The sequence below is a fragment of the Rhineura floridana genome, chromosome 2, assembly GCF_030035675.1.
Source record: "Rhineura floridana isolate rRhiFlo1 chromosome 2, rRhiFlo1.hap2, whole genome shotgun sequence".
In the NCBI taxonomy this organism is placed as follows: domain Eukaryota; kingdom Metazoa; phylum Chordata; class Lepidosauria; order Squamata; family Rhineuridae; genus Rhineura; species Rhineura floridana.
In genome coordinates, this window is record NC_084481.1 from 200,616,253 (window position 1) to 200,688,341 (window position 72,089).

Below are 72,089 nucleotides of genomic sequence, written 5' to 3' on the forward strand. Positions count from 1 at the left end.
GTAAATCTGCTTCCCCAACCAGGCGCCCTTTTGATGTTTTCGACTACACCTCCCATTAGATGGGAGCTATAATCCAAAACATCTGGAGGGTGCCTGGTTGGGGAAGGCCAATGTAAGTAGCCCTCCAAAGATGAGCAAAAACCACTGAGCTACTTCCTCCCCACCCCCTCTTCATTTCTGCCCTTTTCTCAGACAATAGAAGGCTCTTATCTGTGCTCCCTTTAATTAACAGCAATAGCTCATGGAGGTAAAGGATGCCTAAAGGGAAGATTTGAGTTGCAAGCTAGGGCTTTGCCTCACAAAGAGCTGACAAAGGAATACCTTCTCCAGGATCAAGGCAAATGAAGCGTGCCTTAAGTCCACTGTGCTGATTGCACAGTTGGGGGAATAAAAAGGAGATCCATATGTACGACATATAACCCCTGCATTTTTATACAACAGCATGCTGTCTTTGCCCCCAAACCTGTGAAAAAGACTCATGAGACAAGGCATTGGAGTCTGCAACTCATAATTAAAACAAAGTGAAAATATGGGCAGGTGAGGAATTCAGCTATTTCTGGTAGGGAGGACTCCCTCCAGATCCCTCGACTTGAAGGCACATAGCAACAACAACAACAACAATTCATTACCACAGTATGTTAAGGGTGCTAGTTTTTATCAGCTGTACTAGTAACTTATTTTAATCACTACATAGACTCCCCAGCCAAGGATGTGGAATAACTCTCCCACCCTGCTAGGTGAGCCTTGGACATGGATCGCCCATGTGCACCCTGGCCCTGCTGGACTTGCGTTCACCCCGATGCGCATGACAGTCCAAAAAAGGGTACTTCAGTTCACCCCAGACTTGAAGGCTTGGCAGCTCCCTGTAGGATGCCCCTTACCCAATAATGCCTCAGTATATCTAATTATATACCCCCAAGTTCCCCACCTGCCTGAATTCAATGCCAGAACAGACACACTGCCACACCTCTCCCCAAAGCCAAACAGATTACACCCAACTGTATTTATTTATTTATTTATATTAAATTTATTAGTCGCCCATCTGGCTGGTTTACCAGCCACTCTGGGCGACGTACAACATAAAACATAATTCACATTAAAACCTTAAAATTCCAACAATAACACGAAAACGTAACCCGCATGGAGCATGCAAAACGTGAAGGGCCCCAATTCCTACTCAGCCTCAATAAGATGACTGGCATAGCCCACGCAGCATGTAAGGAAGAAGGGAGGGAGAGTGCAAACAAAAGGCGAAGAGGAGGAGTTGGCAGCAGAGCAGGCTTTGAAGCTCTGCTATGCCCATCCCCATAGGCCAAATGATGTCATGTGTCCCTTTCCACTCACCCCTCCCTTCAGGAGACACCCTCCCGAGTCTTTTTCCAGAGGGAGGGGTGAGGGCAAACCCACTCCCATGTGAATGTGGGAACAATGATCTCTTGTTCACCATTATTCTTTCCGCTGTCCCTATTTATCTTGAATATTTCTAGTATGATAAGAGGCCTTAATAAGGACCAGGAGCTTTACTATAAAATCTCCTCAACATACCTGGCCACAAGCAGCCAGAAAAACGGCAGTTTTCATGGACTTACAAAACTAGCCAGAAACATACAGTAGTGTAGGTCCATCTACCCTAGTATTCTTTACACTGACTGGCAGCAGCTCTCCAGGATTTCAAACTGAGGACATTCCCAGCCCTACCTGGAGATGCTAAGGATTGAACCTGGGACCTTCTGTATGTAAGCAGATGTTCTGCCACTGAGCTATGGTCCTTCCCTTATATATATAAAGATACAGTTGATATAGATACATATGGTTGAATCTGACACTGCAGGTGTGGAATTCTGCTCATGCAACGGGACTTCCCCTTCTTCTCATCTCCCTGTGCACCCCCAAATCTGCTCCAGAGGGTTCCCCAACTCTCTGGATGGGGTTTCAGATGCAAGGAGGGAAGGAAGAAATTCCACTGTGCAAGCGGAAGTCTGCTGTGCAAGCGGAATGTACATATATAAAATACATTAAATATGAATAATAATAATAATAATAATAATAAACTTTAATTTATAGGCCGCCTATCTAGCCAATGGCCACTCTAGGCGGCGCACAATAAAACGTAATAAAATACAATAACAATATAGCCAATACAGTACAGTAAGAATTACAGTATTTAGTAGATTGTTCGTATTACAGTTCCAGAACTAATTCATCTTGGAAGTCTCAAGGATTGTAAAGGCCTGATGAAAAAGCCACGTTTTCAGGCCCCGGCGAAATATGTCTAGGAAATATGTCTAGGAAAGGGGCATGTCGAAGATCTATTGGGAGGGAGTTCCAAATCGTGGGGGCCACCACAGAAAAAGCCCTCTCCCGAGTCCTCACCAACCTAACTACCTTAGTCGGCGGAACTGAGAGAATACATAAAAGTAAGCTGTAAACAGCTAATCTATAAGAACAGCAGAAAAATAGTATCACAGTAATAATAATAATTAGAAGGAGAAACCAATGAGCAAATGTTAAAAGCCCAGTCTTCACCTAGTACTAAAACTTCAGAATGAATAGCCCTCTCCCCTATTGTTGCCCACCACACTTCAGATGGCAGGAAAAGCCAGAGAAGGACCTCTGACATTTTTATTTATTTATTTATTAAAATTTATATCATGCTTGACTGTAAAAAACGTCTAAGCGGTTTACAAAAGGCATTAAAATTATCGGTAAAAAACATTTTAAAAACAAGTAAAAAACAGCAACAGACAAAAAAAAATGACAAGGTAAGGTGGTCCTGGAAATAAACTGGTCCCAAGCTGTTAAGGGCTTTATATATCAATAGTAACACCTTGGAACTTGGCCTGGTAGCAAGCAGGAACCAGTGCAGATTCCTGAGCAGAGGCATTATATATCCTGTCAGCAATCTGGCTACAGCATTCTGCACTAACTGCAGTTTCCAGGTCAAGTGCAAGGGAATACCTACATAGCATGCATTGCAGTCATCCAGTCTTTAAGCTATCAATGCTTGAACTGCTGTAGTCAGGCTCTCCTGATCCAGGAACATTTACAGTTGTCTTATCAAGCATAGCTCATTAAAGGCACTAGCCACTGAGACTATCTAGGCCTCCAGTGACAGAGCTGGATCCAGTAACACCCCCAGACTGTGTACCTGCTCCTTCAGAGGAGTGCAACCCCATCCAGAACAGGCAACTGGCCAATTTCGTGGACATGGGAACCACTCAAACACAGTTCATCTGTCTTGCCAGGATTCAAGCTCAGGTTACTTTCCTTCTTCCATTCTACCACTGCATCCAGGCACTAGTCCAAGGTCCACACATCCTCTCCTGATTCGGATGTTATGGAGAAGTAGAGTTGCGTATCATCAGCATAGTAATGACACCTTGCCCCAAAACACCTAATGACCAATCCCAGCAGCTTCATATAGATATTTAACAGCACTGGGGATAAAATGGTACCCTGCGGCACCCCACATCACAACTGTCAGGGGGCTGAAATGCAGTCAACCAATGCTACTGTCTGGACTCAGTCCTGTAGGTAGGACTGGAATCAGCGTAATATGGTGCCCCCAATTCCCATTCCGCAATATCGGTCTAGAAGGATACTGTGACCAACGGTATCAAAAGCTGCAGAGAGATTGAGAAGTAGGAGCAAGGTTGCACTCCCTCTGTCCTGCTCTCTAGAATGGTTATCCAACAGGGCAACCAAGGCTGACTCAGTCCCATAACCAGGCCTGAACCTAGATTGGAACAGATCCAAATAACCTGTGTCATCCATGAATGCTTGCAGCTGCCCCACCACTATTCTCTCCACCACCTTTCCCAAGAAGGGGGGTATTTGTGACTGGTCAATAGTTATTCCAGTCCAAGGGGTCCAGGGCTGATTTCTTTAGGAGCGGCCTCACCACCACCCCTTTAAAGGCTGCAAGGATCACCCCCTAATGCAATAAAGCACTCTGCACCCAAACAGGCAAACCCCTTCTGCTAGATTTAATAAGCCAAGAGGGACAGGGGTCAAGAGAGCATGTGGTTGGACATGTAGCCACTAGCACCTTGTCCACATCAGCTGACTGCATGAGCTGAAACTGATCACACAATACTTCACCAACTGTAGCATTGGGTACTTCATCTGAAATTGCAAAACATCAGAGTCAAGGTCACGTCAAAGTCAAGCAACTTTATCCTCAAAGTCTGTAGCCAGTTGACTATAGTGGGTCCTCACATGCCCCAGGGGCCCCTCCCCCACAGTGGGAGTCAGTATCTTCTGGATTGTTTGAAATAACTCTGTTGGCCAGCTACTAGAGGATGCAATGCAAGCTGCAAAATAAGACTCCTTCACAGCCTGCACTGCTACATGGTATTTATTTATTTATATTAATATTTTATTTATTTTATGGGCTCCTGCTGGGAGGAAGGGCGGGATATACATCAAATAATCAAATAATATATAAATAATAAATAAATAAAACTTTTCTATCCCGCTCTTCTACCCTACAATAAGGCACTCAGGGTGGCTTACAATAAAATCACACATGTACATAATAAATTATACATAATCATGGTAGGCATGATTGTATGCACTAACTAGTGTGTGGTCAGCTTTGGAGTGAGACTTGCCCCCCCCTCCATGTGGTCTAGTCTTCATCTGGCTTGCTTCATAGCTCAAAGCTCCCCAGAATAGCCACTTGGGCTCTACAATGCCAGAGAGAATGCTCGGGAGCGATTGTGTCAACCACACAGTTCATCTCACCATTCCATAGCGAGACCAGGGCTTTGACAGGATCATCAGCTTTCTCCACTATAAAATCTCCCAGAGCATTCAGGAACATATCTGGCTCCATCATTCTCCAAGGGTGGGCCATATGACTGGGCCCACCACCCTTAGAGTAGGGAATCACCACAACCAGTCCAAACTCCACCAGGTAATGGTATGACCATGGCAAGAGAGTGCATTGCATGCCCCCTACCTTCAGTCCATTCCTCATATGTAAAGACCCATCAAGGGTATTGTCATGGCCCCGTCAGAGAACTCATCAGAAGAGGATGACTCAGGAGTAACAGCAGCAGACCCAGAAGCAGCAGACCCAGAAGGAGAAATGGAGGAAACTCCTGAGAACCCAGCTCCTTCTCTCCCTCAGCTGCAGAGCACCCCAGACACAGCTGAAGCCCTTCAGCCAGATGCAGACAGTCAACAGGATACTCCCCCCTCACCTGCAGAACGTAGACAACAGAAGGTCAGGCAGAAGAGGGGCAGGCCTGTCCACTTAAGGCCAAAACGCTGATGGCTCACACCTGCTGACAAACCTGCTCCTTAAAAGACAAACCTTGGGTTCAGCTTGTTGCTGATTACAATGCCAGGTGTGACCACTGTGTGTCTTCCTATCCCCTGAACCTTGACTTGGACTGATCTCTCAGCAAACTAGACCCGGACCTTCACTGACATCTCTTCTGGATTTCTGGCTTGGCACGTAAGCTTTGAACGGCCTCTGCCCTTATCTTGCTTCCTCCGTGCTAGCCTGGCAGATTTATAGCCAAGCTGCCGGCTGAGGACTTACGGCCGGCAATTACCAAGGAATCTCCAGCCCTGCCTGCACCCCCACAGACACTGCTGACTCAGTGAAGAGCTGACAGGTATCCCTGCCCGATGGCTTGGACCAATGACCATTTGAGACAGCCTCCTTGTTAGCAAGACTCCTCTGAAGACATGTGTTTCACATTCACACATTGTAGGAGTCTTGTGAATTAGGATCTTTTGACATTGGCAATAATGCGTCTTGGCAGATTTAACCAGTGAATTACGCTCACAAGGGCCTTAAATATGGGGATATTTATTGAGTATGCACACACATTTATTGAGTACAGGCATACCCTGCTTAACGTTGCTTCACTTAACGTTGCCTCGCTATAACGTACATGCTCCATACGTTCCCATACCCCGCTTAACGTTCACGCACTTTGCAATAACGTACATTTTATTGGCATGATGCTGCTGCCATCTAGTGGTGATTGCGTGCAGTACAAGTGAAGACAATTGCTTCACTTAAAGTAGATTTTCACTTAAAGTATACTCTCCGGTCCCATTGCGAACGTTAAAACGGAGTATGCCTGTATACATAGACATTTAACACTTCAATGGGAAATAGCTCAGCAACAAAACATATCTATTAGCATCAGTGGGGAATGGCTCAATAACAATATGAGGAAATTAGCTAAATAAACCTAATCATAACTAAACTCACATACATACTCTACATACACAAAGGAGCAAGCACACAAGGCATAAAAGGAGATGGGGGTGTTGAGTTCAGCACAACTGAGGAAGGCACACTAGCCTGTCCTTTCTATCTCTCTGAGCTCTCTTTGCAGACTAGGCCTCAGAGGTCCAGAGTATGGCCTCTGAAACACAATCACACACACCGTCAAAGGCAGGCAGAGGGAGAAGATGTGGAGGCTACCATTTGTAGGGGAAGGACCTCCAGAATACAGGATAGAGAACAATATATATCTTTCCCAGATCTGCTGGGCAATCTGGAAGTGGAACTGAAGCACGTTGAAACTCATGGGTCAGGTAGGGAACAGCAAATGCAGCAGGCAGGTCTTAAAATTGCTTTTTGGATCTCTGCTTAGGTAGCAAAGGTCCAGAGGAAAGCAGGAAAAGTAGTAGAGCCCTGAAAAGGGCTTTTGAAGCTGCTTCAGCAAGCAGGGACCTCTGTTTCAATGGGCAGGGTTCCAAAGATATTGAAGGAAAAGCAGGGGAGAGTCAGACCCCTGGGATCTGGCTGACTAAGTGATTTAGCAGGCATTTTCAGGTAGAATGATGTTCAGCAGAGTGGAAGTGGGTGACCAAGACCCAGAGCCCAGGGCCCAGAACCCAGAATAGAAAATGGCTCTAGGAGTCCAGTTTTTATACCTTTCTGGACAAAAGGCTCAAAGGAAAATGCAGAATTGATTGGATCAGGCAGTTGTCCTTCCTTAATTTGCATACCTATTATGAGTGGTATGGTCAGGGTAATGGGCTTTTCTTTTGTGGGTCTATGACCGCATAATAAAATTTGATTTGGTTTGGTTATTTGGATTTGGCTTTTCTTTTGTGAAGACGGGTGGTGGCATTCACTTTTTAGCTAGCTTGATAAGATTTGAACCATGGGCTCCTCTCCTGAAGGCCAAACTTTTACAATTACTTTTGGGATTCCATTGACTGGATTGCCAAAGGCCATGTCGTGTGCATATGACTGGCAACATCCTCTCCATTAAGATGACAATCTTAATTCTTTCAGCTACTTTTCCCATCTGGTCTCAAGCAGCTTCTTTGCAAAGTGAACCAACCTGAAGCCATTTAAAAAATCATATAGGCCATGCTGAGGTGGAGTGTCTCACAGGTTTATAGGTCCGTAGCCAGCCTGCTAACACCATGATTGTCATGGAGGCCATGAAGTCCCATGCCGGTGCAACAACAGACTCCTCATGAATGTTGAAGTCACCCAGAACTATCATCCTGTGGTTCTCCAACACCTCGTTGAAGACCCCTTCAGCCAGCTATAGGCACACATAAAAGCACATGTTTGATGGCCATTTGGGTGGCAAACAATGCCAGAGAAATGGGACTTGCCTAATGCAGTGGTAGAGCATTTCCTTCCATCTTCCTCATGGTTCTGCCTCCCCCCCCCAGATGATGGGTCTCTTATTCTTCAGAAGCACCTCCTAGGCTACACCTGAGCCTTTTGGAAAACATGCTTCATTTCTATTCGGAATGTGTTCCTTCATCAGCTCATTCTCTTGGTCCATCTTTCCTCAAGCACCCTCTGTAACACTGTCAACATGTTAAGGAGTTAAGTATTGCAAGCTCTTATTACTAATCTAGAGTTCTCAGGGCTATTATTGTGATAGTGTTAAAGCTCTTCAGTTCATCTCAAAACACTTTGGAGTGCTGATGATTCTTTCAAATACAGCTCTTTGACTGAATGTTTGAAACAAAGGGGAAGTTCTCTGAGAAAGAAATAAAAATGGAAAGAGACTAGACAATCCAGAGGCCTCTTTGCAGCCTTATCTAAAACCTTTTTGGAAGCTGAACTGAGAGCCTCTTCACAGCCAATCAGGGCTTCCTGTCCCAGCATGGCATGTCAGTCTGGAATCACTACCAGTGCTACATAGCATTGTTTATTTATTTATTTATTTAATTAAGCTTATATACCGCCCGACTAGCAACAGCTCTCTGGGCGGTGAACATTAAAAATACAATAAAAATAACACAAAACTGTACACAAAACTGTACAGTCTAAAATCAAAATATAATAATTTACAATTAACAGGAATTAAAATGCCTCAGAGAAGAGAAAGGTTTTAACCTGGCGTCGAAAAGATGATAGTGTCGGCGCCAGGCGCACCTCCTCGGGGAGACCATTCCATAGTTCGGGGGCCACCACTGAGAAGGCCCTAGATCTTGTCACCACTCTCCGGGCTTCCCTATGAGTCGGAACCCGGAGGAGGGCCTTCGTAGTAGACCGTAGTGTACGGGCCGGTTCATATCGGGAGAGGCGTTCCGACAGATATCGTGGTCCCGCGCCGTATAAGGCTTTATAGGTAAGTACCAACACTTGGAATCTGGCCCGGAATCTGGCCAGAATCTTGTTGCTGTTGATACTGCTGCTCCTGTTGATAGGAGCATATGAACTCTGCTTATACTGAGTCAAACCATTGGTCCATCTAGATCAGTACTGCCAACACTGACTGGCAGTAACTCCCCTGAATTTAGAAGGGGTCTCTCCCAGCCGTAACTGGAGATGCCCGAGACTGAACCTTGAACATTCTGCATGCAAAGCAAGTGCATGGTCACTGTGAAGAAGAAGAAGAAGAAGAAGAAGAAGAAGAAGAAGAAGAAGGTCAAAATGATGGCCCCTCCCTGATCTTACCCCAGACTGCTAGTGGCTTTTGCAGGTTATAGGGAAATACTGGGACTTCAATTTCTATCCCATCTATCCTTCGTTCCAGTGGATCCCAGGGTGGCAAGCGACAAAGTGGCAAAGCAGCATAATTAAAAATGAAAAAGCATATTTAAAACATTTTAAAACTTGTAATATCTAAAACATTTAAAAACATGAAGAATGTCTAAAAACATGTAAAAACAGCCACGTACCCTCACACCTAATAATCTCAAGGTTGTCAGGCAGAGCAACTTCCCAGCCATTAAAAACAAATCAGATAAAGAACACTGATAGTTTTGGAAAGGAAATGGCCAGCCCTGCCTAAGAGCAACCCGACTGAGACTCTACAAAGAACTTTCCAATGTTACATTTTTTAAAAGGCATCAACAAAGGAGAGTTTGTCTTGAGGGTGGAAACTACTGTGGTGACATCTGGAAATCAAGTCCTATGAGGAACAGTTAAAAGAGATGGGTATGTTTAGCCTGGAGAAGAAATGATTAAGGATTTTATTCCTTCAGGACAAGGTGTTTGAGTGGGTGGTGGCTGACCAGCTCCAGGTATGCCTGGAGGAAGCAGACAAGCTAGATCTATTCCCGGCTGGTTTCCAGCCCAGTTTTGTCGCCAAAAGAGCTTTGGTGGCCCTGACATGACTTTTATCAGGAGAGAGACAAGGGTAATCTGACCCTGTTGGTTCCCCTTGATCTCTCAGCAGCTTTTGTCAACATTGACTATGGTGTTCTTCTGGAGTAACTGAAGAAGCTGGGAGTTGGAAGTACTGTGTTACAGGAGTTCCACTCCTACTGTAAGACTGCTACCAGAAAGTAGAATTAAGAGAATGTTGCTCAGCTGCGTGGTTTGGGGCTGTAAGGTCCCGTAAGGATCCATTCTGTCTCCTATGCTATATGAAAGCTGTAATTAAAGGATCTGGAGCATGGTGTCCTCAGTATGCTGATGACACACAGCTCTATCTTTCCATTCCATTTGGATCAGGAGAGGCTGTAAAGGTGTTGGACAGCTGTCTGGAGGCAGTGATGGACTGGATGCAGGCCAATAAACTGAAGTTGAATCATGCTAAGGCAGAAGTGGTATGGGTGCGTGGCTCCCATGTCCAGGAATTAGGTGTACAACCTGTTCTGGGAGGGTTTGTACTTCCCCTGAATGAACAGGTTCATAGTCCAGGAGGACTCCTGGATACCAATTTGTCACTAGAGTCCCAAGTGGCTTTTGTGGCAAGGATTGCTTATACCCAGCTTAGGCTGATTCTTCAGCTACAACCATTCCTGGACTGGTTTAGTCTGGCCTCGGTTGTCGATGCTCTGGTGACTTTCATCTGAACTACTGTAATGCACTTTATATGGGGCTGATGATGATCCGGAGGGTGCAGCTAGTGCAGAATGTGGCTGCTAGACTGGTAAGTGGGGCAGCCCAATGGGACCATGTGTCTCCCGTCCTGAAAGTGCTCCGTTGGCTGCCAGTGAGCTACCTGGACCAATTCAAGGTGTTAGTACTAACATATAAAGTCCTAAATTGCTTGAGACCCAAGTACCTAAAAGAGCACCCTCCCACAGTATCAACTATCTCAGACCCTACAATAGGCAGGTGAGGCCTTGTTGGAAAGTACTGCCTGCTTAGTGTTGATCTGTGACAGGGCCTTCTAAGTGGTGGGTCCCCATTTGTGGAATGCCCTCCCCAGTGAGGTGCATTTGTGTCCCTCTTTACTGACTTTCAGGAGGAATTTAAAACCATTTCTGTTTACTGAGGTATTTGATGGCTGAAACAGGGTGTTCCTGGCAACCCAGACATCACTGGATGGAATAATGTTTTTCCTCTTTAACTGTTTTAGAATGTTTCTGTCTGCAACTGTTCTTTGATTTTTTTTAATCTGCAATTTTTTTAGATTGCTCTTGTTAACATGTGCTGATGTGTTTGCCACCTTGAATTCCTTCATGAGGAAAAGAGGGATATAAATTCAAAAATACATAATTAATGAATAAATATTCTGCCTGTTCCTTAGGATGGGTGCGTAGTGCTCCCTTCTGCAATCCATGGCAGCATCGGCTCCTGACCCTGCAGCAGATCTCAGAGAGGGAGCTCCCAGGCACACCCCTACTACCACACAGGCCTGCAACGCCTGCCTGCATGCCCCACCTACCTTTCTCTTGAAGAAAATGCTGCGGGCACATGTCTGCCATCAACCAAGATGGCGGCCAAGGCTTCCCTAAGGGGCTGATCTTGGTTGATGGCAGGCATGCGTGTATAGTGTGGCCAGAATTCACTTCAAGGGAAAGGGAGGTGAGGTGTGCGGGTGGGTGCCGGGAACCGGGGCAGACTGGTGCCCAAGGGCCCTGGCATGCTTGGTGCTGGGCCTGGATAAAACACTGCAGCACACACACACGCAAACCCAATCTCAATGGGATTCTACATATAATTACATTAACTTCCTTTTTGTGCCGTGCTGTAGTCACACACAAAACCCATGAAGACTAAACTTTTATACTACAGTGAGAACAGTCACATTAAGTTTGCTTTCTTGTAGCACACATTGTCTGTAAAACATTGTGCACACACACATCTTGACCAAATCATGTGTATGAACCCGCCAAGATTTTTTTTCATGCTTTATTGGTGCATGCATGTGCTATTTACAAAATCTGGAATGAAAAAAAAAATAGAACCATGGAGATTTCTTAATACATCATTTCCAGTTCATAGATAAGGCCAGATATAGGGATGAAGGCCGAATCCATTTTAAAAGGATTTATACACCAAATGTTGTGATTCATACCTAATCAAGCTTTGGCTGCTTCGGAACATTCTTGCATTAAGCGCCTTCTTATGAAGTCATTTCCAACGTGTTACAGTATTTCTGCAGAATAGGTTTATATGTATTATTAATAAGTATTTTTATGCATTGTTGCATGTATCTGTTGATGTGCTAGTTACTAGAGTGTATACATGTATATGTATTATAATAATACATATAATATAAAAGACTTCATTCAAACATGGGGTTTATTGTGTTCGTTTACTTATTATAATGGTAGCACTAGTGTCCCAATTTCTAACATTCCTTTCAGACTGTAGTATTTGTTGCATTATAGAACTGTGGCTTTTTGAGTGCACCAGTAGGTATGGTGTGACACAGCAATGAATGCCATTGGACATATTGCTACTCCCCTGACCTTTCCACACATGCACACTTCTATTCCTCCGTGAGAACAGTCAGAAAGATCTGTATGCCAGTATATCACCCCAAATTTAGTCACTTTACTCCTGTGATTTTCTGGGTTAATGGGGTTACAAATGGATTTTTTCTGGAAGCAATTAACATGGAAATGAGCACTAAACTTCCATTATATTCTGCTAGATTGTGGCTTTTACATTGTGTGAAAGATTAAATAAAATACAAAAAAAATCAAGTAAGGATATGTTGGGAAAATAGGTTAAATTGCTGTCTGAATCCAGCCTTGTTCATATTTTAAGAAGAATTGGGGGGCACCTTGCTTTTTGTCAAGTTTAAGGAGCAAGGCGGGAATTAGGAAAAATGTATGTGGATAAACTTGACATCAAGATTTTCACCAAAAAAATCCATCCCTAACCAAGTAATTTTGAATGCCAAAATCTGGAAAGAACTTCCAGTGAGAATTATTTTAAAAACGATTTTCAGAAGCATTGGCAGTCGACACAGACACCCTCAATATATTAATCAGAATCACTTTTGCCCAAGGGATCATATGCAAACACTGTCACTGAAACATCAATAGTGTGATGGGAAAAGACTGCTGTAAAAATATTGTTGATGCAAGCTCATGATAGGTACCAGTTTCCCCAGTCCTGGTAAATTACAGTCAGTTTTCCCATTGCCTAGTGTATACCTTCTATAATATGAGAGGCACTTGCAGAATTATATACTGAGGAACTGTAATCATTTAAACTGTTTCTTGGACTTGTGATTTGTTTCTTAATTCCCATATTTAAACATTGCTTTTAAACAAAGTGAACGTTCCGGTAACAGTTGGGCGAATAAATCATCCAAGTCTCCTCGCCATCTTTCTCTCTCTCTTTCACTTTCTTTTTATCTTTACAGCGTTTTACGAACTGCTGCTAGTCTAGTGGACTCGTATGATACGTTGACTGTCTTCCCATCTGTTTGTGATTTATCCAGATTCCATGCAGATAAAGAAGAGCTGCTCCATCTGACTGACTTCCCAAGGCTACATCATAAACAGCAGGAAAGACCACCTGCTACACAGAAACTATTTTACATCTAAAAACCCTTGAAGGCCCAATCCCAATTGAATGACAGCAGGACTTCAAGAGTCGAAACTTGCCAGCAAACTTAGAAAAGCACAAAAATATGTAATGAAAACAAATGTTTCCAAATAGTCTTCAGATTCCTACAGAGGACTTGCAAATACTTTGCACTTGTTTGGATACAATTCATTTAGCTTTGGAAGAGTCATATTTCAGAAAACAAGGATACTTTCCCCCCATGCATGCATGTGTTTCTTCTTCATCTTCATATTAGCAAATGTTCTTTCATGCTCTTCCTACTGTGGATTAGTAATAGGCTTAAATAATAATAGGTTTGTCATAATATCCTTGAGGGAACACATGAGCACATGCAATGTATCTAATCCCACATCTTCACACTTCAGCTGAGTCTTCAACTCTCAGACAAAAAGTGAATATAATGAGCGCAGCATGGGCTATAATGTCTACATCATCTAAGATGTGGGGTTTTCATGTGCCACATCTTTGGCCTGTTTTTCCTGAGGGCTTATAATGATCCTCTTGTTGAATAAAGCAGCCTTCTGGTTGTATTTCCCCAGCTGGTATAAACAAACTAAGGATGGACTCAAATCTCTCTCGTCCAGCTCAGTTTCCTGAAAATATTCTCTCCTTGCAAAAACAGAGGCAGATGTCCTGCTGCTTTCTTGATAGAGACGGAGAAATTTCTCTCAAATGTCCAGGAGGGGTTGCTGCTTCCCTTACTGGTGCTTGCCAAGACATGTGGCCAGCAGGAAGCTGTGGAAAGAGCCACGTGCCACTTCCTGTCAGCCACATATCTGGAAATTCATTGGGAGTGATACCATACAATGTGTCATGGCATCACTTCAAAGGCATCCATGAAGCACATCCAGAAGCAAGCTGCAGAGAAAGCCTTCGGCTTCTGTGAAGGACCATAGCATGATGGCAGAGCCTCTGCTAAAGCCTTGGAGAGCCACTGCCAGTCAGAGTAAACAATAGTGAGTTAGATGGGCTAATGGTCTGACTCAGGATAAGGCAACATTTTTTTAAAAAGTTGAAAAAGCAAGGAAAAAAACAGAAGACCTGGTCACCTCATAAGTTAAATAAAATTAACAGCAACCCTCTTACGAAAATTTCAGATAACTGAAAAAAAAACCCCTCATCCTAATAATCTTTTGGGAATGTTTTGTTTTGCCTACCCATCACTCCAACAAACGGTCAAAACCCACATTTTTACTATTTTAGCAAAGCTGTAACTTAAAAATGGAAAGGCAAAGGGATAGGTAATAAGTATGAATTTCATGAGGCTTCTTGAGCTTAATTCTCCCTGATCCAAGTTTAGGTTTCTAATCACTATACCACAATACCTTCGGTTTAGTGTAAACTCCCAAAAGTTTAGGAAGGGAACATAAAATGAAGAAACAGTATTCTGTATAGCAGGGACAGCCAATGTGGTGCCCATCAGATGTTCTTGAACTGCAACTTCCATAAGCCCCAAGCAGCATGTCCAGGGGTCAGGAATGATGGGAGCAGTAGTCCAGCAATATCTCAAGGATATCTTGTTGGCTAGCCCGGTGAAAGCTTTGAAAACACTCTTTTGTTTGGCTTGTGCTGCCCACATCCTGTGATTTGCCTGGAAGATCAGCATGGACTATGTGCCTGCACATCACAATTCTTATCTCCCCCCACTCTGTCTTTCACCCACATATCTAAAGGCATTGTGTGAATTCCACTATATATTTTTCCAACTGGACCAGGTGATAAGACCATTGGGTTTATGGTGGAGTGTTTTGTCAATATGCGCTTTCACTACTCCGTCAATATGCATAGACTACCAAGATAGGTGCTGTACGTTGCATTCGATTTTGTCAAACAGACTCCTGAGGTTTGTCCTGAATCCACCAAGTCCTATCAACATGAATCATAGTAGAGTCATTATGTGGGGAACAACTAATAGTTGACTATTGTTAACCCACTCTGAATTTACACCAGCAATGTAGAGGCTGAAAGACTCCATATGCCATTACCAATTCGCTGACCCATCATAGACTTCATATTTTTCACCTTACCCGTTTAATGAATTGTTGCAATAACTAAAACCGGGCCAAGTTCAAGGTTCTAGTTTTGGTGTACAAAGCCCTATACAGCCTGGGACCAGGATACCTGAAAGACCATCTTACCCCTTATATACCCAGTCAATCACTGCACTCTGCAGATGAAGGCCTCCTGCAGATACCATCTTATCAGGAGGTCCGTTCTGCACAACATAGGACACGGACCTTTAGAGTGGTGGCACCTACCCTGTGGAATTCCCTCCCCTTAAATATTAGGCAGGCGCCATCTCTGTTATCTTTTTGGTGCCTTTTGAAGACTTTCCTTTTTCAACAAGCCTTTTGAGACCTATCCCAGTCTGCATCTGTGTTGGAATTGCTTTTTAATATATTTTTTTTTAAAAGCAATATGTTTTTAACCCTTTTTAAAAGTTGTTTTTAAACCTTTTTTAATGTTTTTAAAGTTGTTTTGTTTTGGTGTATTTTAAGGTCTGTTTTTATGATGTTTAGATGTGTTTTTAGTGCTTTTGTTTGCCACCCTGGGCTCCTGCTGGAAGGAAGGGCGGGATATGAATCAAATAATAAATAAATAAATAATAAATAAAAGTCTGGGGGAATCGTTATCTAACAACTGCCAACTGTATGAGTTCAGCCATCTGCTTGAGAAAATGATCAGAGCTCCAAACTCCATCTTCCCTCATTGTTAATCTGCAAAAACTTTAATAGTTTCCATGGGGCTCTACCTTGAAATTACACAGATTTATAGAAAAGAGAGACAAATTGCTCACTTGGTTGATATCCAGAGTGGATTACAATAGACACAGGGCTACTTTTTGTTTCATATGTGTAAAATAACTACTCATAATGTTGGTGGATTAAATGTGAACCCTGATAATAAGATGTACCCAATACTCTTAATACTCGTAATTTCCACTCTGACTCTTAATTTCTAGTCTGAAAGTGTTGATAATGCTAATCCAATCTTTTCCACAGATCCCTGTACCCATATTTTCCAGTCTTCTCACAGCCTTCTTTCCCTTCCAACCCCAGCATATTTTTTCAAGTCAAAAGGTGTGTAATGAGCTACCACTACTAAGGATGTGAATAACAAGCTTAAAAAAGCCTTCCAGAAATAGAATATTTTGTCATTTTTATGATAGCTGATAGCATGTACAGTATTTGGTGTGAAACCTAGAAGAAGTAAAATTTTCTTTTTTAAGGTTCCAGTCTTTAAAAATTCCAGGAGACATGCAAAAGTGAGTTCATAATCTTATTAATTAAGATTAATTAAGGCACCATCTCTGTTATCTTTTTGGCGCCTACTGAAAACCTTCCTCTTTCAACAAGCCTTTTAAGTAGGGACCTTATTGTCATGGCCCTGTCAGAGGACTCATCAGATGAGGATGACTCGGGAGTAACAGCAGCAGACCCAGAAGGAGAAACGAGGAAACTCCTGAGAACCCAGCTCCTTCTTCCCCTCAGCTGCAGAGCACCCCAGACACAGCTGAAGCCCTTCAGCCAGATGCCGACAGTGAACAGGATACTCCCCCCTCACCTGCAGAACGTAGACAACAAAAGGTCAGGCAGAAGAGGGGCAAGCCTGTCCACTTAAGGCCAAAATGCTGATGGCTCACACCTGCTGACAAACCTGCTCCTTAAAAGACAAACCTTGGGTTCAGCTTGTTGCTGATTACAATGCCAGGTGTGGCTTCGTGTGTTTCTAGTTTCACTGAACCTTATCTTGGATTGACCCCTTGGCAATTGAACCCGGACCTCTACTGACCTGACGTCTGGCTTGGCACGTAAGCTTGGAAAGGGCCTTCCCCTTATCACGCTTCATCCTCGTTAGCCTGGCAGATTTACAACCAGACTGCCAGCTAAGGACTTTCCCGCCCTGGTAAATACCCACTGGCACTGCTGTCTCAGTGCAGAGCTGACACTTATCCTAGTCTCTATGTGTGTTGGAATTGCTCTTTATGATGTTTTTAAAGCTTTTTATTTTTAAATATGTTTTTAAAGATGATTTGTTTTAATATGTTGTTGAATATGTTTTGTTTTAATATATTTAAAAGTCTGTTTTCAGTATGTTTTAGAGTGTTTTTAGTGTTTTCTTTGCCGCCCTGGGCTCCTTCCGGGAGGAAGGGTGGGATGTAAATAAATAAATATGTGGTCATTTTATCTACCACTCACTGATTCAAAAGTCATAAAAGGTTAGCATGTGGGCTAATTTACATGTGATGAAGTCAATACATTCATATTTTCCTGTGGAATTTGATGTATTGGAATGGTCTTGTGGCCAATTCAAATAAAGTCTAGTGAAAAACTACCATAGCCTGACTTAGGCTGCAATCCAATAGACACTTACCTGGGACTAAAACCCAATGAACCCAGTGGAGCTTACTTCTAAGTAGACATGGATTGGATAGCAGCCTTACTCCCTGATAAGTGTGTATGTACAGGGGTGAACAATCTGTGGATCACTTAGCCCAACATCATACAGTGGAAAGCAGTGAAAAAACATGGAAGAGGTGGCAGAAAGAACTAGGAAGAGAGACAAAGAGATAGAAAGTGGTGCCCTGCCCACCACAGATTTTGGGCCCACCCACCATTACCATGTGGTCCTCTGCAAACTTCACCAGGCAGAATGCAGCCCATAAGAAAGAGAGAAAAAACATTCTTTGTCCCTGCTGTATAGAATGGCAGCATGTATGTGTCAGCCTATCCTATGTCCTATTGACCTAAAGTCAATACATCTTCCATCATGTCAGGTTAGGGCATTTTGTAGAAGTTTATCATTATACCAATAAAATACATCAGCATGCCACATTTTCTTTTTCTGTTTTATAGAACATGATAGTTTCCTGGCTTAATTTATTTCCAATACAAAGTGAGCCATGGAGTCTTCTGAAATTTCAGAAACCCAAACACTGGCATATTTGCACTGGGATTGTAGCTCTGATTTGATATGGTCAAAATCTATGTCAGAGAGGACAGCTTCAACAAATAGAGTTAGAGTTAACATAACATCAAGAAGGCTGCATAGTCTGGAGAAAAGAATCCAGGGTCTTTCCCCAAACTATCTTAGTTCAAGTTACAGTAAATTTTATATGCTTGTGAATGAATTTGTTTCAAGGTCTGTGGGTTCAAAACACATGTGATTTTCAGCATTTTGGAACAGTTTCTCTACTCTGCTTTGGAAAGGCTGAATGAATGAGCTGGCAATAGATCTCACATGTGCAATACCAGTACATAATAAATAAATAAGGCAAATATACCCAATCTGCTGAATATTTCTCTTACAGTTCCAGCGGAATGGTGTCAAAAGTGCAAACACAGTATTCTCACGCACGCACGCAGTCATCTTTCACCTCCACAGTTCTTTATCTCCATTCTGCTGCTGCCTCCTTCTCCTCCTTTATCCATGTTCTTCCTCTCCAGCTCCTTTTCCCCTCCACTCCATTCTTCTCCACCACCATCCATTTCTTTAAACAATTTTTTTCTACTCCACCTCCATCTCGCTCTCCACCCCCTCCCTCATCGCCTCCTACCCACCCACAGAGCCTGAGGGAAGAGCTATGCTGCACAGAAGCCAGTTCGAGGAACTTATTTTCATCCACAAATCAGAGGAGCAGAAGAGTTGGAAAAGGTTCAGAAGAGGGCAACCAGAATGATCAAGGGGATGGAGCAACTCCCTTACGAGGAAAGGTTGCAGCATTTGGGGCTTTTTAGTTTAGAGAAAAGGCGGGTCAGAGGAGACTGTGATGCGTCCTTCCCTGGCTCTCCCTGTCAGGTTCCTACCTGCTCGTGGTTACTGCCTGTCTCTAGGCACCACCAGGGACTCCACCAGTCCGGACCGCACTCTCTTATGGTTTACCTATCCGCTCTAGCACAGATCTCAACAGATCCCCCTGTTAGGCAACCACCAGTAACGTCCCAATACTAGTATTCCCAGAGACTCTGAATACTGGTATTGTTATTCTCTTCACCGCTGCCACCATTTGTTACAGTTCCCCTTCAGCCTTGGTCATTACCTTACCCTCCCTTCTGGTCTGTGAAACTCCAGCCAAGGATCAGGCCTTTGGTAAACCAAATTAAGTATTTATTAAAGATAACAAAGCTAACAAGATTAACAAGATTTCTTCTTAAGGCACATAAGCATATGGTTTTACTCAATACTAATCTGAACTCCACCCCCCTCCTTCTTCACTCTCTCCTGGCAAACAACTCTCTCAAACCCCACCAAGCAATCCACTCTTTCTCTTCTCCCCCCTATTCCACTCTCACTCTTCCTTTTATACATTCAGCCATTTTAAACACTCAGCCAATCATCTCGCATTCTACTGCCCATTCACTCCCCCTCTTTCACTCCACTTACCATGTATCTTCTAAAACAACAACACTTACCATATATACATTAATGTAGGAACATCACAGAGACATGATAGAAGTGTATAAAATTATGCATGGCATTGAGAAAGTGGATAGAGAAAAGTTCTTCTCCCTCTCTCATAATACTAGAACTCGTGGACATTCAAAGACGCCGAATGTTGGATGATTCAGGACAGACAAAAGGAAGTACTTCTTTACTCAGCGCATAGTTAAACTATGGAATTTGCTCCCACAAGATGAAGTAATGGCCACCAGCTTGGATGGCTTTAAAAGAAGATTAGACAAATTCATGGAGGACAGGGCTATCAATGGCCACTAGCCATGATGGCTGTGCTCTGCCACCCTAGTCAGAGGCAGCATGCTTCTGAAAACCAGTTGCCGGAAGCCTCAGGAGGGGAGAGTGTTCTTGCACTCGGGTCCTGCTTGCGGGCTTCCCCCAGGCACCTGGTTGGCCACTGTGAGAACAGGATGCTGGACTAGATGGGCCACTGGCCTGATCCAGCAGGCTCTTCTTATGTTCTTATGTTCTTAAGACTTCCCCTGCTCCCCCCCAAGTAATGCCCCAAAGTAACGCTGGAACATTACAATTACTCCTCAACAGTAATAAAATTACTCCTTGTTGTATTACAATCAAAAGGTAAAGGAATTACCCACTCGTTACTCAAAAAAGTAATAAATTACAAGTAATTTGTACTTTGTAATTACTGGGCTCCTGCTGGGAGGAAGGGCGGGATATAAATCAAATAATAAATAAATAAATAAATATTTTTTTTGTAACTAATTACTTCCAAGCTCTGCTTCTTCCTTTCCTCTCCCTCTTTCTTCTTCCTCCTTCTGTACCCACTCCAGCACTCCCACTTCCTTCTTCCCCATGGCCACTTTCACCTATCCTGAGCATGATTGCACAGGAGTAAATCCCACTGAACCCAATAAGCATGCAATAAGCATTTTAAACCTTGCGGTTTAAAAATGTACATGTTGTTGTTGTTGTTATGTGCCTTTAAGTCGATTATGACTTATGGCAACCCCATGAATCAGTGACCTCCAAAAGCATCAGTCATGAACCACTCTGTTCAGATCTCGTAAGTTCAGGTCTATGGCTTCCTTTATGGAATCAATCCATCTCTTGTTTGGCCTTCCTCTTTTTCTACTCCCTTCTGTTTTTCCCAGTATTATTGTATTTTCTAGTGAATCATGTCTTCTCATATCCAAAGTATGATAACCTCAGTTTCATCATTTTAGCTTCTAATGATAGTTCTGGTTTAATTTGTTCTAACACCCAATTATTTGTCTTTTTCGCAGTCCATGGTATGCACAAAGCTCTCCTCCAACACCACATTTCAAATGAGTTGATTTTTCTCTTATCCGCTTTTTTCACTGTCCAACTTTCACATCCATACATAGAGATCGGGAATACCATGGTCTGAATGATCCTGACTTTAGTGTTCAGTGATACATCTTTGCATTTGAGGACCTTTTCTAGTTCTCTCATAGCTACCCTCCGCAGTCCTAGCCTTCTTCTGATTTCTTGACTGTTGTCTCCATTTTGGTTAATGACTGTGCCGAGGTCTTGATAATCCTTGACAAATTCAATGTCTTCATTGTCAACTTTAAGGTAAGGATGTCCCCGCACTTATAGTGCGAATCATTTCCGACTCTTAGGTTGATGTCTTGCAACATTTACTAGGCAGGCCATATATATGGGGTGGGATTGCCAGTTCCTTCCCCGTCCTTTCTTTACCCCCCAGCATATGCCGGGTACTCATTTTACCAACCATGGATGGATGGAAGGCTGGGTGGAACTCGACCCCTTTTACCGGAGATTCGACTTCCTCCTTTCGTCGGAATCGAACTCCGACCGTGAGCAAAGCTTCAGCTGCATTACCGCCGCTTACCACTCTGCGCCACGGAGGATCTTATTGTCAACTTTAAAGTTACATAAATCTTCTGTTGTCATTACTTTAGTCTTTTTGACGTTCAGCTGTAGTCCTGCTTTTGTGCTTTCCTCTTTCACTTTCATCAGCATTCGTTTCAAATTGTTACTGGTTTCTGCTAAGAGTATGGTATCGTCTGCAGATCTTAAATTATTGATATTTCCCCCTCCAGTTTTCACACCTCCTTCATCTTGGTCCAATCCCACTTTCCATATGATATGTCCAACAGATATTTCTATCAAACTTTAAAAAGCAGAGAAATTGGGCAGCTATAGTGAATGCATCACGGGAAAAGGAGATCTGACATCCTCTCTGAGATATTGTACTGCCCTACAAATTTGTAAATATGCAAACACAATTTGGGTTCGTCTTTCATAGTCTAATCCACTTCCTGTGTAGCAAAATTCCAAGGCATGTGCAATTTGATGGACTCAGGGGAGAATTACAGTAATATTATATAGAAAGAATTATCTGCATCACCAAGGGGTTCATGATTCAATTAAGAGGCAGAGTAAATCTCACCATAAGAAAGAAATGTTTTGGGGGCTCATTCACTTGCTTGGGTATTAAAATAGAAAGGTAGAAGATGCACAGTTCCAATGTTGTAAGCAATATACCCAAGATACTCTGATTACTAGAAAGGTTTGAACAATGGGACTTTTTATAATTCTTTCTCCAAACTTGCCAAATGGATCTTCCTCATATCATCTGTCCTGCATATCAGTATAGCTCATAGCAAGCCACCCATGTGATGAAGCAGAAGGGAATGGGAATACCCAGCTCTTACACTTGGGCCTCACATTGGATTAGAGGAAACTTGCAATTGTAGCTAGGAACATATAGCTTTGTCCCAAATGAGAGAAAATTGAAGGGTATAGGTGTCTCTCCTTCACAACTCAGTGGTATCCAATGGTGGCATCCACCAGAAGGGGAAGTCCTGTCATGTGAGCAGACCCCTGCTCATGTGATAATGGATATCAGCCACTGTAAAAAAGTCTGGATCAGGGTGGGAAACCTCGAGCCTCCAAGCCTAATTAGGCCACCAGGACTCGTCATTTGTTTGCAAGGCTGTTTTGGCCAAGCCACACCCACTTACCCTAGGGTCGGGGAGATTTTCTCTGAAGATGTGAATTGGCACAGGATTTTCCTGTAGTTTACGTCTTCATTAACTTTCTGGAGTTTGCTGCAAACGTCAGCAGCTTTTCCCTGATACCAGATTAAAAACAAAAGCAAAACCTTTAGGCAACCACATCTCTTTCTAGCAAGCTGGGATGGGTTTTTTTAAAAAATGAAGCTATAGAAGGGTTAAAGCGACAAAGCTCTGATTCCTAGATGTGTGTCTAAATAGTAAAGCCAGTTCCATCTCCTCCTCCTCCTTAGCCTTTAAATACTACAGAGATTAAATGGCAAGCCTAGAAAATCTCCTTAACTGGCCATTGTGTCAGTGGCCAAATTGAGGAGACTTTAATCTCTGTAATATTAACCTTTTAAATGTCATTCCACCCTCCCAGTACTCCAAGCCCAGGAGGCACAAGCCACATTAGAAGATCTTGTTCCTTTCCCCTCCCAATTCATGTTATTTGTGATCACACACACTCACTTGAACCAGTAAAATAATAATAATAAAATTTTATTTGTGAGTCGCCTATCTGGCCGAATGAATGGCCACTCTAGGCGACGTACATTAATATAAGCAATTACAATATATAGACCAAAAGGTCACAATTCAATAAATCATCTAAAACCACCTTTCCCATTAATAAAAACATAAGAATTAATCCATTCCAGAGATACTATAGGCCTAGGAAAGCTTAGTGAAAAAGAAACAAACCCAGAACAGAGTCACCTGCCCATTCAACAAAAAGCAGACCCCATCCCTACCCTACACCTGATGTCATATATATGTGGCAAATAAAGGCATGACTGGGCCTAAAGGGGGTTGCAGGTATTGCTGATCAGCTGAAGGAATGAGACGTGGATGAGATGATGGTGTCGGGTGGAAGGGTTTGGATTTGTTAGGCACTGGGGAACATTTTGGGACAAGCCGGGCCTGTACAAAAGGGACGGGCTCCACTTGAACCAGAATGGAACCAGACTGCTGGCACTTAAAATTAAAAAGGTGGCAGAGCAGCTTTTAAACTGACTGAGGGGGGAAACCCGACAGGAGCTGAGAAAGGTCCGGTTCGGAATAAACCTCCCCCCTGGGATAAAAACCAAAGAAATGATGAAATTTTAAAAGGGGTAGGCCTAGAAGTAGGCATTGTGAGAGCAGGGGCACAGGATATAAATTCAGAAGAGCAAAATTACCACAGGCCTAACCACAAGTGCCAAAGACACTTGAAGAGAGACACTGCTTACAAGTGCCTGTACGCTAATGCTAGGAGCCTGCGAACCAAGATGGGAGAACTGGAGAGCTTGGTCTTAGAGGAGAGCATTGATATAGTGAGCATAACGGAAACCTGGTGGAATGGAGAAAACCAGTGGGATACGGTTATCCCTGGATATAAACTATATCGGAAGGACAGGGAAGGACGTATTGGTGGCGGAGTCGCTCTATACATGAAAGAAGGGATTGAATCCAGCAAGCTCAAAACCCCAAAAGAGGCGGACTCCTCCACAGAATCATTGTGGGTGGTGATACCATGCCCCAGGAGGGACTTAATACTGGGAACGATCTATCGTCCCCCTGATCAAAATGCTCAGGGAGACCTTGAGATGAGATATGAAATTGAGGAAGCATCCAAACTAGGAAATGTGGTAGTAATGGGTGACTTCAACTACCCGGACATAGACTGGCCGCATATGTGTTCCAGTCATGACAAAGAAGCAAAGTTTCTAGATATTCTAAATGACTATGCCCTAGACCAGTTGGTCATGGAACCGACCAGAGGGACGGCAACCCTGGACTTAATCCTTAGTAGGGACCGGGACCCGGTGCGAGATGTAAGTGTTGTTGAACCGATTGGGAGCAGTGACCACAGTGCTATTAAATTACATTACATGTAAATGGCCAATTGCCAAGAAAATCCAACACGGTCACATTTGACTTCAAAAGAGGAAACTTCACAAATATGAGGGGATTGGTAAAAAGAAAGCTGAAAAACAAAGTCCAGAGGGTCACATCACTCGAAAATGCTTGGAAGTTGTTTAAAAACACTCTATTAGAAGCTCAACTGGAGTGCATACCGCAGATCAGAAAAGGTACCGCCAGGGCCAAGAAGATGCCAGCATGGTTAACGAGCAAAGTCAAGGAAGCTCTTAGAGGCAAAAAGTCTTCCTTCAGAAAATGGAAGTCTTGTCCGAATGAAGAAAATAAAAAAGAACACAAACTCTGGCAAAAGAAATGCAAGAAGACAATAAGGGATGCTAAAAAAGAATTTGAGGAGCACATTGCTAAGAACATAAAAACCAACAACAAAAAATTCTATAAATACATTCAAAGCAGGAGACCATCTAGGGAGGCGATTGGACCCTTGGATGATAAGGGAGTCAAAGGTGTACTAAAGAACGATAAGGAGATTGCAGAGAAGCTAAATGAATTCTTTGCATCTGTCTTCACAGTGGAAGATTTAGGGCAGATCCCTGAACCTGAACTAACATTTGCAGGAAGGCATTCTGAGGAACTGAGACAAATAGTGGTAACGAGAGAGGAAGTTCTAGGCTTAATGGACAATATAAAAACTGACAAATCACCGGGCCCGGATGGCATCCACCCGAGAGTTCTCAAAGAACTCAAAGGTGAAATTGCTGATCTGCTAACTAAAATATGTAACTTGTCCCTCAGGTCCTCCTCCGTGCCTGAGGACTGGAAAGTGGCAAATGTAACGCCAATCTTCAAAAAGGGATCCAGAGGGGATCCCGGAAATTACAGGCCAGTTAGCTTAACTTCTGTCCCTGGAAAACTGGTAGAAAGTATTATTAAAGCTAGATTAACTAAGCACATAGAAGAACAAGCCTTGCTGAAGCAGAGCCAGCATGGCTTCTGCAAGGGAAAGTCCTGTCTCAGTAACCTATTAGAATTCTTTGAGAGTGTCAACAAGCACATAGATAGAGGTGATCCAGTGGACATAGTGTACTTAGACTTTCAAAAAGCGTTTGACAAGGTACCTCACCAAAGACTTCTGAGGAAGCTTAGCAGTCATGGAATAAGAGGAGAGGTCCTCTTGTGGATAAGGAATTGGTTAAGAAGCAGAAAGCAGAGAGTAGGAATAAACGGACAGTTCTCCCAATGGAGGGCTGTAGAAAGTGGAGTCCCTCAAGGATCGGTATTGGGACCTGTACTTTTCAACTTGTTCATTAATGACCTAGAATTAGGAGTGAGCAGTGAAGTGGCCAAGTTTGCTGACGACACTAAATTGTTCAGGCTTGTTAAAACAAAAAGGGATTGCGAAGAGCTCCAAAAAGACCTCTCCAAACTGAGTGAATGGGCGGAAAAATGGCAAATGCAATTCAGTATAAACAAGTGTAAAATTATGCATATTGGAGCAAAAGATCTCAAGTTCACATATACGCTCATGGGGTCTGAACTGGCGGTGACCGACCAGGAGAGAGACCTCAGGGTTGTAGTGGACAGCACAATGAAAATGTCGACCCAATGTGTGGCAGCTGTGAAAAAGGCAAATTCCATGCTAGCGATAATTAGGAAAGGTATTGAAAATAAAACAGCCGATATCATAATGCTGTTGTATAAATCTATGGTGCGGCCGCATTTGGAATACTGTGTACAGTTCTGGTCACCTCATCTCAAAAAGGATATTATAGAGTTGGAAAAGGTTCAGAAGAGGGCAACCAGAATGATCAAGGGGATGGAGAGACTCCCTTACGAGGAAAGGTTGCAGCATTTGGGGCTTTTTAGTTTAGAGAAAAGGCGGGTCAGAGGAGACATGATAGAAGTGTATAAAATTATGCATGGCATTGAGAAAGTGGATAGAGAAAAGTTCTTCTCCCTCTCTCATAATACTAGAACTCATGGACATTCAAAGAAGCTGAATGTTGGAAGATTCAGGACAGACAAAAGGAAGTACTTCTTTACTCAGCGCATAGTTAAACTATGGAATTTGCTCCCACAAGATGCAGTAATGGCCACCAGCTTGGATGGCTTTAAAAGAAGATTAGACAAATTCATGGAGGACAGGGCTATCAATGGCTACTAGCCGTGATGGCTGTGCTGTGCCACCCTAGTCAGAGGCAGCATGCTTCTGAAAACCAGTTGCCGGAAGTAAATATGTATGAAAACACTAGTTTATTTCTAAAAAAGAAAAATGTTAGATTTCAGGCCCATTTGAAACCCATATTCTATGACTATATTAACATGTGAGGGTGGCTTTATATTGGGTCCAAGTCCCGATATAGTTTAGGACAATACATTCGTTGCCTGAGGCAAAGGCTGAGACGGAATCCTCCTTTCTATCCTGTGTAGAAATCCCAACTTATTTCAAGATCTTACTGCAATACTAGCAATAGGACAATATCTGCCCCAAAATCTGAGAGCAGCAGACTAGAATTTGGGGGATCAGATTGGTTGTGTGGTACACACAACTTTGTCCTCCAACTCCTCACTGTTGCCTGCTTACCACTAGGGACGTTGGAGAATTCTGACAAAAACAGAGGCAGAAGCGGAAACTGCCTGTTCGCTTATTTATCCAATGTCCAAAATGGAAAAAAAAGCAGGTTTTTGTTGTTGTTTTCAGTCTGCAAATGATATGTAATTGATTGTTTCTTCCCATTTAAATGGCGTTGCCTTTGCATTGAAATTAATGGTATGGAAATAATTATGCCATTAATTACATTAACTGTGTAACTTATATAATGTATATAAGTAGTTATGTAAATTATGCTGAATATCACACTGTGAAATGAATAATGTAGTATTTGGTGGAATCCAAACTGCAGCAGAATGGAAACAGTGTTGGCTGTGAAGAAGAGAGGTTGGAACAGAAATTGCTGCCTTCTTATGTCCAGACAAGTAAGCATTGCCACAGTGGGACACTGGTTCAGGAGGAGAACAGTCTGATAAGGTTGGTCCTGCCCAACACTGTGTACTCTGACTGGCAGCAGTTCTCCAGGGATTCAAGCCCTTCACATTGAGATACCAGGGATTGGCATGCAAAACATAAACTCTCTATATAACTACTGAGGTAGGGCCTTCTATTGCAAGTCATACTGCCTGTGTTCCCACCATGGTGAGGAAACCATATTCTAGGCATGCTCAAAGGGCCAAATATTATCAGGTCGACACCTGACATTGAAAATGGATTCATAGCCCTGAACCTAGGGAAGCTCTGGTTCCCATGTGAACTCAGGGTTATATTTTTGAGTGTGTGTGTGTGTGTGATAACCAACAATAACCAACCATTATATACATTCACCAGGCCTTATGGAGTATGTACGTATTAACCTTCTATGACGTAGAAACTGTGCACATTTCCCAGTCAATATACATCATCTCTAACAGGTCTGGGAGAATGTGCATATATTGATTGATGTTTGCACATTCTCCAGCCATTATGCATAATCTCCAACAGGCCTTGAGGAATGTACATATCTCATCTTCATTTTGAACATCCACTAGGCAATATGCACGTTCTCCGGTCAGTATGCACAGTCGCCAAGAAACATGGTTTTTTTCTATCTCTTTTCAGAAGTGTGCAATCTATGCTTTCCAGGCTGCTTCTGGCCCACTGCCTAAACTTGCATGGTCCACAACATAACCTCCCACTGATCAGCAGAGCAGCAACAGCAGGGGCAGATAAAGATGAATGATTAACATTTTTCTGCAATCCAATCCCCTCTTAATCATTTTCACCTGTTACCCATTCTTCACACTCCATCTCCATCATCCTTTGAGCCGATCAGCATGAAAGGAAAGTGTGTTAGTCACTGAGAAGAGTCTTCTAACATGCTGCTTTGTCCTTTCCTGCTGATTGGAGCCAATCAGAGTGAAAAGAGGTGAGTCAGCCGCTGAGAAGACTCTGCAGTAGCTAACACTCTCCCCTTTCATGTTGATTGGCTCCTAGGGACATCTGTTGTTGTGGGAGAAGACATTAACAAGGATCTCATTTTCAGCCCAGCAGCAAAAAAGGGGTGTATGGATTTGACTATCACTAAGGGTTCCTGCACTTCTGAATTTGCCACTATATTACAGGGTGCACATATAACACACTTCTGAAAAGAGTTAGAAAGAGAAAAGAGATATGAAAAAAGCATGTTTCTTAGAGACTGCATACTGATTGGAGAAAGTACATATTGCCTGGAAAAGGTACAGATGGCAATCAAGATATGTACATGGGCCTGCTGGAGATTTTACTATATTGACCGGGAAATGTGCACAGTTCCCTCTTCATAGAAGGTTATTGTGCTCCCTGTAGAACAGCCTTTCCCAACCAGTGTGCCTCCAGATGTTGTTGGACCACAACTCCCATCAGCCTCAGCCAGCATTGCCAATGGTCAGGAAAGATGGGAGAGGCACACTGGTTGGGAAAGGCTGCTGTAGAACCTAATCCATTTCCAACTGTGCTTGAACTCAACACACACACAAATGGTATGTCTTTGCTGCTCCCATATGTAACCTGCTGGATATTTCTCCAAGCCAGATAGAAAGAAACTTAGTTCCAGGGCAAACAGATGCAAAGACGGGAACATATCATAACACAGAATGTATCTGATTCATTACCAATTTTCTCACCCCAGGGAAAATGAAATAGTATTTCTAGAAGTACTAGTTACTTAGCCATACCGGCTTAAAAATTGTTTTAAAACAGAAACAAAACTGAACCCAAATATTCTGATGTCATATTATGCAGGTCTAGGATAGGATATTAATCTGATACTGCAATCCTAAATATATATACTTGGAAAGGAATCCATTTGGAATCATTGCTACAATCCTAACCCCAATTACAAGGCTTGCTTCTGATTAGGGATGGAAAGGTCTGTCCATTCTGGTTCTCTCGGTTTCTCATTTTTTCCATTCCTAAATTCAGTTCTCCACATTTCTGCAGCAATTTGCGACTTTTTTTAAAAAAAGACTCATGAAACTTCTTCAGCACCTTAATGTGAATTTATCCTACTAAACACATTTTTGTATTATTTATTTATTTATTATACATTTATTAAATTTGTATCCCACCCTTCCTCCCAGTGGGAGCCCAGGGAGGCAGGTTTGACTAACGTACACATTTTTGCAAGCAATTTGGATTTCAAATAATGCATTTTTGTACATTATTTTCACTCATATATTCATTTTATGCACACTTTCCCCTAATATATGCATTCTTGTAAACATTGTTTGCTTGAAGGACTGCCAAATAAGTGAAAATTTGGATAAGTGCAATTTTTGAAGGATGGCTGGGTTTTGGTTCTCATATTGTTTGGGAAAGTGTGAATTTGACAAATTTGGCTTTAAATGAGATATTTAAATCAAATTTCTCCCCGATCCCTACTTCTGATTTCACTGTCAGGGACAAATACATTACACATAAATATGTCATGGGAGGCCAATGCTCCTTTTTAAATTTGGGGAAATATTTTGGAGGTTGGGGTGAATGCAATTGGAAAAAGGAAGGGGAAGAGGCTTAACTCTTTCATAGCATGCCATTCCGATGTCAATTATCTAAAGAGGTGATGGGCTCTCCAACAGTGGAGGCATTCAAGAGGCAGCTTGAAAGCCACCTGTTGGGTGTGCTTCATGTTGGATTCCTGCACTGAGCAGGGGGTTGGACTCAGTGGCCCTACAGTCCCGTTCCAATGCTACTATTCTATGCTTCTATGACACTAAATTGCCTCCCAATGTGTTTCTTACCAATTATTTTGCAAGTGGGTGTATATTAATGTACCTATTGGCTGAAGGTTACTTCATTTATCTGCAGTTAGATCATACAACAAGGAAGTGAGAATGGAACTGCTTCTTACATTATGAGTTACTGTGACATTTTTCTATTTAGGGAAATAAATCCATAAGGAAGAATAAATGCAGTTGTTGCCTGGGACAAAGGCTGGTTTAAGCACCACAATACAGGAGTCTTAATTATATCTTCTTGGCAGTTTGAGAAAGAGTAAACTATATATTCCTTTGAATCAATGAAGTGCTCAAAATGGTTAACATCACTCAATGACCCTTTTCTTCCAAACCCTGTTATAGAAGTTTGTTAACATCAAGCAGGTAGCCAGTGTGGTTCCCTTCAGACACTGTTGCACTACAACTCCTAACAGCCTTGGCCAGCATAGCCACTATTCTCTGGCTGAAACAATATTTATGAATATGCTAATCAATCCAGTGCAATGTTCCTTGTCAATTTTCCAGGAATCCTTCCTGTGGAGAAAGGATAGAAGAAACAAAACAAAACAAATCTCATTCATATCTCCCATTCATTTCTGTATTTTTCCTTTGTTTCTCCTCTCTCTCTCTCTCTCTCTCTCTCTCTCTCTCTCTCTCACACACACACACACACACACACACACACACACACACAGAGACAGACACACAGCCATATGGAAACTGGGAAGTGGTAAGCAAGAATGTCTCTTTATGTGCCTAACTGTTTACAGCCATTGGGTGTATTCCAAATTCCGCCTCCTGTAACAGTAGTCTTTGCAGAGTGGCAGTCACCATGGCCCCATTTTGAGACTTGTCAGCTGGCCTTCTGACTGCCCACACTCTCACAGGCAGAATGGGGAGGTTGGTGGTGGCCTCTGGGAGACCAGCTGAACTGGAAGAACTGGATGGAAGGAAACCATTGCCAAATCCACCTACCCCTCCCCTGCCTGGTGTAAAGGGAGTTTAGATTGCTCTGCCTGCCTAAAATCCTATACACGCCCGCCCCAAACCTAGTGCCTTCCAGATGATGAACTAAACATCTGGAGGGTGCCAGGTTGGGAAAGGCTACTATACCCACTTACCTGGGATAAAGTCCCATTGAACTCAATGGATCTTCCTTTGGAATAGACACATTTAGGATTGTACTGTTAGAGACCTGGTGTACAAATTCAGTAATAAAGGAGAGGGAGGTTTCTCATTGTTCCATTCTTAAGTTCCGTTCTCTACATTTTCGTATCAGTTTGCGGTTTGCTTGTTTGTTTTAAAAAAGTCCTCATGAAAATTCATTAGCATTATTTATTATTATTTATTTATTATTTGATCTATATCCTGCCCTTCCTCCCAGCAGGAGCCCAGGGTGGCAAAACTAAAGACACTTTAAAATATCATAAAAACAGACCTTAAAATACATTAAAACAAAACAACTTTAAAAACATTTTTTTAAAAAAGCTTTAAAAACATCTTAAAGAAAAAGGGTTAAAATCATATTGTTCAGGGGGGGAAAGGTTTTTTTTTTAAAAAAAAGCAATTCCAACACAGACACAGACTGGGATAGGTCTCAACCTAAAAGGCTTGTTGAAAGAAGAAAGTCTTCAATAGGTGCCGAAAAGATAGCAGAGATGGCGCCTGCCAAATATTTAAGGGGAGGGAATTCCACAGGGCAAGTGCCACCACTCTAAAGGTCCGTTTCCTATGTTGTGCAGAACAAACCTCCTGATAAGATGGTATCTGCAGGAGGCCCTCACCTGCAGAGCACAGTGATCGACTGGATATATAATGGGTAAGATGGTCTTTCAGGTATCCTGCTCCCGAGCTGTATAGGGCTTTGTACACCAAAACTAGAACCTTGAACTTGGCCCGGTACCAAATGGGTAGCCAGTGCATTTCTTTCAGCAGTAGGAAGACATGTTGGCGATACCCTGCCTCAGTGAGCAGTCTCGCTCCGCATTTTGCACCAGCTGCAGCTTCCGGACCAACCTCAAGGGCAGCCGCACACAGAGCACATTACAGTAATCCAGCCTGGAGGTTACCAGTGCGTGGACAACAGTGGTCAGGCTATCCCGGTCCAGAAACGGCCACAGTTGTCTTATCAGCCAAAGCTGGTAAAAGGCACTCCTAGCCATGGAGGTCACTTTGGCCTCTAGCAACAAAGATGGATCCAGGAGCACCCCCAGACTACAGACCTGCTTTTTCAGAGGGAGTACAACCCCATCCAAAGCAGGCAATTGACCAATTATCCGAACTCGGGAACCACCAATCCACAGTGCCTCCCTTTTGCTAGGATTCAGACTCAGTTTATTGGCCCTCATCCAGCCCATCACCGAGTCCAGGCAGTGGTCCAGGGCTTGCACGGCCTCTCCTGATTCAGATGTTATGGAGAAATAGAGCTGGGTATCGTCAGCATACTGCTGACACCTCACCCCAAAGCTCCTGATGACTGCTTCTAAGAGCTTCATATAGATGTTAAACAGCATGGGGAACAAGATGGTACCCTGCGGCACCTCACAGCACAACTGCCAGGGGGTCAAAAGACAGTCACCCAATGCTATTCTCTGAGAGCGACCTTGGAGATAGGATCAGAACCACTGTAAAACAGTGTCTCCAATACCAATCTCAACAAGTATATTAAATATTAGGCAGGTGCCAACTCTGCTATCTTTTCAGAGCCTTTTGAAGACTTTCCTCTTTCAACAAGCCTTTTAAGTTGAGACCTATCACAGTCTGCATCTGTGTCAGAATTGTTTAATATGTTTTTAATGTTTTAATCCTTTTTAAAAGTTGTTTTTTTAAAAAAAATGTTTTTAATGCTGTTTAGTTTTAATGTATTTTAAGATCTGTTTTTATGATGTTTTTAAAGTGTTTTAGTGCTTTGTTTGCCGCCCTGGGTTCCTGCTGGGAGGAAGGGCGGGATACAAATAAAATAAAATAAATAAATAATCAAGTCAGCTCAGAAGGATACCATGGTCAATGGTATCAAAAGCCGCTGAGAGATCAATTAAGAATAACAGGGTCTCACTCCCCCCGTCCTTCTCCTGACAAAGGTCATCTATCAGGGCAACCAAGGCCGATTCAGTCCCATAACCAGGCCTGAACCCAGACTGGGATGGGTCAAGATAATCTGTTGCAATTGCTGCACCACAACCTTCTTAATTACCTTCCCTAAAAAGGGGGTATTTACAACCAGTTGGTAGTTGTCACAAACCAATGGGTCCAGGGTGGGCTTTTTCAGGAGTGGTGGGATCACCGCCTCTTCCAAGACAGCTAGAACCACTCCCTCCCGCAATGATATGTTGACCACACCCTGGATCCACAAGGTCAAACCCCCTCTGCAAGCTTTAATAAGCCAAGAAGGGCAAGAGTCGAGAGGACATATTGCTGGCCGCATCATTGCGAACACTTTGTCTACATCAGCAGGCCGCATCAACTGAAACTGTTCCCAAGAAGTTGCAGCAGACGTTGCACTGGACACCTCATTGGGGACTACAGTAGATGTGGATGGGGCATCAAGACTGCGACGGAGGCAAGCAACTTTATCTTCAAAGTACCTTACAAACAATTCACAGTGGGCCTCCGAAGGTTCTAAAACTTCATTTCCCGGAGTTGATGTCAACAGACTCCTGACAATATGGAAAAGCTCCACCGGACAGCTACTTGAGAATGTGATGGAGGCAGAGAAGTGGGCTTTCTTCGTTGCCCTCACCGCCACACAGTAGGCACAGTTAGGATGTTTTACTCGTGCCCAATCAGCCTCACAGCATGTCTTTCGCCATTTGCGCTCTAGCCGTCATCCAGCCTGTTTCATTGCCCTTAGCTCACAGGTGTACCTAGGTGCAAACCGGCCTTGCTGTTCCACAGCGTGACAAGGGCTTCAACAGGGTCACCTGCTCTACCTACTGGGAACTCCCCCAGGGCATTCTGGAATCCTGTGGATTATATTAGTCTCCGGGGGTGGACCATCTTAATCTGTCCACCACCCCTGCAGGGAAGGATCAGAGCCATAAATCTAAACTTCACCAGGAAGTGGTCTGACCATGACAATGGGGTGACATCCACCCCCCTATATCCAGACCACCCCTTCCTCCATCTGGAACAAAAACCAAGTAGAGGGTGTGGCCTGCCCTATGTGTTGGGCGTGACAACTTGAGACAGCCCTATGGTCATCATGGAGGCCATGAAGTCCTGAGCCAGAACACTCGAGGCAGCCTCAGCATGGACATTGTAATCACCCAGCACTATCATTCTGGGCTCCTCCAACACCACAGCAGAGACAGCCTCAGTCAGAGAAGCTGCTGGGCAGCAGGGTGGATGGTACACCAGCAGCAACCCTAGTTTCCTTTCTCCTTGGCCTGACACCAGGTGCAGGCCCTCACAGCCAGCTCCAAGACAGAGTGGTTTCCTGGTGACAGAGATGGAAGATCTGTAGGCCACAGCAACTCCTCCCCCCCGTCCCTGCAGCCTGTGCTGGTGTTGCTCTGAGTATCCAGGTGGGCAAAGCTGGGTCAGATCAACTCCTTCCATCTCACCCACCCAGGTCTAAGTAATGCACACCAAATCGGCACCTTCATCCACAATCAAATTATCAATGAGAGTGGTCTTATTGTGTACCGATCTGGTGTTAAACAACAACACACACAGGCCAGTGGGCACGGCAGATGAGCAACGAGGAACCCATCCATGAGAGGAGTGGCAGCAAGGAACAAGGGGTAGATAGCCTTGCCCTCATCTTCTATGGTAATTCACCACATCCCCATGGCTTTATTTCCCTCTACCCATAATCACTGAAATTGGGGTGGCATCACCCATGTTCCTCCATACTAAGACTCCTCCTAAACACCTAAACAGGAGCCCATCAATAGTTACAGACTCTCACTCTGAAGGCATCTGGTGACTTTTTCCTATCATTCAGTTCACATCACAGGCTCCCACCCTGTGCAGGAACTACACATGCACTATACACCCTCCCCACCACCAATCTCCTCTAGATTGGTTTAACAGAAAACAATAATAAAAAGGGAACAGAAGGGGGGTAGCACCTTCATCCTTGGGACTCTCTCAGGGGCTCCCCAAGGGCAGCTAGGCTTTTATGCTGCAAGGGCAGGCAGGGGGTCCCAGTCCTTGCAGCACTTATCAGAGACTTCAGCTGTCTTGAGAGATAGCAACCCAAAGGAGCAAGCAGCAAGCACCCAGATGCTCAGATACTCACTCCCAGGGCAGGTCTTCTTCAGTCCCCTTGTGCTGCAGCTGTTCCCCATTAGCATTGTTGTGCTCATTAGCATTATAGTGCAGACGTCTCCTAATATACATACTTGTAAATGCGATTTTGTCTGATATACATTTTTGAAAACAATTTCCCCAAATATATGTCCTTTTCACTGCTATTTGCATTTATACACACCCCAGGATATACATTTTTGTACACATTACTTAGCTGGAGACCTGCATTGCAAAATTCAGATAAGTGTGAATTTTGAAGTATGGATGTGTTTTGGAAAGTGTGTCGTCTTTTAATGTAAAAGGTCTCTGTATCAGCCACTACATTGTACCAGCTCTAACTCCATAGCATTATCAATCAAGAGCTGTTATTGCATCCCTGGGTCTCATCACTTCATCCATCAAACCACTTCTTGAGTGCCCCCTGAAGCTTAAGCTTTACACCAGTTTGTCCAGCGCATCCCATTGCGTCTAACTAAACACGCTCCTGTTTTTCAGGCCACCACCCGTGTAGGGCTTTTAACAATATTATGGCAACTATGTTTACCTAGCTTCTGTGTCCCAGCTGTCCAAATCCACCCCTCATTCCTCACAGAGAGTTGCCTCATCCCTAAGGTTTCCCCCACAAAAAAGGGGGGAACACCACTTTAATTGTCTATAAATTTACTTCCAAGTCAGTTTAAATTGCCCAGCTAAAAGATGATGGGGGTGGGGGGGGAAGCTTACAATGAATGAAGACACTGTATTTTCAAAGTCTCCTAAGAACATAAGAAGAGCCTGAATGGATCAGGCCAGTGGCCCATCTTGTCCAGCATTCTGTTCTCACATTGGCCAATGAGATGCCCATGGGGAGCCTGCAAGCAGGACCTGAGTACAACAGCACTCCTCCCCTCCTGAATTCATTCCCGTAGTGTTTCTTGAAGGGTAGGGGTTGTAGCCAACTAAGTCCTACTCAGAGTAGACCTACTGAAATTAATGAACCTAAGTAGGACATGTCTGTTAACTTCAATGAGTTTACTCTGAGTAGGACTTAAATTGAATACCACCTTAGGAGTTATTATATAGTGGTGGAGCATATGCTTTGTGTGATGAAGGTTCATTGTTCTCCATTTAAGGGTCTCAGATAACAGTGTTGGAAAGGACATCTGCTTGAGACCCCGAAGAGCCAGTGACAATCACAGTCAACATAACTGGGCAAGATAGGCACCATATTTGTTTTAATGTTTTTAATTGTTGTAAACTGCCCAGAGAGCTTCGGCTATGGGTGGGTACACAAATGCAATAAATAAATAAATATTAAGGATGGACAAATCTGTTTAGATTGGCTTCTCCCTGCTTCTCTTTCAGTTCTCTCATTTCACTTGGCCACATTTCCTCATCATTTTATGATTTTCCACCCCCAAAACGACCTCATGAAAATTTGTGCATTGCCCCTAACACACACATTTTTGCAAGCAATCTCCTCTAATACAATGCATTTGTATATGTTATTGTCGATACATAGACTTTATCCTAATATGTGCATTTTGTTACACTTTTTTGGTAGGAGAACTGCATTGCAAAATTCAGAGAAGTTCACTTTGCCAGGGAAGGATAGCTGTGTTTCAGTTTGTGTGTTGTTTCAGGAAGTGCAAATTAAAATGTAAACTGAACCAAATTTCTTACCCATCATAAAAGGCTGGTTTGTATTTTTGGTGGTACCGATAATTAATTGTCTGCTTTCAAGGGTTATTTATTATTTGCTAACATACACCTGCTTAGACAAAGCCAAAAACTTACAAAGTCAAAGCCATTATTGATTGGAATTGGACAAGCAAGTGACTTCTAATTTGCCTCTACAAGTTGTAGAATGAGGAAAATATCCCTCTGAATTAACATATTCACCAATGTTGGGTTAGGAATTGATTCGTTCTTCCTTCCTTTCCTGAAACATTTTCTTCTGGCAGTGTTCAAGGAGGGAAAATCCCTGAAGTGTCATTTAGTCCAGCAGCTTTGAGGGGGTGAAATTTATGTTTGTATATCAAGAGCAAAATTGTCAGAAATCCAAAACTACCAAACCTTGTATTTAATTCACATGATATACCAGTTTCCAGATGTGGTACTGTTTTGCACACTCATTAAGAAGTTATTTGGCAACTAGGTATTTCCCTCCTGATGTAGCTGAATTTTACAATTATGCAATGGTCCTTTCTAACTCAGCAACCTATACACACACATGAGCAATGTGCATGTGCATCGTATTCTTTAAGTATTTTCTACCAGTCTTTTAATAAATATCTGAGGGAATCAAGACAACCTTGTTTTTAACTATCTGAACTTATACAGTGCAAATTGCCATTTTCATTTTATTGTCAATGTCTGTAACTTCGTTAAAGTTAATCATGTGTTCATTTTACACTGCCCGTACGGAGTGTCAGCAGTCTGCAGCGTGAATTATCTAAGCCTTTGCAATAAAACCTTGTAAGTTCTTAGGTAGAAAAAAATCCCAGCGCTGCTTGAACATTAACACACACCTGAGATTTCGACTGAGAAACAGAAGAACGTTTGAGACAATTTCCAAAATGAAAACCTTGTAAACATGGGGGCAACAACAACAAAAAAAGACAAATAACATTGGCCTTTATTAATGAAAAACCTGCCTGTCTGTAGGCAATTTTCAGTTGTTTAAGGGCTTTGTGGCTGACAAGGGTTAGGATTACACTGTAAATGCAACTGGTTTCGTGTTCAGCAGATCAGTTTAGCTCAATATTATGGTGTCTGCAATCATGTTTGATCAAAACACTGTGGGTATTTCTGAGGTTTGCATTCCTCACATGATGTTTGGTAAAATCCCTTACATCGAATAATGAAATGCATACACGAAGCAATGAAATCAGATGCAAGATGAAAGACATCTCAGAGCAGGCAACTCAATAATACTATAAACTATTTTGTAAAACGTCATCCAAGTGTATCTTCTGATGATTCTCAATAGCCACACACTCACTACCTGTCATGATTAAACTTTCCCAAGAGTAATTTTGTTTTCAAAAGGTACATGTACTAGCCCAAGTCTTTGGGCTAATTCACAGAATGGCCAATTGGTTTCTGTCAATTCAAAATTATTCTTTTAAATCATCCTGAGATAAAGTCATCATTCCCTGCCCTAGTATGCTGAATAACAGATAAAATAATGAAGTGTCCCAGTATTATTTAGCCCTTTCCATACTGTAAACTGAACTAGTGTGACCAGTTTTGAATGTAAACAAAGTCTTTTATATATATAAAAAAAAGACAGAGTTGGGGATTGATTATAAAACTGCCAAGTAGTATACTGTCGGGCAAAATCAGGATTTGAAAAGACATGTGGTTACAAATTCATATAGCCTCTGCCCTGACTGACCAAATTGATAATGGTCCTGGCTTCAGAGCATAAGATTGGACCAAAGGCCTGGCTGTGCCAGAGCTGGTGACATACAGAATCATCTCTTGACTGGTTGTAAGAAAGAAGGCAGGTGGGAGCTGGCTGAGGGCAGATTTATGTATTACATTTATACCCTGCTTTCTTTCATCAAGGAAACCAAGGCAGCATATCCCAGGCACTGACCAGACTTAGATGTGCTTAACTTCAGCAACGTGGTGGCCTCATATGCCTTCCGACCATAGCTTGGGACCAGATTGAGGTGAGTGGAGTAGTGCCCCAATCATCCAACTGGGCGAGTCTCCACTGATTGATTTAGTGATTGGCTTACTGATTGATAATGTTAAAAATTGTATCCTGATTTTTAAAATATTTTTAAAAAGCTCTTAGAGCAGCCAATGTCGTTTCAAAAGAATCAGAACATCTGTTGACCATACCTTGATAGGTTAGGACAGACAGGTTTTCCCTTATGAGATTTGAATAAAATTCTACACTGCTGGTGACAGATTTGGGGGCTTTCTTTTCCACCCAATTCCAAACCTGTGGGAGACCAAATTCCACCCAATCCCAAATCTGTGGGAGACCCTTCACAGAATCTGGAGGCATCTGTTTACAGCCGTTCTTCACAAACTATGGACAGCAATGGAGTGGGGCCAGTTGGTGTACTCTGTGTGTGTGTGTGTGCGCGTGCGCGCGCGTGCGCGTGCAATGACAATTGTGTGGATGCTCAGAAGAGGTCTTTGATGTTACTACTACTGCTGCTGCTACTACTACTACCACCACCACCACCTGCCTGTCATCATGAGGTCTTAGGTTACAGCAATGACATAATGTAATATTAAGATCAGTTACAATGATTTACTGTCAGAAGAATAGGGTGGGATATGTTGGACCAGGTAAATATGTGCATCTTCAGCACATGATGAAAGCTATACCAGGCATACATTAGTGGAATCTGAGGCCTCTTGGGACAGGATCCAACGAAACAGTTCCATTAGCCAAGCTGTTTGGGCTGTGCAAAGAAACATCCTCACATCCTCCTGTGCTCCCTAAATATCTTCTGAGTTTCTCCCCAACCCTCCAGAGCATATTTAGGGGGACACACAGGGGGCATGCACGGAGAGGAGAGAAAGGGGAAGTTCTGTTGCATGGCAAAAGTGCTTGCACTGGCAGAACTGTTTTGTTGGATAGGAAATCTTTCTCATCATTTTGCATTTCACACATAGCGTGCCTTACAACATTCATTTTTCTTTGTCTCACTGTTCAACAAGAAACTCCTTTTTCTGTTTCTGAGATGGCAATATTTTGATGTACACACACACCTTTCTCACACACACACCCTTCTTGTTTGTTTGGGATGCTAAGAAGCTGTTTTCGTTCCCTCCACCCATTACTCAACGTCTTTGGGAGATATCAAAACATAACCTCTTTACCCTTTCCAGCAGGTAGCTCAACAGCAGCAGGAGAAGCTAATCATTTGCTGACATGATGTAAACAGCCCTCCCTTTGAAGAATAAGCAAGGAAATGCATGAAGGAGGCTTCAACTGCATTGAAGAAGGGAGGGTGGTGATGGAGACATGTCTTTGCCATGTCATTTGTTCGGAGAGAGACAGAATTGCTTAGATGCCTCAGTGCCCAATCACTGTCCTGTCTCTCTTTCCACTTCATGGTTACCAGATGCATTTACCCCAACAAAGAAACTTCAAAATGAGCACAAACTGGGCTATCAAATGGGAGGTGGTGGAAACAACATTGCATTGAGGAATTGCAACATGACTCGTTCATATGTAGAAAATGCATGTGTTTATTTTAGTATAATTTAGCAAATAATTACAATGCACAAGTGGCTTGCACATAAGTGAGCACTTGATGCAAGAAGTGGTCCATTGTAGGCAAGGCTCAGATGAGTCAGAACCACCAAATTTCATGTATAAACTCATTATACACACTACTTACTGTGCCGGAGTGAGAAAAGCGGCACCTATTGTGTAGGCGATCACTCGTGACCAAGTAAGATTGTCTTTCAAAATAAGGTCTTTAATGGTGGGTCTGTAAGTGACTGTGGAGGCCAATCCTAGATCCACACAGCCTCCCACAGTGAGGGCATAGGTTTTCAGATGGAAGACAGTCACGATAAGGATTTGTTTGACGTGCCTTCTGCTTAGTTCGTCTGTGCCTTTAACCCTGTATTTGTGCTTTGTCAAAGTCCATAGCAAGTTTGATAATAGCCAACCTCCAATTGAGACGCTCATGGGCCAAGTCTTTCCAGTTCTTGATGCTGTCATGTTTCATTTTTTTAGGTTATCTTTAAGAACATCTTTAAACCGCTGTTGCTGTCCTCCGATATTCCATTTTCCATCCTTAAGTTGGAAATAAAGTAGCTGCTTTAGAAGACAGCAATCAGGCATTTGAACAACATGCCCGGTCCAGCAAAGTTGATGTTGAAAGATCATTGTTTCAACACTGATGGTCTTTGCTTCTTCCAAAACACTAACATTAGTCCATCTATCTTCCCAAGTAATTTGCAGAATTTTCCAGAGGCATCCTGGCACCTATTGTAACCACTTCTACCACACAACTGCTAGAGGTTCTGGAGTCCTGTCCTCCTTTGTAATTTTCTCAGCTTTAAAAAAGCTGAACTATTGGGTCAGGATGCACAAGTGGGCTGCACCAGAGGCATCACTGCCATCACCATTTCCCCTTGTTTGTGGTTGTTAAGCTTTTTAAAATGGGGACAATTACTGGATACAAAGGAGGAGCAGGATCCTGTGCCTTTAATAGCCGCGTAGTAGAGTAATTACAGCTGATGCAGCCCTTCTCACCACTACATAGTAAAAAGCATTTTGTGAACTTCCTTCTGTGACTCAACTGCTAATATTGTGGTGGCCTAAGTGTTCTCTTAGCATCAGGTCCTCCTAGAAAGAAAGAGAGAAAGGTGAATATATTGAGTACATAATTTAAACTGAGATCAAAGATAGCTCCTGAGATTAATAAGGATGAAGAGAACACATATGATTATTGTTCAGGCATCCTCAACAAGGCAACAAATATATGAGTGAAAATAACATGCAAAAATGCACTGTATAATGAGAAATGGCTTGAAAAATGTGCACATTAGTCAATACTGGCTACAAAAATGTTTAATTAGGAGAATTAAAATTCTGGAAAATTTTCATGAGGATTTCTTTTTAAAAAAAGCATATTGCTGCTGAAATGTGGAGAACTAAATTTAAGACTATTGCTAGTCGGGCGGTATATAAATTTAATAAATAAATAAATAATAAATAAACCAAAACTGGCTCATTAACTGTACTTGGCCTACTGGTAGTCAATTCCCCACTGCTAAAGTAATTACACTGGTTGCCCATTAGCTGCCAGGCCAAGTTCAGGATTCTGGTTTTGGTGTACAAAGCCCTATACAGCTTGGGACCAGGATACCTGAAAGACCATCTTACCCCTTATATACCCAGTCAATCACTGCACTCTGCAGATGAGGGCCTCCTGCAGATACCATCTTCTCAGGAGGTCTGTGGCACACAACATAGGAAGTGGACCTTTGGAATTCCTTCCCCTTAAATATCAAACAGGCACCATCTCTGTTATCTTTTTGCTGCCTACTGAAGACCTTCCTCTTTCAACAAGACTTTTAAGTAGAGACCTTATCCCAGTCTGTGTCTGTGCTGGAATTTCTTTTTAAATGTTTTTAAGATTATTTTTTTTTGAAGAAAAAAAGTTGTAAAGATTTTTTAAAAGATTTTTTAAAAGATTTTTTTAAATGTTTTGTTCTTTGTTTGCTGCCCCGGGCTCCTTCTGGGAAGAAGGGCGGGATAGAAATGTCATCATTACCATTACCATTACCATTACCATTACCATTATCAATAATAATAATAATAATAATAATAATAATAATAATAATAATAATAATAATAATAATAATAGATTTAGCAGCATAAATAAAGATTAGGAATAGCAGCTGGCTCATAGGAAAGCTTGTTCAGAACCAACAATCAATGTAGGGTGAAATCAGCTTTGGATCCATGAAGGTGTCTGCTAATGTAAGAGAGGGGTTATGACTTTCTCCAGTTTATTCTATTGATTGATTGAAATCATTTATATATCACCTTTTCTCCAATGAGCTCAAGGTGGTGTATATGGTTCTCCCACTCCTCATTTAATCCCCACAACAAAGCTGTGCGGTAGGTTAGAATGAGAGGCGGTGACTGCCCCAAGGTAACCCATTGAACTTCATGGCTGAATGGGTTTTCAAACCATGGTCTTCCAAGTCCTACTCCAACACTCTAACCACAACACCATACTGCCTCTATGTAGCATATATAGGATCTTCTGGAGGGTTCCTTGCACACTCTGGAACAGATTGTCAGGGGTGGCAAGGGACTATAGAGAGATGAGGGGATTTGAGAAAATCACCTTTCCTTCTCTTGAGTTAGCAACTGGATCAAAGACCATTCCACAAGAAAAATGGAAGCACTGGATTTCACCCACTGTTTTTTCTCCAGTTCAATAGTTAATAAAGTGCCAGCTCTTAACTAGCCTTTAGTCAGATAACTCAAGAAGAAGTTTTATTTCTGCCAACTCAAAATGTCTACATAGTAGTAACCAGTGTTATAAATTAAATAGTCCTTTGAGCTACTAGGTATGAATCTCAAAACCATACAGACCATTTTGATTCAAAAATAAACGGCGACTTGTACACCTCTGACAGCACATTGCTATAGTTACTATAAGGTAACTAAAAAGTAAATCCTATTAAAATGTGTTGCTTGCTGAGAACTTCCACCAGTGACATTTAATATGATGCTGAATATCACAGTCTTAAAATGAATTCTGATTACTTGAGGGGATTCATTCCCCCAATGTCTGAACAGTAATGTTATGTGTTAGACCAGGGGTTGCCAACATGGTATCCTCCAGATGTTGTTGGATAACAACTCCCATCATCATTAACCATCAGACATGCTATCTGGAAATAATGGGAGTTGCAGGATAGCAACATCTGGAGGGACCTCATTAGCTATCCCTAAAGACAGACCATTCACAGGCATAATATAGTCCTGATGTGTTTAGTTGAAAGGAGCACTTGTAAGTTAATGAGGAATTGTCACTTATTTTAAGATAGTCCGGATTTCAGAAATTAACCACACACAAAAATTGCACAACCACTAAAAAATAGGTAAACTATAGCTATTAAGCCCTTAGCTAATTCCAGATGAGGTCCCATTTGCACTATACAGCATTATACCACTTTAAACATTCCCCCAAAGAAGCCTGAGAACTGTAGTGTGTTATGGGAGCTGAGAGTTGTTTAGGAGACCTGAATTCCTTCACACAACTACAATTCCCAGAGTAATTTAACATTAAATTCTTCTTCCCCATGAACTCTGGAAACTGTAACTCTGGGATAGGGGGTCTCCTGACAACTCTCAGCATCCTTTAAAAACCGAGGATTCTTTGGGGGATGTTGTGACTGTTGGAAGTGGTATAATACTGCCTTAAATGTATAGTGAAGAAGGGGACTAGGTATCTTTCTTGTGCTTTTTCACTATATTTAGTGATGTCTGACCTAATGACCTTTCCTCTCATTCTCAATAGACATCCAGCTTGGCAATTCAGGCTGAAATCCTATACCAATTTACATGGGAGTAAGCCCCATTAAGTCCCACTGAGTTCAATGGAGCTTACTTGCAGATAAATGGGAATAGGATTGATGCCTCAGAGACCAATGTTGATGAGCAAATTACTTCTTTATCATAATGAGTTATCAATATTACCTAATGAATGGATGCCTGGGATTTGAAGGCAATGTCTGCTCTTAATCCTTTCAGTGTGTTCTTTGTTTATGAAATAAAACAGAAAGACTTTGACGGTATTGCACTGAACATTCTGTCAAAATCAAGGAAGCTTAAAAATGTCCTAATTGTCCAAAGACATCTGTTAACCAACCTCTGAATTGGACTAAAGTGGAACCCATCTGCAGTGACCTGTGATACAGAGGAACTTCTGTGAGCCATTTTGTTGTCTAATGTGGTGGGGAACCCACCTGTGCTGAGTTTAAAGAGCCCCACTAAATGTCCTCAGGGGTCCAATTGCTGAAAAAATACCTTGTTTTCCAGGTCAACCTGAATAGTGAAAGCTTACAATGTGGGGAATAAAATGTGCGCATAAGATTCCTCAGAGACCCTTGTGTTTGGAAGGGCTGTGGAAGTAAACAAAAAGAAACCAGGAGGTGCAGTTTGTTGTAAGCTTGAATTTAGATCAGGTGAGTGAAATTTGTAGCCTTCCAGATGTTGTTGGACTCCAACTCCCATCAGCCCCAGCCAGCACAATCAATGGTCAGGGATGATGGGAGTTGTAGTCCAGTGACATCTGGAGGGCCATAGGTTTCTCACCCCTGGTTTAAATGGAAGCTTCTAATTACTTCAAATATTTTACCCTTTTACAAAATAAAATAAGTACCACAACTGATTTATGGGCCAGTTCATGTTATTTTTTTTGACACAACTCATTAAAAGTTAGATGGAAGATATGGAAACATAATGGGTGAAAGCTATTATATATTTGTTTGTATCAGATGGAGCAGTTTATAACACATTGAAGGAAGAGCTATAGCTCAGTGGTAGAGCACATGATTGCAGTATGAGGGTCCCAGGCTTCATCCTGAGCATCTCCCATTAAATGGATCCCAAGATATCCATTTCTGGAAAGATCTATCTCTCAGACTTTGAGGTTCCACAGTCATAGTAGACAATACTGGCCTAGGTGGAACAATGATTTGCCTCAATATAAGGCAGTCTCACTCGACCTACCTTGGTACTCTGGGCTATTACAACATTTTATGCATTTTTGCTACTACAGATTTACCTACCTCCTTTTCTAGAAGGTCCATTCGCCATACTGATCCCTACCAACATATCTTTGTGTTTCTTGCCCAAATTTGTTCTGCCTTTTTTCTGGCACACCTCTGTTAAATGTGGCATGTACAATGGCTGGCTTTTCCAGAATGTAAAAATTTGAAAATCACTTTCTGAATACAGCTGTCTCCAGATTCCAGAAACACACAGAGTTCAGTAAATTCTGGGCCCTGGTAAATGGTAAATTCTGTAATCCTTTTCCACAGATTTGGGGATAAGTCCTGGGGAGGGGGCTTAGTAGAACACATCACAATGCTGGAAGGGAAAACCGTCACTGCATTCAGGTCTCAGAAGCAAAAGCCAAGTCTACTGACGCCTCAGAAATTATTTGCACTTCTATGACCCAATACTATAGCAGCAGTGGTAACAGAAGGCCTCATTAAGATAAGGTCTAGGAGAAAAGAGAAATCACCCTTTGGTACGGAAAGCAATAGTGTCATGTGGTTCCTAATTCAAATTACTGCCATAAAGCAGTATCTCAACTGCTTGGGAGCAGCAACCACAGATTGAACTACAGGTTGAATGGTCCTTAGAACCCAGTCAAATATGAGGAGAGCAGTACCAGAAAAAGGCACTACATTCCACTGTGTTTATTTGTGTATCCTGTTGCGGAGTGGAGTCCATCATCCATGCTGATCCCATAATTCATCTAGTTAGCGAGGTGGACTCTGGGAAGATAAAGTAGGACATCTATCTCCTCTGACAGAGGCAGTATGCTTCTGACTACCAGTTGCTGGACATGACAGGAGGAGAGAGAGCTCTTGCACATTTCCTATAGGCATCTGGCTGGCCACTATGAGAACAGGTTGTTGGACTAGATGGGCCACTAGCCTTATCCAGCAGGCTGTTAGGTTCTTATGCCTAAAGTTTTTTTTGTTGCTGAAGTTCTCGTTGTTTTCATGGTTGGTTTGTATGTTATCAGATGTTAAAAATGTGTTTTATACATATTAAGCCCTTTTAGATACTTTTTTGTAGCAAGCTAATGAGTCAAATAAAATAAAAGTCAGATAAATAAATAATGTCCTGTGGCTTTTGTAGGCTGAACTAAAACCCCTGAGCAAACCTTCCCAAATCATCCAAGAGGAGTGTTGATTTTATGTTGTATTTTTGTAGTGTTAATGTATTGCTGGAGAGAGCCAGTGTGGTGTAGTGGTTAAGGTGTTGGACTACGACCTGGGACACCACAGTTTGAATCCCCACACAGCCATGAAACTCACTGGGTGACCTTGGGCCAGTCACTGCCTCTCAGCCTCATGAAAACCCTATTCATAGGGTCGCCATAAGTCGGAATCGGCTTGAAGGCAGTACATTTACATTTTTTAATGTATTGCTGAGATTTTAAGTTACTGTTTTACATTTTTGCATTGTTATTTGCTTCTTTGAGGCTTTTTTGTTTATTTTATAAACATGTGGCATAAATAATCTCAAGAACAAATTAGAGCTGAGACCCATTGTGATATACTGGCAAGAAAGTTGGACTTCAGCCTGAGAAAATTGCTCTCAAGTACACTTTTAGTTTATTTATTTATTTTATTTATTATTTAATTTATATCCCGCCCTTTCTCCCAGCAGGAGCCCAGGGCAGCAAACAAAAGCACTAAAAACACTTTAAAACATCATAAAAACAAACTTTAAAATACATTAAAACAAAACATCTTTTAAAACGTTTTTTAAAAAAGCTTTGGACATCTGAAAAAAGAAAAAAAAGGTTAGTTGTAAAGCTCATTGGATAGCTTCAGTCAAGTCAGCATCTCTCCTACCTCACAGGATTGTTGTGAGATTGTCCTCAGCCTCTTGGAGAAAGAGAGAGGGACCTGTGTTAAGCTCAATTTTTCAAGCAGCTGGAGACTGTCTTCCCAAGCCTCTAAATCAAGAATAAAGGTAATATGTAGTCAAAGTACATAATACAGTGTTAGATGCCTGCTTCCAAATTCAAAATAATGAATTTATTATGCATTTGATCAAACAGATATCAGCTTATGCCTTGAGCTTTGGATATCATGTAAGAACATAAGAAAATAGATTTGTTTTCTATACCAATAGAAAAGCCTTAAGGGAACTCTGTTATCTGTATCCATATCCATGTGAAAACAAAACACCTTTCCATAAAACTGAGCCGCACAAATCTCACAAAATGAAAAGAATATGTGGACATTCTCTCTGTCTCTTTCTCTCTTTCTCTCTCTCACACACTTGATTTAGAAATCTAAACAGGTGCCTGTTTCTGATACTGCTTTTCCTTTCTACTCTGTGACTGAAATACTGTCATATAAATCACACACTGGTTTCTGTTGGGCTGGCTGCAACCTGTACTCACATGGAATCCAAATAGCAAAGAGATCCAAGGTTAATTTCACAGGATTTGTAATTAATTCTTCGAGATTCACAGATGCTTCTTTTAACTGTTATTGTCCAACTGGGACACATTAAGTGCTATTTTGTAATTTACAATTTGTTGGAGGCCACATACCTAAAGATGTTGCAATGAACTTGTGTGCGTATGGGTGGGGGTGGAGAATAGAATTGTAGCAGCTGACTCCACTACCTACATCCATTCATTAAAATGTCTGCAGAGAGCTCTGCCTTTGGAGGGCTCCTGATCATGCAGACCATCTGAATGTGGGAGCTCACCCTAAAGGTGTCAATAATGAATGTGTGTAGATCAGGGTTATTGTCCACTGTCATGATTCTGCATACCCCCGTACACACATCTGAAACTGATTTTTATTATTTTCAGGAAATAACTGGTTAAGAATGAATCCTAGCTGCTGATATGGGGGAAGATATCTGGTTAAAAGCGATTGGACAAAGCTGACTTAACTAACTAATTAATTCATAGCCAGGGTCCAAAGTGCTGCTTAGGCACATCCAAGGTGCTAGGTAGTCCAGTGGAACGGCTGGCTTTCCTCTCTTTGAGCTGCTGAGCTCCTTGACATATCACAACTGGGTACTGAAACTCTGCTCAGATTCACTTGCCATGTGGTATGGAGAAAATTTAGTTTCTTGGTTGTTTAGATCCAAAATTATTACCTCCTCCACCACCACCACTCCTTCTAATATTAAACTCAGGTGGTGAGTGCCACCAGGATTGCTGCCAAAATGGGGCCACTGAGAAACTTGAGAGGTGTATTAGAATATTTGGGGAATACAGAGATTTGCCGAAGTACAGAAAATTGAAAAACTCAAGGAGACAAAAAAAAAAAAATCCACTCCAGGACAGCCCAATGAGGAATGAGTATGTACAGAAGCGATGGCATGTACAGTGACAACTGAAAAGGGGGTTGGGTGGGGAACAGAACACTAGAGGAGACAGGGGAATGCCCTGCTTAGTGGAAATTGCTAGCTGGGACACTTAACAGGAGCGTTCCTTTTAGAAGAGAGGATACACAAACATTTTGATGCAGGTCTAACAAATAATATTCACTAATAGGCAAAAAACCCTTGTGATTCAAGAACGTACCTATAGCCAACAGATATTTCTATCACATTTTAAAAAGCAGAGAAATTTGGGCAGCTATAGTGAATGCACCAGGGGAGCAGGAGACCTGACCTCCTCTCTGAGATATTGTACTGCCCTACACATTTGTAAATATGCAAACACAATTTGGGTTGGTCTTTCGCAGTCCAATCCAATTCCTGTGCAGTTTGGAAGAATTTGGTCACATGTGCCTCTGAGCATGGTGAGTGGTGGCAACACTTGCAATCAGCACTGAATCTCTAAATATGAGTTACATTGTTTGATAGAAATATCTGTTGGCTATAGGTACATTCGTAAACCACAAGGGGTGTTTTTTTCCCCTTTGCCTATCAGTGAATTTATTTGCTTTTTCATCTGGGAGGTAAGAAATGGGAGTTTGCTGAGAATGGGTTGATCATTTGCATGTTTATTGAGTTCAATGGGATTTATTCCTGTACAATCATGCATAGGATAGATGAAACTGACTACAGGGGAAGGAGGGGTGAGGAGAAGGAGGGAGGACAGAGAGGATGAGGGGGGATGAGAACAGGCAGGGGGAGGGGACGAAAATAGCAAATTTGATCATTTGCATGCTAATTGAGTTCAATGGTTTTTCCTCCCATGTAATCATGCTTAGGATAGGTGAAACTGACCATGGGGGGAAGAGAAGGGGGAGAGGTGGAGGAAGGGAGTAGGAGAGGAGAGAAGGGAAGAGGGGAGAGAGGAAGGAGGGGAGGCATGGGGAGAAGGGAGGGGGAAGGAGGGGGAGAGAGAGAGGCAGGTTTGATTATTTGCATGCTTATTGAGGTCAATGGGATTTACTCTCGTGCAATCATGCTTAGGATAGGTGAAAGTGACCATGGGGGATTGAGAAAGAGGCCAATTGGTATGCTGTGCCAAGCTTTGGCATTGCCATTGTCAACTTCCCCTCCCTTATTTTAGAGCTTGCTATCTTGCTCTGGACAAAGGCTAGCCACTGGTTGATGGATCTGGGAAGGAATTTCACCCACCTACACAGCTGGTTTCAGTGATGTGAGAATTTTGCCTTCCTCATAGCAATAATTTTCATGTGTCATTAAATTACATTGTCTATAGTTATGTGAGAATATTTTGTTGTAGGCACTGGGCTCACTGGGCCAGATCCATAGAAGGGGTAAGTGAGGATGGGCAGCCAGTTCTACCAGTGGTTCCTGGAGTGTTGGCTCAAGACCACAGCCCAGCTAGGGGGCTGGCAGGCTTTCCACACAGGGTTTGCCTATCGTACCAGTTTGCAGTGTAGTGGCTGCAAGATTTCTGCCCTTTTTTTAATGGTATTCCAGTACGTGGGCCGAGATGATGATATCAGCCAATAGTCAGGCTGTCCAATTAATGGATCCTTCCTTGCCCTATTTCATGACAAAATTTGTGAGCTGTGAGCAATGCAAAGTTGTCACTTGTAACCCACTTCAGCCTAGGTATAGTTATTGCTCACACACCTCACCCCACACTTTGGTGCTGGAACAATACATTTGATATTATTTAAGGTAGGGAAAGCCAACATGGTAACTATGGAATGCTTTAAAAGAAATGGGGGTGCCAAAGCATCTGATTGTCCTGATGCGCAACCTATACTCTGCACAAGAGGCTACTGTAAGGACGGAATATGGAGAAACCGATTGGTTCCCAGTTGGAAAGGGTGTGAGGCAGGGGTGTATCTTATCATCCTGTTTATTTAATCTATACGAGAACATATCATATGGAAAGCAGGATTGGACCAAGATGAAAGAGGTATGAAAATTGGAGGGAGAAATATCAATAATTTAAGATATGCAGATGATACCATACTCTTAGCAGAAACCAGTAATGATTTGAAACAAATGCTGATGAAAGTTCAAGAGGAAAGCACAAAAGTAGGACTACAGCTGAACGTCAAAAAGACTAAAGTAATGACAACAGAAGATTTATGTAACTTTAAAGATGACAATGAGGACATTGAACTTGTCAAGGATTATCAAGACCTCTACACAGTCATTAACCAAAATGGAGACAATAGCCAAAAATCAGAAGAAGGCTAGGACTGGGGAGGGCAGCTATGACAGAACTAGAAAAGGTCCCCAAATGCAAAGATGTATCACTGAACACTAAAGTCAGGATCATTCAGACTATGGTATTCCCAATCTCTATGTATGGATGTGAAAGTTGGACAGTGAAATAAGTGGGTAAGAGAAAAATCAACTAATTTGAAATGTGGTGTTGGGGGAGAGCTTTGCACAAATTAAACCAGAACTATCACTAGAAACTAAAATGATGAAAATGAGGTTATCATACTTTGGACACATCATGAGAAGACATGATTCACTAGAAAAGACAATAATGCTGGGAAAAACAGAAGGGAGTAGAAAAAGAGGAAGACCAAACAAGAGATGGATTGATTCCATAAAGGAAGCCACAGACATGAACTTACAAGATCTGAACAGGGTGGTTCACGACAGATGCTCTTGGAGGTCGCTGATTCATAGGGTCGCCATAAGTTGTAATCAATTTGAAGGCACATAACAACAACAACAAAGCCAACAAGGTGCTCTCAAGATGTTTTGGACTACAACTCCCATGTGCACCAGCTGGCATGGGAATTGTTAGGGATGATGGGTGTTGTCATCCAACTTATCTGGAGGACGCCATGTCGGCTACCCCGGCTTTAAGGTGTCAAAAGGCTGTTTGCTGCAACAAACAAACTCAATTGTCCCTGGAATTGGTCTGTACAGGAACCAGATTTAGCCATATGAAGTAGAAATCCAACAAACTCATGCCCCATTACATTTGTTAGGCTGCAAGCCTAACTCCACTTACTTGGAAGCAAGCCCCATTGAATTCAGTAGGACTTACTTCTGAGTATCCACAGTTAGGATTGCAGCTTTAGTCTTTAAGGTCTCTCAAGATTCTGTTGTTTTTTCAAGAGCAGAAGCCTCTTGGACTAGTTGCACAGTGCTCTATCTCCACTGCAAATGAACTAATTTCAGTTAGTTAATTAGTTAGTTAGTTAAAGAGCCCACCCTAGTCTTGAAGAAGGAACAGGAAATGATTAATTTACATGGAAGATCCAAAAATCCCATGGTCAACCAAAATAGGAAGAAAACAAAAACAAATGAAGTCTACTTATCTGCAATAGTAATCCTTGGGTGGCAAACAAGCATATTTGGTACAGGTGATGCTATTTTATTTGTTTATTATTGGATTTATATCCCACTTTTCCTCTAGTAGCTTAAGGTGGCATATATGTTTCACCCCTTCTCCATTTTATCCTTAGAACAACCCTGCGAGGTAGGTTAAGCTGAGAGGCAGTGACTGGCCCAAGGTTAGTCAGTGAGTTTCATGGCTGAGTGGGCATTTGAACCCTGGTCTCCCAGGTCATAGTCTAACACTCTAACCACTCACTACGCTGGCTCTTTTATTCAAAAGAGATGTTTGAAATCTCTTAAATATAAATCAGGGATGTGTCTCTCCAGGTGTTGTTCGACTCCAACTCCCATCAGCCCCAGCCACCATGGCCAATGGTCAGGGATGATGGCAACTGTGGTCCAGAAACATCTGGAGGGCCAAAGGATAGCCACTCCTGATCTAAATAGTATTCTGCTGGCTGATCTGTCCAAATGTATATTTTAATTATTTTTATTATTAACAGAGCCTGGGGCTTTGTGCATGTGTGAGTGGACTTGCCAGACAGCCATAGTGTCCTGAAAATGAAAACCAAACACTAAAACTTAAACACTACCAAGAATTATCACTTCATTTTTCTTGTTTTTTTATTCTTAGACATGAAGAGAGATTTTCATCCTGTGCTAAATATCAGGGTAGTGCTGTTTTTACAATAAAGACTCTAAAGTGTTGCACTTGAGCTTCACAACTCAATTACTATTTTCCCAAGTGTGTGATTGCATCAGATTACCCCCACCTCTTAAATTGCTTCAGTGCCGATCCTCGGTATGCAACATCCATTTGAATAATTTTCATAGATACCTTGTCATATTGGTAAACATCATTCAAATAAGTGGATCTTATTATGTTTATTTGCAATATGTTATGATAAGCTTTTGCATTCTGCACGATATTAGGATTATTCAAAGAACAGCAAGAATTCACTGTTAAATCCAGTCAGTAAAATGTAAGGGCTCTTCTGTATGATCCATTTTTGTGCAATAAATGTATGTTCCTTTCCATATATATAGTGTATAGTTCACACATATGCCTACTACCCTGCTGACCAAATTGTCATATTTTATACACTTAGAAATAGCCAAATATGCACTTCAGAACAAAGAATTCCACAAATACTAATAAGGATGGAGCACTTCTAACATGAAAACTACTCAGTTCACATATTTTAAAAACAAACCTATCAATTTTAATTAAAAGAAATGTGTTGTTACCCTTTACAATTTTGCACAACTTTATTGCTTACATAATAGTTTTGAATGGCTAGTGTTTGTAGCGAAACATAATATAATAGTACCTCAGTTAACAAATCCTCTTGGAAAGTAGCTTCTTTTAACAGTCTTTTTAGGGTGTGGGTGTGGGGGGATGCACACGCTGACATAGTCAGAGTGTGGTTCCTTGTCTATTGCATTGCAGCTGCTGCAGGCAGCTCTCTCATGCTTGGCTAGAATGCTGGTTTTTGCCAGGTACCACAGGCGCCCCCTCAGTAAACAGCAGAGCTTGGAAAAGTTACTTTTTTGAACTACAACTCCCATCAGCCCTAGGCAACATGGCCACTGGATTAGGCTGATGGGAGCTGTAGTTCAAAAAAGTAACTTTTCCAAGCTCTGGTAAACAGTGCTTCAGGTGCCCTGGAAGCACTGTTTACTATAATGCATCTGCTTGAGTCTAGGAGAGGGTTGCAGAGAGAGAGAGAGAAACAGAGAGATCAAGTACAGGGTGGTGGTGGCAGCTGCCCCTTGCCTGACTACTCAAGTGTATGGAGAGGAGAACTGTGCTCAGAGCTTTACATTGCTATAGTGAGATGCTGCATGATAAAAGAAAAAAAAGGCAAGGCAGGCATCCCTAGATGCAGGGCCGGCACCAAATGGTGCCCAGGTTGGGCTCTTGCCAAGGGCCACTGCGGCCCAGAGGGCCCCCTGAAAGGCCCCTCCTTAGGGTGTGGGAGTAGAGCTCCCCTTCCGTTATCTTCGGCAGGGTTGACTCCTGACCCTGTCGCAGATCGCAGAGACAGAGCTCCCAGGCCCCCCCTACAGACCATGCAGGCCCCTGGTGCCCGCCTGCTCCACCTACCTCTCCTCCCATTATGTGAATGCCCTGCATGCTGCACGTGAAGCTGCCATCAACCAAGATGGCAGCAGAAGCTTCTCTAAGGGGCTGATGCCCCTACCGCCATCTTGATTGATGGCAGGCATGTGTGTGCATGCAGCATAATGTGCATGTGTGCCATCAACAAAGATGGCGGCGGGGGTATCAGCCCCTTAGAGAAGCCTCCACTGCCATCTTGGTTGATGACAGCGACCTGTGCGCCCAACATGGAAGGCATTCACACAAGGAGGGAAGGTAGGTGGTCTCACATGGTCTGTGGGGGTGCTGGGAGCAGGGGGCCCAGGGCAGGCTGGCACCGAAGGGCCCAGTCATGCCTGGTGGCGGCCTCACCTGAATGCATTTGGGAAGAAGCCTTCAAGTCTGTATATAAGGCTGACCTGACCTGGTTGTTTTATTTCAACATCCCTATTGTTAGTTTTGAATAAAAAGTTTGCTGAAATATGTTGAAATGCTCTTCTTTTTTGTGCTGTAGGAACTCTTGCCATGTTTTTCCTCCCTGTGGTAACAAAGTTTCTGTTAAAGAAGTAATGTGCAGGAACAAATCTACTTCATTAAACTGAGGTATTACTGTACAGTATAAGGCATTGCCTTAGAATGGTAGAGTATGGGAAGTGAAACTAGGACTAGGACTGCAGCACAAGTCAAGTCTGCATTAGAGAGTTTGTTAGGCTTTTTGCATAGTCACTTTTAAACAATGAAAACATGCTGTTGATCTAGTGCAGTCTCTGGCATTCATTCAGCAGTGTGTACTCCAGCCTGTCAAAAACTGCAGGTCACCACAGGCCACAACTCAGGAGTGGGCTGGAATTGAACTCAGTGTTCTCTCTTTTTCTCCTTCTTAGTATGAATGGGTAAGGAAGAAGTAAGTTTCACACTACACCACACATATGAGATCTGTTGGGGGGGGTCAGGACACTGTATTTGTTATTTAACTGCATTACTATGCTGTCCAGTAACTCTGTCTCTCTCTCTCTAGTGTATGTGGGTGTGGATGGGTGTGCGACCGTGTGTGTAAATGTGACAGAATGGACTTGCTCATCAACCCATGTGAAAACAAAAACTGGACCAAGAATATTCTGTCCATCCTTAATGGGGTGATCAGCCTTATCTAAGCAGGTTCTTTTTACTATATTAATGAAAGACAAAAAATGTCTAAATTACCACCACCTTTTACCTTCACCCATCACAAAGAAAATCTAAGTATTTATTTATTTTATTATACTTGTATACCGCCCCATAGCCGAAGCTCTCTGAGCGGTTTACAGTAACTAAAAACATTAAAACAAATACAATTTAAAACAGATCTTATAAAAACAATTTAAAACACAATTAAAAAATTTAAACAGTATAAAACACATGCTAAAATGCCTGGGAGAAGAGGAAAGTCTTGACCTGACGCTGAAAAGATAACAGTGTTGGTGCCAGGTGCACCTCGTCAGAAGAATCATTCCATAATTTGGGGGCCACCACTGAGAAGGCCCTCTCCCTTGTTGCCAGACTCCCAGCTTCCCTTGGAGTAGGCACCCGGAGGAGGGCCTTTGATCTTGAACATAGTGTACAGGTGGGTTTGTATTGGGAGAGGCGTTCCATCAGGTATTGTGGTCCCAAGCCGTGTAAGGCTTTATAGGTCAAAACCAGCACCTTGAATCGAGCTCGGAAACATACAGGCAGCCAGTGCAAGCGGGCCAGAATCAGTTTTATATGTTCGGACCATCTGGTCCCTGTTACCAATCTGGCCACTGCATTTTGCACAAGCTGCAGTTTCCGAACCGTCTTCAAAGGCAGCCCCACGTAGAGTGCATTGCAGTAATCTAATTTGGAGGTTACCAGAGCATGGACAACTGAAGCCAGGTTATCCCTGTCCCAGAGCTTGGAAGTAACTAGTTACAAGTAACAAATTACTTGTAATTCATTACTTTTTTGAGTAACGAGTGGGTAATTCCTTTACATTTTGATTGTAATAGAACTAGGAGTAATTTTACTACTTTTGTGGACTAATTGTAACTTTTCCAGAATTACTTTTGGGCATTACTTGGGGGGGAGCAGGGGAAGTCTTCTGCTCCTCTGATTTGTGGATGAAAATCATGTGCCTCAAACTGGGCTTCTGTGCAGTGTCGCTCTTTCCTCATGCTCTGTGGATGGGCAGGAGGCGACGAGGGAGGAAGTAGAGAGTGAGACGGGGTGGAGTGGAGAAAACAATTATTTAAAAAAACTGATAGTGGTGCTGAAGAATGGAGTGGAGGGGAAAAGGTTCCGGAGGTCAAGAACATGGATAAAGGAGGAGAAGGAGGCAGCAGCAGAATGGAGATAAAGAACTGTGGAGGTGAAAGATGACAACGTGTGTGTGTGTGTGTGTGTGTGTGTGTGTGAGAGAGAGAGAGAGAGAGAGAGAGAGAGAGAATACTGTGTTTGCACTTGGCACACAAAGTGGCCTCCACCACCATGTCTGGCTACTGTGCTGCATTTGCAGTATTTTAACTTTTTTGCATCTGAGGGGAAAATGTTTGCTTGGGTGGGTGTCCCTTAGTTGGTGGCAGGGCAGGGTCTGGGAGGTGGTTAAGTGAGAGGGATTATGCTGGCTGGCTGAGTGGGGGGGGTTGCACTTGGTTTGGTGTGTAAAGATCTGAGTATTGGCCTCTGCCTCCCTCCCCACCTCTTTTACCAGCGGAGAGACCACCATTGCTATCTTATGAATAAAAATAATTATTCTACTACCTCTGTATGTGTTTGTTTATTTTTAATGTTGTTTTAGGCTACTTAGATGTGCAGCAGCCAAGGCCAACACCTTGTAGGCATTTTTTTTAAAGTAACAGAAATGTAATTGTAGTGATTACTTTGGAGGAAAAGTAAAATAATCAGTTACTTTCAGAGCAATTGTAATTGTAACGGTAATTACTACTTTTTTGGGCCATGTAACTGTAACTGTAATTTATTACTTTTTAAAAGCAATCTTCCAAGCTCTGCCCTGTCCAGATAGGGACGTAGTTGGGCCACCAACCGAAGTTGGTAGAAGGCACTCCGTGCCACCGAGGATACCTGAGCCTCAAGTGACAGAGATGATTCTAGGAGAACCCCCAAGCTACGAACCTGCTCTTTTAGGGGGAGTGCAACCCCATCCAGGACAGGTTGGACATCCACCATCTGGTCAGAAGAACCACCCACTAGCAGCATCTCAGTCTTGTCTGGATTGAGCCTCAGTTTATTAGCCCTCATCCAGTCCATTGTCGCAGCCAGGCACTGGTTCAGCACATTGCCTCACTTGAACAGGATGAAAAGGAGAAATAGAGTTGCATGTCATCAGCATACTGATGGCAACGCACTCCAAAGCTCCAGATGAACGCACACAATGGTTTCATGTAGATGTTGAACAGCATGGGGGACAGAACTGACCCCTGCGGAATCCCATACTGGAGAGTCCAGGGTGCTGAGCAATGTTGCCCAAGCACCACCTTCTGGAGGTGACCTGCCAAGTAGGAGTGGAACCACTGCAATGCAGTACCTCCCACTCCCAACTCAGCCAGTCTCCCCAGAAGGATACCATGGTCTATGGTATCGAAAGCCACTGAGAGATCAAGGAGAATCAGTAGAGTCACACTCCCCCTGTCTCTTTCCCAACAAAGATCATCATACAGGGCGACCAAGGCTGTTTCCGTGCCAAAACCAGGCCTGAAACCCAGCTGAAATGGATCCAGATAATGGGTCTCATCACAATAATTCCTTTTCCCTCAACGCTTCAGCCACCCACCAAGAGAGTGATGGCTTATGAACTCATTACCCTCTTATAAGAGAGGCGATTGTTCACCTTGCTCTGTTCATACCTTTAATCAGAAACTTGGGTTTGTGAACATCAAGGAACATTTTGTAATGCATCCCCCTGCCAAACTTTGTCATAACACTAGTTTATAAATAGTTTTATGTGAACAGTTGTTATAGCCTACCCTGGCTGGGCCTGGGAGAGATGAAGGGGTGAAGCACCAGGAGATAAAATGGATTTTCTACTCTTTTTGCTAGATAATAATACCTGACATCCATCTTAACTTACAAGATCAAGGCTGTAAGCTAAGAAACAGCCTGGAAAAAATTCAAGATCAATAATATTATGCATTATATTCCAGCTGTATGTGATCTATAGTGAAGTTAATGTTACATATACAGTTTGAGAGTGGTAAAACAATGTAGCAATTTTTCTCTGAGAGTTTAATATGAGACAAGTGTGCTGTACAAATGTGCTTCATCTGCTGTTTCACTGTGGAGATAGCACTTTGCTGCAGAGACAGAAAAATACATTGTGGAATTAGTGTCTAAGTCCATTGACTTACAGTACACTATACTAGCCACAGAGTGAGCAAAAAAGTGTCATTATTCATAATGGCATAATAATAATTATGAATATGAACCATTATTCATAATAATAATAATAAAAAGTCAGCTTTCATGTTGCAGAGATGTTCTGGAAAAAACATGTAAACTATATTTTGAGTGAGATTTTATTTTGATAATAAAGATATTATTTGACTGATCCTGTGGATTTTGTTGTAATTTATCCTTATCAGTACACATGATTTTAGTATACTACACAGTTGGTTTTAACATATGTATTTTCTTTTCTTTTTTAACCAATATACATTATATTTTTGTTTGATCTACAGAAAAAGCAAAACCACACTTCATTTTTAATGCTTTTGATTATTCTGATTCAAAACCCATTAGGTTAATTACAGCTTGTCCTATGAAATTGTGTCAAGTTTTATTTCTTTACAAGGTACATAATTGGTCTCATTCACATTGATGTAGATCAAGTACAAGGATAATGAAGCCTGTTTAAAGTGTACAATCATTTGGAACTGTGTGTATGGCTCTAAATGAAATGGCAGAAATGCTTTAAGGGCTTGGAGCAAAATCCTCTGAATACCTTTTCTGCACAAGCTCAGTAGCAATGACTGGGAGAGTGAAGGTTGCTCATGAATAGTGTATCATTAATTGATCTGTGCAAAATAAATTGTGAAGAAACCTTGGGATTTGGCAGACTTGAAATGCAGACAGACAAATATACACACCATTTTGAAAACCCAATTTTGAACTGGGCCAGATCCCTCTAAATTTGCACTTAGGTTCTTACAATGAAATTTGCCCCCACTGCTAGCCAGAACTCCCTGTCATTCCCTCTCAATAAAAAAACCAAACAATTTCCCTGCCTTTAGGTATTGAGAAAGGGTAGTCAGTGGTGAGAAAGCCCCCTAACAGATAGAAAAATGTCCCCCTGCTCTTATTTTTTTTCTTGGTAAGTGGCCACTGACAGGTAGGAATGGTTTGGTTCTCTCTGTTTCTAATGTTCCCAATCTTAATTAAGTTTCTAATTTTTCCAACCTTAAATTAAGTTCTCCATATGGCTGCAGCAATTTGCAGTTTATTTTTAAAAAATCCTCATGAAATTTCTTCAGCATTTTATTGCAAACCTCTCCTGATGAGCACATTTTTATATGCAGTTCTAATGTGCATATTTTGCAAGCAATTTCTCTTAATATTATGTATTTTGTATATTACTTTCACTAATCATTTTTTATCCAGAGTTTCCCCTAAAATATGCATTTTTGTAAACATTGTTTGGTTGGAGAACTGCATCACATAATTCAGATAAGTGTGAATTTCGAAGGATGGCTGTGTTTCAGTTCTCATATTGTTTTGGAAAGTGCAAATTTTATTATTTTCAGTTTTAAATGTGAACCAAATCTACTAGCAGGAGAAGGGATGCTATTGCTAAACGTAATGAATTTTTTTTTCATCATTTGGGTTGGATCCAAAGAAGAACAAAAACGTCACCACTTAGGCTGCAGTTCCTTTCTGCCCATGATAAGCTTTGGATGAGGACCAAGGTGTGGGGTGGTGGAACTATGTGCAGAGCTAAGAATGGAGGAGAAATTAAACTCAGTTCACATTTAAAGGTAAGCTCACCCAACTTGCATTTTCCGAAACAGTACACAGACCAAAACAGAGTCATCCTTTGAAATTTGTACTTCTTCAAATTTAATGTCAAGCACTGTGTACAGCAATGCATATACTAGATTAAAGTGTGCATAAAAATGCATAAATTGGTCAAAATAACATGAAAAAATACATTGTATCAGGTAAAAAAGTTTTGCAAAAATGTATATATCAAGATATTAGTCAAAATTACATACAAACATTGATATAGGGAGAAGTTTGTATTAAAATGCCTATGAATTTTCATGAGGAATTATTTTTTTAAAAAAGAACCGATGTGGAGATGTAGACAACTGAACTTAAGACTGGAAAAATGAGAAAAAGAGAAAGACCAAAATGGACATAGTCACCCATCCCTAGCTAAGCTCTACCCCATTACCATCCCTATTATCCTCCAATTTGTGGCGGGTCAAGCATCTTCTGCTCATGGAGGCTCCCTGCACAAATATGAACCCTAATCATGCACTTTAGTGCACGTTTGCTGCTTATGTCTTTTTTTTTTTACAGTACTTGACTTCTAGTGTTATGAGAGAGGGAGAAAAACTCTTCTCTCTCCACTTTCTCCATGCCATGCATAATTTTTATACACTTATGTCACCTCTTACTTGCCTTTTCTCTAAATTCAACAATGGGTTCCCAAATGAGGTTATACTACAGTTCAGCCCTGACCATTGCCCATACTGGCTGCCAATAATAGGGTTTGTAGTCCTACAAAATATATGAACAGAAGGTTAGGGAAGGCTGCTCTCGTGAAATTTCTTGGAGTGGGGTTGAACATTCCTAACATAATCCTGTATTAGTCATTTGCAGCTGAGGGAAAATGAAGAATGAGCCTTTGTGATGCTTCCCTGATTGGTCAGCTGATGAAGAATTTGTACCCACCACAAGTGGTGACCACACTATTGAACAAGCTGGCTTCAATTCTCAAACACAAATACCAGGAAAAGTCTCTTTAAGAAACAGGGATGAATGCAGTAGTGTGGATAGCCCCACAGAGACATTGGTTTTAGAGAGATACAGAAAGGGCCGCCCACATTTGCCTGTTGTTTTCCCATCTGTTGGCAATAAAAGACAGAATTCCTGGCAGTAGAGAAAATACGTTTAGTTAATCAACAGAAGAAGAATTTGTTCTATTGATTAACTAAAGGAAGAAATCACAGAAATGGTGAGTGAGTTCATGCTTAAATGTCTTGCAAAAGAATCTGGAATAAACTGGTTTCATCTAGGCACAACGTACAACTCTGCCAGTCTCCCAAGGAGACAGTGTAAACATGTCACATGTGCCAGGTTTATATAATTTCTACACAAGAAACTTAAAGTTATGCTGAAAGTGCTAAACTGAGAAAACCTGGCCTCAAATGTGTTGGCTATTCAAACCAAAGAGAGTCAGGGCATTACAAAGCAATATATGATCAGGTAATTCCTGATAGCACAGCTATATGGCCATTTTAAAATCTCATCAGCAACAGCCTTGGAAATCAACATTAAAAGCCAATTTACACAGATCGGATGACAGGAGTGCTGCTAAGCTGGTAAGTGGAGTAGCCCAATAGGACTATGTGTCACCAGTTCTGAAAGCACTGCAATGGCTGCCAGTGAGCTACTGGGTCCAATTCAAGGTGTTCTAACATATAAAGCCCTAAATGACTTGAGACCCAAGTATCTAAAAATGTGCCTTCCCCAGTATCAAACATCTTGTACCCTATAGTCAGCAGGTGAGGCCTTGTTGTTGGTAACCTCTGAGAGCTTCCCACTCGGCACTGAACCATGATAGGGCCTTTCCTATGATGGCTGTCTGTTGGTGGAATGACCTCTCCAGTGAGACGTGTTTGTCTTCATCCCTGAACGTTCAGGAGGAATTTGAAAACATTCCTGTTTTCCCAGCATTTGATGGTTGAAGACGACTGTTCCTGGAAAGATCATTGATGAAAGAATGTTTCAAAGCTGTGGTTTAGTTTATTTTTAACAGTGTTTTAGAATGTTTTTAATTGTCATTGTGTGCTGGAATATGACTGTTTTCTTTTTCTTGTTAAATTGTTTTGTTTATGTTTGCCGCCTTTGGTTTCTTCAGGATGAAGAGCGGGATATAAATTAATATATTTATTATTGTTATTGTTATTGTTATTATTATTATTATTATTATTATTATTATTACTACATCATAATAAAAGACCAATACCATTTTCAATATATTGTAGTTTCTGTGAGTCTGAGATGGGATTGACCAATTAACTGACAGGAGTCACACCCACATGGAACAGGGAGGACCTTTCCCCTGAGAATTAAACATTTTTGAAGCAGCTTCCCTTTTCTTGAGATGCTAACGTCTGCAGTTCTTTGATTTCCTGACCTTTTAACTGCAGCTTACCAAGAAAGGAAAAGGACTTAAAAGAATGTCTCAGTTTTTACTTAGGAGGAAGGGTGGGAATGGGAAGAACACAGGATGAAGGGAAATGGCCATTATTGCTGCTTGGAGGGGGCACTTTCCCTCTCTCTGCTTCCCTTTCCTCTGCTTTGCCAACGGTGCATCGTACCACACTGTGCAAGCACCAGAAAGATTAGAGTCATAAGGAAACAGTTACCCACTTCTACAAGAGCACCAGCAGTTTTTTCTTAAAGGTTAGGTCATTAACAATTGGGTTTTTTGGGAGGGGAAGGGGGGGCAAGCAACGTATGCACACCAATTAAGAACCAGCATTCATGAGTTTCTGCACACTGTTTAATTCCTGTTATGTAAAGGACGTTTGTGGCTCCGTTCCAAGCTGCTTTCGTTCACTCTGATAATTAATGGATATCGATACATTATTCTTTCCTCCAGAATGACTACCTATATTGTCTTCTGTAGCATTGTCTACAGCGGCTGAAAGTTACGCATGTGGAATGTGCGTTCTCACAGATAATATCCTGTATTCTATTCCTTTAAAAACAACAAAGCAGAGTATGCAATGTGGGCAGACAGCTGACAAGAGGCATATTTTCATGACAAGGTTAGAACAAATCCCTGTAGCAAGATCAGAAGCAGAGACCATATTCCTGTGACCTATTAACTCAGGACCGACACATTCTGTGCTAATTGGAAGCAAATTAGTACTTTCTGGAGAATACTGTCCTTTTATCCCTTTCCTCCCCCCTAAAAAATTAGCATACATATTATCTAGCTGTATTTAATGTTTCTGTGTATAGCCTAATGTCACATTCCTTCTGCAGTGGTAAATCTCTCTCTCTCTCTCTCTCACACACACACACGGCTTTGCCAACCCCACCATCTAGGCACCCGCAATGCCAAACCACCCAGTGGTTCCAGGCTTTGCTGTGTGGCCACCACCATCTCACTCTCCTCCTCCCTCCCCAAGTTGCCAAAGCACCTCCCCCTTCCCCAAATTGCCAAGACACCCTTCTCCCACTCTTGCAGGTCACCAAGGCACCTCCCCCCTCAACTTTCTCCCATGGAAGAGAAGGGAAGCTTGGGCCGCTTCACAGCAACCATCTTGTCACTTCCGTCCTCCTTGTCATCCATTTGTGAGGAAGGTGTGGTGGTGGTGGCAGCACAGCAGGATGCTAGTTGAGGAGCTGCCTCGACCTGTTGCTCCATGGCTTGCACATCACTGCTCACTCTCTGCCCAGTCTCACCCATCCATGCACCCTCCCTCCTGCCCCTATGTCCTGAAGGAGGCCTCATGAAAGTTGCCCATTAGCTACCGGACTAAGTTCAAGGTTCTGGTTTTGCTGTACAAAGCCCTATACAGCTTGGGACCAGGATACCTGGAAGATCGTCTTACCTTTTATATACCCAGTCAATCACTGTGTTCTGCAGGTGAGGGCCTCCTGAAGATACCATCTTATTAGGAGGTCCACTTGGCACAACATGGGAAGTGGACCTTTAATGTAGTGGCACCTACCCTTTGGCATTCCTTCCCCTTAAATATTAGACAGACACCATCTCTGTTATTTTTTTGGCACCTACTAAAATACCTTCCTCTTTCAACATGCCTTTTACGTAGTGACTTTATTCCACTCTATTTCTTGTTGGAATTACTTTTTAAGATATTTTAACCTTTTTTTAAAAAAAATGTTTTTAACAAAGTTTTGTTTTAACATGTTGTTAATAATGTTTTAATATATTTTAAACTCTGTTTTGATGATATTTTAGAGTGTTTTTGTTTGCCACCTGGGCTGCTTTTGGGAGGAAGGGTGGGATATAAATCTAATAATAAATAAATAGATAAAATAAATTTTACATCTCCAATCACAGTGCTTGGAAGGGGCAAAATCTTAAAATGCAGAAATCTTTTGTAAGTTCTAGAAATGTTTGATGCGGGTGGGGTGGCATTTGTTCAGCTTGTTTAAGTTTTTAGACTGTTTTTGTGTTTTTGTTTGCCACCCTGGGCTCCTACTGGGAGGAGGGGCAGTATATAATAATAATAATAATAATAATAATAATAATAATAATAATAATAATAATAATAATGGAAGTGACACTGAGGCCTCCCATGAACCAGCTTCCTGGTGCTACTTTCTGCTCACTCTCCCAATCTCCATCTAGTCTCACCTGCCTGCTTGCCTTCACTACCACATAGCCTTGTAGAAAGGGCAGTGTTGCTTGCCTCACAGCACCCCCTCTCACCCCCATGTAGTGGTGCCATCACACTGTGTGACAGCATGATGGTTTACAAAAATTATATATATACACTATGGGTTGTTGCCCCTGCTCACTTCGCTTGCCATCCATGTCTACTGTCACCAAAGCTCCGCCCACCAGTTGCCAAAGCTGCCCCCTCCTCCCACAGGTTGCCAAAGCTTCCCTTTTCCCCCACAGGGGTAACCAGACCCTGCCCTTATGGGAGAACCACTGCAGATATAATTCTGAAATTTGGCAGCCTTCATTTCCTCTGAATGAGTGGCCATGCCTGCAAATCGCATCCAGTTCTGGCAGAAAAAAAAGGTTATAGACCTTTCCTTCATTTAAAATATCAAATTTAAAGGTGTCCTGCATGAAAATCCCTAGATACCTACAATTCAGCAGGCTTAGTCCATTCTGTCAGGGCAGCCATGCCTACAAATTTCACCCACTCCTGTGAAAAGGAAAAAGCTATAACCATTTAGATCCCCTATTAAAGTAAATTAAGTGTGTGTGTGGAAAGCTTCATTTTTAACAGATCTAATTTGGTCCCCAATAGCAAGTGAAACTGGAAATACATAGTGGCTCTGAAATAGATCAGCCTGCTTCCCAAAGCTACAGATGCAAATGCAAGTTTAATCCTGTGGCTGGTGCCCACCCTTGTATTGTTATTCAAAATTGGTGTTTAATTACATGTTTTGATACATATAAACCAGGGCGAGCGATATTTTTTAGTTAAATGACTGCATTCCCTGATGGGCTGGTGGGACCAGGAGCAAAAGATGTGTAGAGTGACACCTGTAACTTTTATATTTTTACAGTATACTACATTCCAGGCATGTAAAAGTCTTAGGTTTCTATGCGCACATCTCTCCTTCCTTCATCCAGGCAAGCGAGATGGTGATAGTTCAAGGACACATTACAACCAGGAAAAAGTAGGGCACAGAGCAGGGCCACTGAGGGGGTGTGGCCTGGGAAGAGACGTGGCCTGGGATGAATCCTGAGGCCCTGATAGAAAGGCCTGGAGGGCCACATTTGGCCCCCTGGGCCAGAGATTTCCCACCCCTAGTTTAAATTGCCGAGAACTGTGTTGCAACATTCAGAGAAGAGGAACATCTGTTGGATAGCTAAGTTCCAACCTGCACATTAGTACAGATGCAGGTCAGGACATTTCATTTGAGAATTTGCAAAGACTGAGTTCCTCATGTATCCCTAGATGAAAGTGTAACATAGCCTTGGTAGGGAAACCATTTGACATGGGAATTTGGCCTTTATTGTGGTTGTCTCAGTTTCCCTTTATATACAATAACAAGAGCAGGGATCGCCAACCGTTTTGGAACAGGGGGCACATTTCAAATTTTGAGAGAGTCTTGAGGGTACCAGTCACAAAATGACTGCCATGGAGATGTGACATAAAATGAAATGGCTGCCATGGAGGAATGGGATAACACAAAATTAGAGACAGTACCCCCCTCCAGCCAACAACTTCATGAGTATCATGGAAAGTCAGCCATGTCTGCTAGTCCTGATTGTGGAGATACAGTTGTTAAAGACACAAGCAGAACCCCATTTTTCCAATGCCAATCCTCGAACAAAACCCAAGCTACCATACTGTACCCACTTACCTGGGAGAAAAAACAAAGAGACTGACTTCTGAAATAGAAATATATTCCACTGTACTGTAAGTGAACAATACAATGAATTCTTAAAATTCTGGACATCAACTCCTGCACAGCAGGAGACATGCCTTAACCTCTGTAAAGTTTTCACATTTTATATTTGCAATTTGAGGAGAGGATGCACACACACTTGTTCTGTGGTAGTATTTGTAGAAAATAGCTTCTAGGGAGTACCTTGTATCACATGAACCCACCACAGGAAAAATGTATCTTGGTTGGTAGGTCAGAAGGAAAAGCAAACTACAGAGATTCTAAGGACTACTAGAAAATACGACAAATGCAGGAAAAGAACATTAAAGGATATGGGAAATCAGAAGCTCTGTAGGTCCGCAGGAATTCCTATTGCCAAACAGCTCACTTATCAGTCACAGCTCTGACTTCGCTGATTAGCTAGAAACACTATCAAGCTGCAGTAGCCAGGTTGGCTCATGTCACAGAAAATGTTTAGAAGGGTACCTGCACATTTTGCTTCATAACTTTCTTTCTAGGAGGACTAGAGACTTTTTTTTTTTTAAAGAAAGCTCAGACTCTGAGGCCTCTGCCTGGGGCCACTCCTGAATGCCTTCACAGCTGGCATGGAACCCACAGGTGTCAGGCTGGCAACCCTCAAACTAGAGGAACCCCTTGGGTGACTTGTCTCTGTAAAAATCTGTGTTAAATCACCCTGAGTATCATGGTTTATGCAGATATCATTTCAGCCTCCACAGCCAGCTTGTTACTAGTCTCTCTGCATTTGGAAATGCATACCCTTAAGGGCAGACTAATAAAGCTAACCAGTAGCCAAAATATGTTTTTATATCAGCGTAGAAATGCCAAACCCATCAGTGGCCATTATATTTGTATGTTTCTTTATGCTATAGACAGCTTATATTGCTAAAATATGACTATTCTGGCCTTCATTTTGTATTGCAGATATGTGTACACAATTTTATTTGACGCTGACAGCCATGTTATTCTTCAGAGGCAGAGTAAAAAGTCTAAAGGAAGAGACTTTGCTTAAGTGTATTTCTAGGATTTGTTCAAGTCCTACAAAACAAAAATGTACCCTGCTGTTTTCAAGGTGGAATAGAAGGATACAGATTCCATGAGATTTATAGTTTTTACCTTGCAATAAAGAATATCAGCATTATGTTATCACTTGGCTTTTGCTCTGAGCATCTTATTTGGCTCATTCCACTGAATACTCCAACAAAGTTCAAGTTATTGCTTTAGTTAAGTAGTTCTCAAACATTTAACTCAAAAAGCCTACTAACAACATTTGCTGGTTTTGATGATATGAATTCACCTTTTGGTCCTCCATTTGACCCAGAAGTTCCCTGATCTTTGGTCCTCTGTTCCAAGCCTTCCTAACTCCCTGTCCCTTGTATGGATAATGTTCTTCTTTGTCCTTCATTTTATATCATTTTACATTGGACGTCACAACCACTCCTTCCAGCTTGTTTCGGAATATAAAGGAGATTCTGGTGATGCTTCTTTTAGGTATGAAGTAAGGAAGGGGGGGATGTTCAGTTTGCATTTTAATATGAACATAACTAATCCCTAGTTTCTGGACTGTATCACAAACCAAATATGAAATATATGAAATATGAACTTCCCTAAATTTTGTGATGTAGTTCACGCCTCCCCAAAAAATACATACAAAAAAGCTTACTAGAGAATAGAACACACAAAATTGCATATATTCATGAACATAAAATACAAAATGAACATGACAAAATAAAAATATTAGAGGAGATTGTATGTAAAAATGTACATATTGGGCAAAATTGCATAAAAACTGAGTATATTAGGAGAAATACACACACATTCTTGTGTTGACTTTTAATTTATTTATTATTTATTATTGTATTTATATCCCACTTTTTCTCCATGGAGCTCAAAGTGGTATACATTGTTCTCCCCCTCCTAGTTTAATCCCCACAACTACCCTGTGAGGTAGGTTAGGCTGAGAGGTAGGGACTAGCCGAAAGTCACTCAGCGTGCTTCATGGCTGAAAGGGGATTTGAACTCTGGTCTCCCATGTCCTGGTCCAACCTTCTAAACGCTACACCACACTGGCTGTCTTTAAAAAAAAAAACACGGAAACTGATGATGAAACAGGGCAGACTGAACTTAAGACTGGAAAACTGAGGAACTAAGGGAAGCCAACTCTGACATATTTGTTCATTCCAGGAAGGAAAAGGATTTACACCGGAATATTTAATGGTAACATAATTCATTATTACCATGGAACTAGCTGGTTTATGGTGCTAATTATGACAGCAGTGTTTAAAAAGCCTCACAGAAGTAATTACAGCATAAATCTTTAAAACATAAAGCTGTAATGTAATTATGTAAGTGGTGCAAGACTTTTCAGAGATAAATTTTAGTTTTCTGCTGATATGGTGAAAGAAAGATCGACAGAAAGACAGGGAAAAAGAATGGATGAACTAAGGAAGTGAAGCCCTTGCATCCTTACTTTGAATTTATTTGCCTTTATTCTGATGTCATGCTGCCACTTTACATGTGGGAGACCAGAGGTTCTCACTTCCCAACCCCTGCATCCTGCACCTCCGGTTGGAAGAGATGGATCTCACATCACCAAGTGCCAGGTTTTCAATCATTTTTGTGTTTTCTTTCCCACGGGTTGTGTGACTGTGGCTTTGTTTACTCATATGCCCTCCAGACAGCAAGTGAACTCTCTTCTGGCAGAAGCAGCATCCTCTTCTCTTTTGGGGTTGAGAAGTGGAAATCCCTCCCTCCCCCTTCCTCCAGCTATTCAGGTCTGTCACTGAAAGAAAACTGTTAGCTTAGAAGTTTGTTTCAGCTTCAATCACGCACATGGGCTGGAGAGAGAAGGGGGTGAAATCACCCCCTTTTTGCTTTCATAACTTTCTACTTGTTACTAATTCTGTCAAACTAATAAATATATATTTGCTACCATCACTTCCAAGGAAATATTAGATTTGTGACTCATTACATAGGCCAGAACTATTGACTCTTAAAATTAGAAGTGATGTTTTCTTTATTGTCACCCAAAATGGGTTGGATTTTTTCCCTGCCTGTGGATCCAACTACATCAGTCAAAGATTGAAGATGAAAGATTAAATAATAATTTTATTTAATTTTATTTAATGTTTCCACTTGTACATGCTATTGCAGTATCACATAAGAGAACCAGAGCGTCCCCATGGAAAATGGCCTAATTTCCCATAATGAGTAATTCTGAAATAGAGTTGTGCATCCACAGAGATTCAAAAATGGATATGAAGATTCTGACCCAAACATCAAATGAATAATGGCATAATGACAACTTGGTGAGCTATGTTGTGCCAGACAAATTAGTAGCTGTCTTCTAGAACTGATTGTATTGAGCTTTCTTTTATACTGGCATAAAGAACAGAAGTATGCCAACACATAATTGTCCAACATGACCCCTAAGTGGGAATGCACATGGATAGTAAAAGAATGCCTTTATGAGAATCAAGCAATGTTCATTCACAATTTGATGTACAAGCTTTCAAATTACATAGTATTCTTCCTCAGAGTGAATGAGTGATGCATGCAAGGGAAGCAGAATTCTATATACATATTGCCTGTTGTATATGTATGTGTATGTATATGTATACCTACATATTGGATATGTAATTGCATGAGTATGGTTCCAGGTTGTACCCACTTCGGGGGCTGCTGCACACACAATTACTGTCAGGAAATCAGAAACCACAAGTGCAGTCTCAAGCAGTTTGCTGGCAGTTTTGGCCCTGGGCCATGCATTGCTACCCACATTGCATTGTGAAGGAATGGGTGGAAACTGAGTGCCAGCAGAATTTCCTGGGCCCAACCAATGTATGTAGATTGGGTCCCCTACATTCCCCTTCCCACAAGCTATTGGCAAGAACTGCTGCTTATGTACTTACTTATTCATAGCAAGATTGATATATACTGCTTGAATGTAAAAAACTCTAAGCTATTTACAAAAAAAATTACAGGAATACCCCACTATACGACCTTCACTTTAAGGACACTTGTGAGTACGGACATACTTACAGTAGCACCATTCCCCTGTTTATGTACGCTTGCTTCACAAGAATGGACACTTAACCTTTGGTTGTAGCCTGTTCTTTCGGTGCATGGGGTGGTGGAAAGAGACGCGATCATGCGACTGCGAATCAGCTGGGAGGCGCAATCGCGATCAGCTGGGAGGCGCGGCGGCGCAGGAGCAGAGGCGCCGCAGTGCAGCAGCAGAGGCTTTAGCCCAGGGCTTTCAGGCTCTGCATGAAGGAGAGGTGGCACAGTGACGGCGCAAGTGAAAAAAAGGTAGTGCTTCACTTTAAATACATTTTTGGTTTACGTACTCGCTCTGGACCCATTGTGTACGTTAATGCGGGGTATTAACAATGATCAATAAAACAGTAAAAACCAAGTAATTAAAAACATATTTAAAACCATTAAAACAGCTGCTAACTTAAAAGATTAAAACAGCTCAACATCTGTGTATTTGGATAGGCTTGCCTAAACCAAAAAGTTTTAAGCAGGAGCTGAAAGGAATACAGCAAAAGTGCCTGCCTGATGTCAATAGGCAGGGAGTTCCAAAGTTTAGGTGCCGCCACACTAACTGATGATTTCTTACATGTGTGGAATTAGTATTATGTGGCACCTGTTACAGTGCCTATTCTACTGAGCAAAGTGCTCGAGTGGGCACATATGGGGTAAGGCGGTCTCACAAGGAAACTGGTCCCAAGCTGTTAAGGGCTTTATACTCCAGTAGTAACACCTTGATCTTGGCCCAGTAACAAATTGGCAACCAGTGGAGATCTCTGAGCAGCGATTTTATATGCTCACAGGGTCTCACTCTCATCAACAATCTGGCTTCAGCATTGTGTGCTAATTACAGTTTCCCGGTCAAGTGCAAGGGAAGCCCCACATAGAGAGCACTGCAGTAATCCTGCTCTCAATATTGATATTGGGTTGCTGTCGTCTATAAGAGTTCCATCTCACTCACCAAGCACCATGTTCATTCAGTTACTGGCCTGGAGTGTTTGCACCTTGTGTTGGGCCAGAGGGACAGGCTGGGAATCCTTTTGGTGTACCGCCCACCTTGCTGCCCAATGGCTTCCCTAACTGAGCTGGCGGAAGTGGTCTCGGATATATTGTTGAGGTCCCCCAGACTAA